The 72,089-nt window shown below is 46.6% G+C and overlaps 1 protein-coding gene across 1 annotated transcript; it reads left to right on the top strand.

Annotated features, from left to right (window-relative positions):
* Window positions 1-21,102: 21,102 nt before the first annotated feature.
* Window positions 21,103-55,856, top strand: rapgefl1 (Rap guanine nucleotide exchange factor (GEF)-like 1). Its single transcript, XM_039740848.1, has 15 exons — window positions 21,103-22,106; window positions 26,285-26,363; window positions 26,723-26,873; window positions 29,813-29,910; window positions 30,243-30,355; window positions 31,112-31,279; window positions 31,582-31,679; window positions 31,769-31,891; window positions 39,415-39,593; window positions 39,707-39,797; window positions 39,891-39,941; window positions 40,275-40,362; window positions 41,164-41,228; window positions 49,413-49,467; window positions 54,972-55,856. The coding sequence occupies exons 1-15, from the start codon at window positions 21,641-21,643 to the stop codon at window positions 55,094-55,096; spliced, it is 1,950 nt and encodes a 649-aa protein (XP_039596782.1). The 5' UTR covers window positions 21,103-21,640; the 3' UTR covers window positions 55,097-55,856.
* Window positions 55,857-72,089: the final 16,233 nt, after the last annotated feature.

Raw genomic sequence — 72,089 nt, 5'->3', positions numbered from 1 at the left:
CCATCCATTACGGCCTCCTGGCCAGGCTGGTAGTCATTTCGGATCTCAGTCAAGATGCCAGTGCATCTAATCTGCTCTCCAGAATAGTGATGTCCGTTCTTCATTGCACACAAGGATCCTGATGGGACCGTCCTTCTGGACTGCAATACCCGGGTAACCCTGCAGGTGTCCATACTGGTTTCCAGCCTGGGGAGCACTGCCACCTTTCATGGTGGGATGAGGTCAAAAGGTCCATTCATTGCTTGTCCATCCATTACTTGATTGTCCCAACTGAGATAGAAACTGAGGACCATCCCAGCTGGGTTGAGTCTCCAACCTTGGGCTCCATCCATTACGGCCTCCTGGCCAGGCTGGTAGTCATTTCGGATCTCAGTCAAGATGCCAGTCCATCTAATCTGGCACTTGTGCAGGTTCTAAAAGTCTGAGGGGTTATATCTGTTCGACAGAAATCCACCAGACATGGGCGTCTTGAAGCATTTCTTAAACACAATAAAGGAGAAAGAATTTCTAATGCAGGCGGGTGGCTCGTTCCACCAGCTAGGAGCGACACACAAGGTGAGGCTGCCCTGACTGAGGTGGCATCACCAGAGCTGAGTGGTCGAGAAGGAGCAGAGGACCTCACAAGTCAGGTGCCAACTTCATAAAGCAGAGGGCGGACATCTCAGAATGTCGAAAGGTGTAACGGCGTCTGAAATGATCCGACCTGATGCCTTGAAGCTGCTGGGGCCCCTGTGGGCCGAACTGGGGGTGTCATGTGACAGACACTGGCATAAAGTGGGAATTTGTAACTTCCCTATGCAGCAGGCTTTCTCCTACTTTCATTTTTCCCTGACTCAGTGGACTCGTTTTCTTTGTGACGCCCTTGCAGTTTCCCCTTTCAGTGCCACCGAGCTCTGCGCCACGTCCCTTATAATATAATTTCACGACCCGTGTATCTGACTGCGGCCGAGGACTCTCTGTATCTGTAGCTGTGGCATCGCGCTGTGACACTAACGCCGCCCACCAGGCCCCCCCCCAAACTCTGTCACTTGCACTTTATGTGTGAATTTTCATGCCTGTTCTCGACTTCTCCGCCAGGCCCGACATGAGTTAATGGAGTCTTTTTTTTTCACTTGTTTTCCTGCCACTCGTGCTCATCTCATGGCCATGCCAAGTGCCCGGAGCACAGGTGTGTCTGCCGAACGTCTCTGCTCATTTCACACCCTGCCTGCCTCTCTTCTCGTTTCGGGCGCCTTCGTTGCTGAGGTTCTCTGCTTTTCTCCTCTGGTATTTCCGCTGAATTGTCTGTTTCTGTGTGTGATGGCTGGGATGTGTAATCAGGTCTGGCAGTGCCAGGCTCTTGGGTTCATTTCTTATGCAGACTGTGCGTTATCGGGGCTGACGCTCACTCAGCCTCTCCTTCATTCTCTTGTTTTTTTCCAGCTGCACATCTGCAAAAATTAACAAACGCGATGTCTACTTCTTGGGTCCAAACTTCCATATCTGGACATCATCTGTGTGGAGTTTGCATGTTCTGCTCAAGTCTGCCAGTGTTTTATAAAGTCCTCAACGACCATATATGAATAAAAGCCTTTCTGTTATTTTCATTTTCCCACAAGCACACTACTCCAGTAGATGTTTCAAAGCAGTGGTTCTTAAACTTTCTCTTCTCGTGACCCAGTTTTGGAGCGGATCCAGCTACAGACTTCTGCCATTCAGTTGCTCCTCTGGACAGCCAATTAGACTGCAGGATTTTGTCAGCTGGTTTACTAAACTTGAGTCAGACACCTGCAACCCCCTAATCTTAACCATTGTGTAACCAGGTGACTTCACTGACATATCATATAAAGTGACTGCTTCCTCAATGGAGTGGAGTTCTGGGGGTCCGCAGCTAATGGAGTGGAGTTCTGGAGGTCTATTGGGCAATTTTGCCTTTTGTGTGTGTTCACTACCCGCAGTTGCCATGGAGCGTATAGGGGATCTATACCCACTTGCAGAAATATTGCCAAATATCCAGCGGGGAGGGTTGTATGAGGGTTGGATCTTGGAGAATCCACTCCGAATATCATCCAGGGTGATTGTTTTGCCCGTGCAACCAGCGAGCCCATCGCAACGCTTTAGGCAAACTGCCATTCACGACGCAACAAGACCAGCAGGCAGTGCCACGCATGCGCGAAAGAGGACCTCCTCACGCGCCCGTCGCAGACATTCTCTTCTGCTTCTCTCTCTCTCTCTCTCTCTCTGCAGCTCGGAAGTTATTTAGCCCCGCCCCTTTCGCTTTGTGCCACGTATAAGAAGCGGGGCTGCCGGAAAGGAGGCGACTTTTTGAAATCATAGTTACAAGTCAGATGGAACTCATTTAAATGGCTCTCAGTTCTTTCGCTAAGAGCCGAATGCTTTGTTTTTATTGGCCCAACTGGTTGCTTGTACAGACTTCAAGAGGCGCGTGTGTTTTTTTTGGGGTTTCATTCAATTAAACGGGACGACCCGGTTGGTGTCCCAACTTTCCTCGACATATCATTCCATCACCCGGCCACAACAGACGCGTACATAGATTAAGAAACACTGTTTTAAAGTACCTGATGTCATTGTAGTTAAATATATGTCAATGTATGGTCTCTCCTCAGCTTATACTCAACCATTTTGTGGAGCAGGGTCATAAAGAAACTGGAGTCTATCCCAGCAAGCACCAGGCAGAAACAATTGCCAGCCCACTGCATGGTGAACACACAGATCAGGGGCAAATCTGGCATCACCAATCCTATGGCGTTATTTCAGTGCCACTATTCTGAGCACACGTAAAAAAATATTGCAAGTGCAAGTGTTGCATTTTGAGGAGAAATTTATTTTGAGCGTACAAAAGCTGAATTTGAGTGAACAAAATTCATTGCTGCGTGCAAAAAATGTATTTCAGTGTTTGCACTTATCCATACACACACACACAATAGCACCCCCTCTCGCTCAGTTTTTTCATTTGCGCTTGCTCGCAATGTGTTGCTTGCGCTCACAACATTCTCTGCTGCAAGCGCTCAACTCTCTGTACACCGTTATAAGTGTGCCACAAAACCAACCAATCACAGACTTGGTTTCAAAAATTCTGATTGGCTCTTACGGTCTCCAATCAGCTCGCTAGCTGCTGCATTCATTGTGGCACATCTGCGAGATGCTTCTGGTGATTTTATACATTCTTGCCTATCAATTACCACTAATGTAAATCACAGTAAGAAGAACATGAAAACAAAGGCATTCTTTTAAATTGTTGTATTTATTGGAAAAAACGCTTACACAAAATAACATTACTCCCAAAAGTACCTATTCTGGAATAATGACTATTATATATGTTTGTGGATTTGAAGGAGCTTCAGGATCCAGGCATTGACTGGGAGAGTACTACACCAACGATAGTCTTAACAAATAATATATTTTAAAATAAAATAATTAAAGATATTATCCGCAAATTGGGGTTTAATTGAGTTTAGCTGGATTTAGCTACATTTCGGACTGTTTCCGGAATGCAGCAGCTAGCGAGCTGATTGGAGACAGTAAGAGCCAATCAGAATTTTTGAAACCAAGTCTGTGATTGGTTGGTTTTGTGGCACACTTATAACGGTGTACAGAGAGTTGAGCGCTTGCAGCAGAGAATGTTGTGAGCGCAAGCAACACATTGCGAGCAAGCGCAAATGAAAAAACTGAGCGAGAGGGGGTGCTATTGTGTGTGTGTGTATATGGATAAGTGCAAACACTGAAATACATTTTTTGCACGCAGCAATGAATTTTGTTCACTCAAATTCAGCTTTTGTACGCTCAAAATAAATTTCTCCTCAAAATGCAACACTTGCACTTGCAATATTTTTTTACGTGCGCTCAGAATAGTGGCACTGAAATAACGCCATACAATCCACCTAACCTGCCGGTATTTGGACTGCAGCAGGAAATCGAAGCACCCGGAGGAAGCCCACTAAGACAACATGCAAACTCCACACGAGGAGCACCTGGCAGTTGAAGGCAACATCGCTTCCACTGCGCCGCAAATGCCGCTGTTCTACCGAACCACGCAACCTACCGAAATGTGCGCCAAAGCTATTCTGCGCATGCGCAAGTGTACATTTATTCTAAAACAAGTCAATAAATACTTAAATAAATAAATTGTTTTAATTAAAGCAGACCCAACTAAACTTATTATTTGCTGCTTAAGCCATTGGAAGCAAACGTATCCAACGGCTCAATGCCTTTCCCATTTTAATATGTTTTGTTTGTGTCTAGTATTGTGATTGTAAGCCGAACACGAATGGTTTATGAAACCTTAGAAAAAACAAACGTTGGTTGATGGTGAGTAATGCATAAATATCTTATGTGCATTTTGACGTTTTGACTTTTAAACGTTTAAAGAATTTCATGTGTAGCATTTTTCAATCGTCAGAACGCCTCCCCAGGGTTTATATATCTTCTACAGTAGAACCCCGATTATCCGTGGCTTGATACGCTCCGCATTATCCAAGGCGAAAATCTTTTAAGTGCAATATACTGTACTGCTTTTCTTACGCAGTGATTCATACAAGTTTGCCGTGAATATTGCGCCGAGAGGATATCGCTTTGACATGATCGGGACTTCATTGAGGACAAATGGCACTGCCTCGACTTCAGCGGGGCTTCACGGCTATCAAGAAGGAAGAGGTGAGTGGCGCGGCTCACCACGGCGGCACAGCAGGGAGGCTGGAGTTAGACGGGGTGGGTTTCATTACATCAGTACTGAGGTCCAAAAGCTGGTGTTATCCGAGGTAGCATCGGTTTACATTATGTTTAATAATAAAGGATCGATAATATAGTAAAACACTAAGATCCGTGTGCGTGTCCCTCAGAGCAATCTGATTGGTCAGTTTGGCTTTGGTGAGGAGGAGTAAAGGCATAGGAGGTCCGCTGATAGTCGCCCTTCAAAGATGGGAAGTATCGAAGTTGGCAGGAGGCGAGCAAGGTGACATAATAATAATGACAGAGTCTGAAAAGCGGGTTTTACGAGAACTCGCACGACAGAAGGTGGGAAGGAAGGTTCAGACACGCAGATAGAGGAGGAAAGACACTGGATAAGAAGGGGTTCAGATAAACGGCAGTACAAAGGAATGGCACTGAAGGTATGCGCGGGGCAAGAGATGGCAAATATTTTTATGTATATTCTATTACTTTTCTTTGACAGGTCATGTGGCTAATGGTAAAAAAAAAAAAAAAAGCTGCTACATATTTAAAGTAATTCAAACTTAACCCTTTTTGAGTCACGGACCCCTTTAACAATCTGATGAAAGCTATGGACCTCCTTCCCCAGAAATATTCACAAAAACACAACCTTGCCTGCAATGAATATAATGAACTTTATTTATCGAGATTTGATTGTCGCATACTGCGGTGGGCTGGCACCATGCCCGGGATTTGTTTCCTGCCTTGCGCCCTGTGTTGGCTGGGGTTGGCTCCAGCAGACCCCCGTGACCCTGTAGTTAGGATATATGGATGGATGGATGGATTGTCACATACTTACAGTATATGACACATACAAAGTATTATTAAAAAATCTAAAAAAACACTTCTGTTTTATGCAAAAAGTAACGGCCACTCATTTTAATTATGAAATACAATTCTCTTTCGTGAATTAAAACAGATCGACTACTGCTACTGTTTTCTTCTACCATTACTACTACTACTGGTACCTCTACTCTAAATCAACAGTACCAGGCTGTATAATGAATATAACTGTTAATTTTAATCTGACCTTCACGGACCCCCTGAAACCCATCCATGGACCCCCTAGGCCCCCAGTTTAAGAACCCCTGCTTTAACTGATGTCTTTATCCAAGGCAGCTTATAACATCTGACACACAATCGGTTCTGTTTCTTTAGTTTTTCCAGCTGGCGCTCAGGCAGGTGAAGGGACTTGCTCAGGGTCACACAGCGTCACTAGTGGGGTCCGAGCTCACAACTCTGCCTGCGTATTAGTGCCGACTGGTGAAGTTCACTTAAGCCTTCTCCGCAGTGAATTAGCCAGATTTGCCAGTGACCTTGTTTGCCATTTTTTTTTTCCTCTGAGAAGTCGGATTTGTGCCTAGTCTGCCATTTTGCAGCTCCTGTAGCCCGCATGGCAGGATCAGGCCCATGGTTTCTGTTTTTTGTTTTTTATTTCAAGTCCCCCGCAGACCCTCGGTGTGGTCAGGTGTTCTAGTATTTGCCGTCCGCTAACGCAGCACAATCTGTGCCACCCATTCAGGCCGAATGCAGGATCAGTTTTGTAAAATCTTGAGACACGATGTCCACTTCCTAAGAAGGCCAACTGCAGGGTCAGGCTGGTGATCAATCTGTGTGTCTGGCAGGGTCTTCCGGCATTAATAAGCTCAATTTGTCTTCCATTGTGACCACTTACACAACGAGGCACTCCATTGTCAGGCGCTATATTAGACATATTTTGTTCATTCCTCCACTCTGATCTGCAAGTGATTCTGCCAACTGCAGGTTCAGCCGTGGCAATGCCAGTCACTGGGTTCATTTCTCTGGTGGGCTTAGTATTCATGAGCATGCAACTCTAATCTCTGCCTCTCATTCCATTTCTTCCATCCATAAAATGTTTGCCTGTTGTGCATCACAATTGCAGGATCGGGCAGCACCATGGCAGTCAGGCTGTAAGTCCTGAGACTCATTCTGATTATCTTGCAGGCCAACTGCAGGATCAGGCGCAGCCACGCAGACTTTATGTTTGGCCATTCCTTCCGTCTCTCGGCACATCCACACTAACCTGAGTTTCATTTTTCTCCTACAGGTTCACTGCGTTTCGCTTTTGCAGTCCGTCTACAGTACAACACAATCTGACTGCAGGGTCAGTTAATGTCGGGTTAGGGTCAGAAAACACAACCCCAGTCCTTCTGTCATCATGTCTCCCAAGCACCATCTGTCAACACGGCGTCTGCACTATGTTGGGTCTCTCATGCAGGCCACCCGCTGGCTCAGACTCCATTTGTTTTTCATTTCCTTAAATCTTGACAGCGAGATTAGTCGCAACATGATACGCCATCCCGTCAATCTGTCACCAAATGCCTGCAGACAGACGTGCTGCCACGTTGACTCCTTGCCATCCATCTCACAGGCCTCCTGCATGATCAGGCCCAGCAAGACCGACCTCTCATTTTGTGTCTGCCATTAGAAAGCCTTTACAGCCCCCCTCATTCTTACATTTAGGGGACATTCATTCCAGACTGACTATGAGATTGGAAAGTGCAGCATCCCACTGTCTCGCAGGCCACCCACACGATAAGGTGCCACCATGTCTGCTTTTTACTTAGTGTGTCATTACCACCTGAACTGCTCCAGTGTCGGGTTCTCATTTCACATCGTCTGTTGAGTCAGGAAACACAATCAGCGTCTCTCGTTCTCACAGCATAGCGGCCGCCAGGCAGTGCAGGATCGAAATGGGAATGGCAGGCCAGGTGAACGTGGGCTTCTGCAGTGGCTGCCCATCATTGTCAGGCTGTGGCAGACCACCAGCAGAATCAGGAGCTGCACCAATGCCACAGGATACTGGAAATCTGCGACTATAAACTTGGCAAAGTGTGAACGCGAGGGTGCTTGAAATCTGCGACTATAAACTTGGCAAAGTGTGAACGCGTAGGTGTGTGAGTGTGTGTGTGTGTGTGAGTGTGTGAGAGTGTGTGTGGTGTGTGTGTGAGTGTGTGTGTGAGTGTGTGAGAGTGTGTGAGTGTGTGTGAGTGTGTGTGTGTGTGTGTGTGTGTGTGAGTGTGTGGAGTGTGTGAGTGTGTGTGAGTGTGTGTGTGAGTGTGTGTGCACTCACACGGCTAGGCTGCCTCATCCCTCCTGTCCCCCTCCCCCCCGCTCCCCCCCTCTGTTTTTCTTACATTACTCCTTGCCTGAAAGCCCACCTCCACTCAACCTGTCAGCCGTCTCTTGCCCATTTACACAGCGGTGTGCACCGCTTTACACGGCTTTCAGGAGCTTTCTTTCAGTTCGCCACATCCCTTCATTCTAATTGCTTGGTTACCCCATTGAGTTTGCATTGCTAGAATAACAAGATTGTATCTGATATTTTCACACTTAGTGATTTGCATCCTCCGCACGAATGAGTCGCTTATAAGAAAAAATCACTGGTGATGCGAATGCCTGAGTGCTGAGGAAGACATTTAGAAAGAAGACAATCATCGTCAAAAAGAGCCTAGTACTGCAAGGAAATGTCAGAAAAGAAATGCGTATCTCTATCTATCTATCTATCTATCTATCTATCTACAGTGGTGTGAAAAACTATTTGCCCCCTTCCTGATTTCTTATTCTTTTGCATGTTTGTCACACAAAATGTTTCTGATCAAACACATTTAACCATTAGTCAAATATAACACAAGTAAACACAAAATGCAGTTTTTAAATGATGGTTTTATTATTTAGGGAGAAAAAAAATCCAAACCTACATGGCCCTGTGTGAAAAAGTAATTGCCCCTTGTTAAAAATCTAACTGTGGTGTATCACACCTGAGTTCAATTTCCGTAGCCACCACCAGGCCTGATTACTGCCACACCTGTTTCAATCAAGAAATCACTTAAATAGGAGCTGCCTGACACAGAGAAGTAGACCAAAAGCACCTCAAAAGCTAGACATCATGCCAAGATCCAAAGAAATTCAGGAACAAATGAGAACAGAAGTAATTGAGATCTATCAGTCTGGTAAAGGTTATAAAGCCATTTCTAAAGCTTTGGGACTCCAGCGAACCACAGTGAGAGCCATTATCCACAAATGGCAAAAACATGGAACAGTGGTGAACCTTCCCAGGAGTGGCCGGCCGACCAAAATTACCCCAAGAGTGCAGAGACGACTCATCCGAGAGGTCACAAAAGACCCCAGGACAACGTCTAAAGAACTGCAGGCCTCACTTGCCTCAATTAAGGTCTGTGTTCACGATTCCACCATAAGAAAGAGACTGGGCAAAACAGCCTGCATGGCAGATTTCCAAGACAAAACCACTGTTAAGCAAAAAGAACATTAGGGCTCGTCTCAATTTTGCTAAGAAACATCTCAATGATTGCCAAGACTTTTGGGAAAATACCTTGTGGACTGATGAGACAAAAGTTGAACTTTTGGAAGGCAAATGTCCCGTTACATCTGGCGTAAAAGGAACACAGCATTTCAGAAAAGAACATCATACCAACAGTAAAATATGGTGGTGGTAGTGTGATGGTCTGGGGTTGTTTTGCTGCTTCAGGACCTGGAAGGCTTGCTGTGATAGATGGAACCATGAATTCTACTGTCTACCAAAAATCCTGAAGGAGAATGTCCGGCCATCTGTTCGTCAACTCAAGCTGAAGCGATCTTGGGTGCTGCAACAGGACAATGACCCAAAACACACCAGCAAATCCACCTCTGAATGGCTGAAGAAAAACAAAATGAAGACTTTGGAGTGGCCTAGTCAAAGTCCTGACCTGAATCCAATTGAGATGCTATGGCATGACCTTAAAAAGGCGGTTCATGCTAGAAAACCCTCAAATAAAGCTGAATTACAACAATTCTGCAAAGATGAGTGGGCCAAAATTCCTCCAGAGCGCTGTAAAAGACTCATTGCAAGTTATCGCAAACGCTTGATTGAAGTTATTGCTGCTAAGGGTGGCCCAACCAGTTATTAGGTTCAGGGGGCAATTACTTTTTCACACAGGGCCATGTAGGTTTGGATTTTTTTCTCCTAAATAATAAAACCATCATTTAAAACTGCATTTTGTGTTTACTTGTGTTATATTTGACTAATGGTTAAATGTGTTTGATGATCAGAAACATTTTGTGTGACAAACATACAAAAGAATAAGAAATCAGGAAGGGGGCAAATAGTTTTTCACACCACTGTATCTATCTATCTATCTATCTATCTAGTATATAGTGCCTTTCATATCTATCTATCTATCTATCTATCTATCTATCTATCTATCTATCTATCTATCTATCTATCTAGTATATAGTGCCTTTCATATCTATCTATCGGGCGGCACGGTGGCGCAGTGGTAGTGCTGCTGCCTCGCAATTAGGAGACCTGGGTTTGCTTCCCGGGTCCTGCCCGTGTGGAGTTTGCATGTTCTCCCCGTGTCTGCGTGGGTTTCCACCCACAATCCAAAGACATGCAGGTTAGGTGGATTGGCAATTCTAAATTGGCCCTAGTGTGTGCTTGGTGTGTGTGTGTGTCCTGTGGAGGGTTGGCTCCCTGCCCAGGATTGGTTCCTGCCTTGTGCCCTGTGTTGGCTGGGATTGGCTCCAGCAGACCCCCGTGACCCTGTGTTTGGATTCAGCGGGTTGGAAAATGGATGGATGGATATCTATCTATCTATCTATCTATCTATCTATCTATCTATCTATCTATCTATTATATAGTGCCTTTCACATATCTATCTATCTATCTATCTATCTATCTATCTATCTATCTATCTATCTATCTATCTAGTATATAGTGCCTTTCACATCTATCTATCTTCTCCATCTCTCATATAATACGTTGCCTATGTTATTGGAAGCTTTTGTTCCCGCCTGACTGTTTAATTAGACAGTGGCCCTTGTCGATAACTCATGTAATGTTATGGCTTGTTCTGCCATGTCATCTCATTCATATATCATTGATTTTTTTATTCCAAAAATGCCATCCAAATGATTTATATCCAGAAGCTGATGAGTAATTCTCAGTCCTTCACTTTTTCTCTTCAGTGTCCTTCTGTTAATCCACACACACACATGATGAGCACACACAGACTGAAATGGAAATAAGTGAGCTTGGGAACGGCTGGCTCCTTTGTCATTTGCATCTCATTGCTAATAAGGAGCCATTAAAAACAGCAAATGCAGCAGTTTTAGACTAAAATAAGAAATCAAGGGTGGGGAATCTGAACAAGTGAGACGACAAAAATGGAGCAGAGAAATGTCACTTGAGCAATAAGAGCTGCAACAGCAAGAACTGACTTCTCATTAAGGAACTGGGGGCAAAAACATGCAGCCACTGCAGCCCACTAGGACTGGCTTTGCAGATCTCAGATAGATAGATAGATAGGAAAGGCACTATATATATTATATGATCTATCTATCTATCTATCTATCTATCTATCTATCTATCTATCTATCTATCTATCTATCTATCTATCTATTATATAGTGCCTTTCCTTTTTTTATCCTTTCATCTTTCATATAATAAATTTCCTGACAGATCTAGTGGTCTAACAGATCACTGCGTATTTAAGCCAGGTGTCTCCCCACTGACGCTGCTTTTCTCACCATCACATTGTCCCCATTGGGGTGGGCTGGATGGGCACCTAAGACACACTGTCTGTCCCCTTGGGCTGTCCCACCCCTCTAAGTAGTGTGTAAATTCTGCCATTTTTAGGGTGAAAAGAAATGGAATTCCTTGAACATTCCTGACTATCCAGTTTGAAACTGGTCAAAGTTCATCGGGGCCTGACTGAAGTCTGAGAGAGGAGATAAAGACAGGAGACGCACGTGTGGCTCGTGTGAAATGTGTGAGTCAGGAGTGTCTGAGCCTCCTGTGAGGGCAGCTAAGTAGTCGACGGTCCTGCAGAACACTAGTCATCTAAATGTGAAGGTGGTGGGGGAGGGTTGTAGGTCAAAGGTCAGACCCCTCCCCCAAGACCTCCATGTGACTACAGGTAAGACAAAGCGGCCATTCATCTGTCACTCCACCTGATGTTTGCCAACCCACCTAGGGTTCATTAGGGAGCGGCCATCTTGAAGCGTCCATCCCAACATCATTAAACGCGCTGCAGTTTGCCATGTGACAGTTCACACAGGAAGAAGGGGCTACATAAGGAGAGAAGCAGTTGGCCGCAGACTAACAAAACAGACTGCTTCTGACTGATTGGCTTTAAGTTTAGAACTGCTGGAAAATCTCACGGATTTCCTGTGTGATTTGCACTTAACGCAACAAATGATGCCAACGTTAAGAATTCCTGGTGTTTCTGTAGGTCGGCTGCCTTCTGCAAGAGTAAATAAATGGTGGAGATTGAGAATCAGGGAGAATCTGAGGCGCGTGGCAAAGTAACTAAGGCTTTGGACTTGAAGACCTGTGGGCTGAGCATTCAAATCCCACTTCTGACACCATTAGGTGACCCTGAGCTACCTGCGCTTCAATTGGAAAAACACAAGAAATGTCACCAATTGTAACTCAAATGTTAAGTCACCTTGGATGAAGGCGTCCACCTAATAATAATAATAATAATAATAATATGGGAAAAAAGCCACATTCAGATAATAAGAGCCACAGCACAGTGCCTTAGTCGTAACAGTGCAGGACTGCAAACTGCAAAAATACGAGTCTGAGCCTCCAACTCCATGACCTGAAACTGCACAAGAGCCGCACATCACATGTGAAAAACACTTCAGAGATGGTGGAGGAGGCGCCACATAAGAAAACGCAGACGTCCTGCAGCCTGCTGCTCAGCGAAACTCGGCCTCGATGACACCAAGCAGACACTTTCTCTCTCTCTCTCTATCTATATCTATAGGGTGGTCCAGATCTAAGTTTGCAATTTTCATTACTCTATAACTTATTAAGTTCATTACATAGAAAATCACCTGAAAAATCCCGGACTATCGAGAAATGTGCGAACTGACAACACGAACAATTGTCTCCGCATAAATCAAAGTCATCCAGACGATCTGAATTTGCATGATTAGATCTGGACCACCCTGTATAGTGCCTTTCACATCTATCTATCTATCTATCTATCTATCTATCTATCTATCTATCTATCTATCTATCTATCTATCTAGTGCCTATCCTATCTATCTATCTAGTGCCTATCTATCTATCTATCTAGTGCCTTTCCTATCTATCTATCTATCTATTTATTATATAGTGCCTTTCCTATCTATCTATCTATCTATCTATCTATCTTTCTATCTATCTATCTATCTATTTATCTATTATATAGTGCCTTTCCTATCTATCTATCTATCTATCTATCTATCTATCTATCTATCTATCTATCTATCTATCTATCATATAGTGCCTTTCATATCTATCTCTCTCTCTCTTTCTCTTTTTTCTCTCTTCTCCTGAAGTTAATATTCCAAGTCTGCACATTGTGAATAAATTGCAAGGTCACACACGTCATCTCTGCAGATGGCAAATCAAGCCGATGAGTAAAGAGACGACATGGAAGTCATGTCAGCCGTAAATGAATGAGTGGATTAATAGGCGACGGCCCGAGTGTGTGTGGTGTGTGAGGCTCAGGGCCATCTTAACTGCCGGCAAGCAACAATGACAATAATAATCAGAACAGACGGCCCAGCGGGTAGAGGGGTCTGCCCCAGTGACCAGGGGTTCAATGGCTGCCCTGTCTGGGGGCAGTTTGGACATGTGACAAGTGACAAAGCTCTCCTCTGTGCCATGGCAGGTGACATACAGGGGGCAGAGGTCTTTGGCATCAGCAGTGACAGACCCTGTGGTGCTGTAACGTCATGCTGTTTGATGGGTAAACCCACTTAGCCCACCGGTTCATCCAGCTTTGACTTTTCCTTTTTCCACATACCGTGGGTCCTCTCAGCATTAATTCTTCGTGACAAGTATGCATAAGTATTCACCCCCTTTATGCCAGTATTTAGTAGATGGCAGCCATGACTGCCTTCGGTCTCTGCTCACAGGTCTCTCTCTTTTCTCCTTTCTTCTTTGCCACACTGCTCAGTTCTGCCAGGTGTCATGACGGCTCGTGAGTGAACAACAGTAGCGTGTATTTCTGTCGCTCATTTTCATACACCAGTGGAGCTCGAAGTGTTTTACAAGATGACAAAGAGAAAGTAACAACAAAAGAGAAACAATTAGGGCTAGGTAATAATATTAAAGAGTAAGTAACATAAGTAAAAAATCTGCAGGGGTTCCGAGGCCCCAGGACCACCCAGCACCCAACATAAATGTTCCTCAGTTAAACCTCTTAGGGTGGACTCACACTGGCAATTTGTTTGTTCTGTGCCTGAGCAAGTAGCCCCCCAAGGTCTAGTCCGTTTGACTGGTGTGATTGCTCCATGCCCTTGCCCGCTTAGAGGAAGTGTGCCCAGGAACAGTGTGATCACTAAACGAGGAACACAGACATGACGCCAATGATGCGACAAGTCAGGTAGTGCAACTCCGGTTTCCTCCCACAGTCCAAAGACATACTGGTTAGGTGGATTGGCGATTCTAAATTGGTCCTAGTGTGTGCTTGGTGTGTTTGTGTGTGTCCTGCAGTGGGTTGGCACCCTGCCCAGGATTGGTTCCTGCCTTGTGCCCTGTGTTGGCTGGGATTGGCTCCAGCAGACCCCCGTGACCCTGTGTTTGGATTCAGCGGGTTGGAAAATGGATGGATGGATGGACGGGGTCAGGTTCAGGTTGGGGGACATGCACTGGTACAGAGCATTGTTGCACCCACCACATGACGAAACAGCTCGGGATTCTTGGTTGGCAACTCCCCCAGGCAGACACACAGTCCAGTCCCACCCCATCTATCTGCTGCAGCCAGGTGTTACATGGGCGTCCCCTTGGCCTGGTCCAGCCACTCGACTCCTCAACAATGAGTCATACCATCCTTGGGTAATCGCGTCACATGGCCGTAGTGCCGTAACTGACGCTCCCTCACAATGCAGGTCATGTGCCTCATGCAGGACTCCATGAGCAACTCAAAGTCAAACCAGCGGTCCCTGAAGATTCTCTAAAGAGACACACATGAAGGAGTCCAGTCTTCGTCTCAGGTCACTGGATAGCAGGAAGTACCAGGACTCTACACACTTGGACCTTTGTCCTTTTGAAGATATTGGGAGCGCCAAACCCCCCTTTCCAGTGACCTCATGACCCCCCCATGCATAGGAAGAGTCACCAGAGACATGAATGTCACTGCCGAGGTAAGTAAACCTCTCGATGAGGTGACACTCTCTCTGTAGACAGACACACTGCTGATGGCCGTGCCTAAAAGGTCATCAAAGGCCTTTTTAATTCAACGCCACTTGAGTTAACAACAGATTTGTATTCTCACCTCAAACAATCGCACTCGGTCGTGGACACATGGGCGAGTGGGTGAGTACAGCCTTAGTTTTCATGCTTCACATGATAGGATTTGATGAAGTGGACAGCTGAGACGCCCGCCTTCATTCCATCTTCTCAGGGGGCTCCATGGTGCCTCGATCAGCTAGTGATGGCACAGAATGCCACCATGGAGGAGAACCAGAAAAGACAGCAGAAAAGGGTGGGGTTTACTACAAATTGCAGATCCCTGATAATTCTGTGCCCATATAGTTCATCAGGAATCCAGCCGAAGTGTAGCTACGTAAAAGCAAAATTACAATAACAAGTTTTTAGCCGTTTTTTTTTTTTTAATGTCCCACAGTGTGAGCCTGCGGATTTCTATTGGTAAATTCGTATTCCAGATTTTAGGTGCATGACAGCTAAACGCCGCCTCACCACTTTTTAAGTTTACCTCTCAGAATTATAAGCAGTCGCTTCTCAGGTCCTCCCTGCGTGGAGTTTGAGTGTTCTCTCCGTGTCTGCGTGGGTTGATTTCTAGAGCATCTTTTCATACAAATTATATCACTCAAAGTGTTTTACACGATGAAGAAAGAAAAAAGGGGGAAAGAAAATAGGAAGATTAGGCCGTCTTGATTCTTTGACCTAAGGGATCGAGTTTATTTTTAATATCTGTGTTTGACAATCACTAAGATTTCTGTTTTCTCCTTACTCAGTTGAGAAAGTTTGAGACTGCTAAGGCTCTGGATCAGAGAGTCAAGAGCATCAAGGTCATCAGGCGCTTATCGATAAGGAAAGCCACATGTCATCTGCATGGTGGTGGCAGCCCACCTTGTGCTTTCTCACCAAATGGAGGCGGGGGATCAAAAGGAGCAGCGGACCCAGAATAGGACCGACCGTGTGGTACACCGAGAACTAGGGTGGCCCTGAAGTGCAATGTGCAAAAACAAGTTACATCATACAAAAACAAATGAGAAAACGCAAAAACAAATTGAAAACACGAAAACGAATTGAGTATGCAGAAACAGTTTTCTCATTTGTTATTGGGATTGCGTATTCAATTTGTTTTTGCATTTTCTCATTTTTTTTGCGTTCTCTCATTTTGTTTTTGCATTTTCTCATTTTTTCTCATTTGTTTCATTTTGTTTTTTGCGTTTCTCATTTGTTTTGCATTTTCTCATTTGTTTTGCGTTTTCTCATTTCTTATTTTGTATTCAATTTGTTTTGCGTTTTCTCATTTGCTGCGTTTTCTCATTTGTTTTTGCGTTTTCTCATTTGTTTTGCGTTTTCTCATTTGTTTTTGCGTTTTCTCATTTCTTATTTTGTATTCAATTTGTTTTGTGTTTTCTCATTTGTTTTGCATTTTCTCATTTTTTTTGCGTTTTCTCATTTCTTATTTTGTATTCAATTTGTTTTGCGTTTTCTCATTTGTTTTTCCACATTCATTTTTTTCTGAATATTGTGATTTGTTGTTGTGTACTTAATTTGTTTTTGCGTTTCCAATTTGTTTTTGTGTTCTCTTAATTTGTTTTTTGCACATTGCACTTGGCCGCAGACTAGCAAAACAGATTGTATTCTGACTGATTGACTTTAAGTTTAGAACAGCCATAAAATCTCACGAGGCCACCGTAGTATCCTGGGTCTCCAAAGTACAATCCCAGCAGCTAGCAAAGAGTTTTCTGCCTGTTCAGTAAGACTGAGACCAGCTAGTCAGGTCCAGCCACAAGTTCACAGTTGGACTGGGCTCTGGGTGCTGACTCTGCCACTCCCAGACATTCCCATTGTTGTTTTGCTGCCATTCCCTTCTCAACTTTGGCTTAATCCTTGAGCTTGTTGTCTTCTTTCGTGGTGCAGATTTCTTGCAAACTCCATCAGGTTTTCCTCGCATTCCCCACACAAGCCTTCGATAGCCTGCTGCAGAAAGACACCACCACAGCCTTTGCCCCCTCCCATAAACCTGCAGTGTTGGTCACTGTAGCTTGTCACTCCTTCCGAGTTCTGTAGCTTGTCACTCCTTCCGACTTCTCAGGGGTCTGACGGTGATAAAGCTCCAGTTTTTTGTGCCATCAGAGCACAGCACTTTCTTCCAGTGGCCTCAAGTCTCCAATGTCCCATATGCCCAGAAGTCCTGTAAGTTTCTTGTCTGCTCAGGAAGTCAAGGCAGGGTGGGGGCTTATCAAAAAGCCCACTAAGGTGTTTCCTGTGTGATGCTGGGCAGTACTAGAAAAAGAAATAATGTTGCCATTGTTGTCTTTGCCACTCTCCCCATAAAACAGCAACTGCTGAAGCACTCAGCCATGTTTTATTTGCCTGTGGTCTCTCCAGTGTGAGTCACTGTAGCTTGAGACTCCTTCACAAGGTCTCTTGGTGGTCTTCTTCACTTGTTGTCTTCTTCTAGTCAGATTTCTGGCCGTGCCACACTCTTCCCATTTCTTCGTGACTCATTGAACTGGATATTTGGTGACACAGGGGTCTTCTTGTCTCCATCCTGTGACTTGTGCTTTTTAATGGAGTTCCTTGGCTTGTTCTTGTGTCCCACCATACTGACTCCCTATAGGTTGTCCCTTCCAGGTTCAGGTGCCTTTAGACTGCAATCAAGTGAACCCCCAGTCAGGTGACCTCTGTTGAACTAATCATGTGACTTCATAAACCAATGGGCTGCGCCAGTGATGATTTATATTAAAGGGGCTGAATATTTATGAGGTCAGTTATTTCGTGTTTCATATTTGTCCTTCATTTAGACCACTTTGCAGAGATCCGGTCTCAATTTGACATTAAAATAATTTTTTCTGCTCTTTAGTGTCACAAAACGCCAAACGAATTCATCTGGGATTTAATGTTGTATAAGAAGAAAATGGGAAAACTACTGTGGGGGTGAATACTTTGTATAAAGACTGCGTACTTCGTTTCTTTAACTTTACTAATGTTTCCTAAATCCCACCTTTTGGGGGCAGTAAATGCTAACGATGGTGACTGAGGGGAGGTGTCTGTGATGCCTGTTTGGTGCCCATGCTTAAAAGGTTGGCTCTGGCTTAACAAGACCCTTTAATTGAGGATGTGCATTTAGAAAATAGTTGGACGATGATGAATATTATAATTAATAATACTATTAAAAAAGGAAGCAGTGAGGATACAACTCAAAGCTTCCTTGTTTTTATTCCATTCTTAATTGACTAGTAATTGTAATTTACCTGCAACATACAACTAGGAAACAAACCTAAGTGAGGTGCGCTCATTCGTGCTTGAGCAGGGACTGTGTGTCGTTTAACGAAGAGGAGCTGCGCTTGGGGAACCCATGAAAAGAGAACCAAACAATGGCGGAGTGCGGACACGTGCAGTGACGTCAAAGCCAATCAGAACAGCGCGGCCGTGAGAAACGCCCAGTGGTTAAGGCGGTGAACGGAACCCTTCAAGGCTGCCAGTTCAATCTCACAACCGACTAGAAGCGTGGAAAACGAGGGAACGTCTGTCAGTCAGATTGGAGAAATCTTACATTGAATTTACGAGAAGGAATTAAAACACACGCACACACCCGATCTGTCAGTGCTGGTGGCTTTGGGTTTGAACAGAATTATAGACAAGTCAGTGAAAGGAATAAAGCGCGTCCCTGTGCACCTGGGAATGAGCTGTGCATGAAAACGGAAGACATGTCAGCTTTAGGGGAGGAGGACAACTCACCGGCAAAGGCTAAGGAGCGCGAGTCGGCGCTGTGCTCAAGGACTTCACCTTCACGAAACAAATACAGTAAAAGATTGGGGCCGAATACTAAACTTCAAGGTCAGCAGCTCCGCTGAGAATGTAAAGAACTGGGAGGAAGACTTAAACTGATGGAGGCAGCGAATAACAAACCCGTGCGCTGCGCGTGCCTTTCTGAATAACTGAAAGTTTATAATGTGATGGTTCCTATCATCCACTTATTAATGGATATAATCTAAAATAATGAGCAATCTCAGTATGTTATATAGCGCCCTTCATATCCATATAATCTAAATTAATGAACAATCTCAGTATGTTATATAGCGCCCTTCATATCCATCCATTTTCCAACCTGCTGAATCTGAACACAAGGTGACGGGGGTCTGCTGGAGCCAATCCCAGCCAACATAGGGCAGGAACCAATCCCAGGCAGGGTGCCAACCCACCGCAGGACACACACAAACACACCAAGCATACACTAGGGCCAATTTAGAATCGCCAATCCACCTAGCCTGCATGTCTTTGGACTGTGGGAGGAAACCCACGCAGACACGGGGAGAACATCCAAACTCCACGCAGGAAAGACCCGGGAAGCGAACCTGGGTCTCCTAACTGTGAGGCAGCAGCGCTACCACTGCGCCACCCCCCTTCATATCCATATAATCTAAATTAATGAACAACCTCAGTATGTTATATAGCGCCCTTCATATCCATATAATCTAAATTAATGAACAACCTCAATATGTTATATAGCGCCTTTCAAATCCATATAATCTAAATTAATGAACAATCTCAGTATGTTATATAGCGCCCTTCATATCCATATAATCTAAATTAATGAACAACCTCAATATGTTATATAGCGCCTTTCATACTCATACTCTAAATTAATGAAAAGTCTCAGTATGTAATATAGCGCCTTTTAAATCTATTTGTAATGTACTGTCTTACATCTACTCATCTAAACAATTAGACAAAATAATAAACAGTCTCAGTATTTTATAGTGCCTTTCATATCCATTCATTTGTCGATAATGCAGTGCATTTCATCCACCTATTAATGTAAATAATTAAAAACCTCTTTATCTGTCTATATATACAGAATAATGCATTATTTTTATTTTAATATACTTTTCATATCTATGTATCTATCTATAATGCAGTGCGTTTCGTCCACTTATTAATATACTAAGGTATGCAAAATAATGAACAATGTCAATATTCTGCACAGTGCCTTTCATATCTTTTTATCCATACAATAAAGCATGCAAACTAATGAACAACTTCAATATTTTATATTGCCTTTCATATCTATCTATAATGTAGCACCTTTCATCTGCTTATTTATCTATAGAAAAGTATACAAATGATGAGCAATTTCAGTAGTTTATATAGTGCCTTTCATTTTTATCTATAAAGTGGTGACTTTCAATAACTTTTAATCTATACAATTAGATAGACCAAAAATGAGCAATCAATACTTTCTGTGCGCTTCTGTTTCTCTCTGTATAAGGCAGTGCCTTTCACCCACCTGTTAATGTATGTAATTTGGAACTTACAATAATAAACAATGTAGTTGTAGCGCCTTTCCTATCTATAATTTAGTGCCTTTCATCAGTGTAAACCCTACATTTTTGTATACTAACTCGTGCACAATCGCAGTTATTCATATAGTGCCTTTCTTATGTAACTATCAGTGTAAATGCGACTTTCCACCAAGTACGTCGCAGTTTTTTTAAAGAATGACACTTTATGTATCCCTTTCCGGACGCTAACACTCAAAAACACCCTCCTTAACAATCGCATGGAGTTTTCGTTCACAAGCTGCTGAACTCGGAATGAGATGGTGCTAACGCGAAGTGTCACTGAAGATGTCTTCTAATCTCCCCGCGTTGCGGTCCTTCTTTTCTATTTCGCCTTTGCCGCTTGTCCCTGTCGTGTCACTCGCATGACTCTCCATTCTAATTTGGCCCCAGTAGGAGTCAGTGGAGTATATCCCACCTTGCTATCGATGTCGTCGCGATTGACTCCGTCTCCCCCTTCACACTAAAGTCGGACTGGTGCACTGGTGGATGTTTCATTCTGTGCTAAGTCAGCGATGTCGCTAAGGTTGGCAGTGTGCGGAGTGCCCCCGTTCTGTGCTTCACATCTAACACGACCCAAGACTGCCGTCACGCGGATTCAGCGTTTTCAGTGATGCGCAGTGATCTGTGTTTTTAAATGAGAAATCAGGAGCAGTGCATCTGAAGCGGGCTTGCGGTGGCAGTTCATCGTCAGCGTCGACTTCTACGCAAGAGAGCCGCAGCGCCCCGTGTGGCAGCCCGTGGTATCGCACCTCGCGGGCGGTGTAGGGGGAGGCGCTACTATCGCTCCAGCACAGAAGGAGGAGGAGCTGAAGTTGCTGCTGCTGCTGCTGTCGTCTGATCACAACAGAGCAGTGCGGTCCGACTGACGAGCTGAGCGGAGCCGAGTCGTACGGAGCAGGAGGCACCTGCGGGAAGACGTTCTGACTGGACCCGCTTCCCTCTCCGCATCGCTCGTTTAGCCGTCGCTTACGTTCTTTTTTTATTTATTTTTAAAATCGCGCCTTCCTGGTGGCTCCGAGCAGGGAAGCAGTGAGACAATACGCTGTCTTTTTTCCCCATTTTTATTTGGAAGATGGTGACTCGGGTGGAGGAACCCACGCGTGGGGCCGCCGAGGAGGCTCAAGGTGCGGCGGTGCATCCCAGCGGCCGTCCCTTCGTCTGTTAGCTCTGTTTTTACCTCGCCAGCTTCTTCTTTTCCCATTTTTTATTTTATCGCTCGTCTCGTGTGTTTTTTTTTTTCCATTTCTGTCATTTGTGGATTGCAGTTTCCGATTATCTCGCCCTGCACCCATGGGAGCCGAGAAGACGCCGTCTCCCCTGTGAAGTGTCCGCAGCCTAGCCCGTCACCCTAAGCCCTGCACTTTGGACGATGCCGGCGGGCATGAAGCCGCTCGAGAAGTTCCTGAAGAAGCAGACGTCGGCGCTGAGCCGTGCTGGCGGCTTTGGGGAGAAGGGACCTGCGGGCTCCCGGCGACGATCCAGCGTGTCTCGCGTGCTGCCGTTTCTGCGGGACCTGTCCCCCGAGTCTGGCGCCCCCCGGGAAATCTTCAGCCCCGAAGCCGAGGAGCCCCCCTGCTGGCCCCCCGCCGCGGCGGATACCAGGAGCCCCTCGCTCTCCAGTGACGAACAGAGCTCGGAGGGCTGCGTGGAGCCCCCCTGGGCACCGCTGCCCCCCGACACCCCCGAGAACGTCATGCTGGCACTCCTGGACAGTGTAGCGGGCAGCCGGAGACAAGGAGGCGGCGGTGGCAGCGGCGGCAGCGGTGGAGTAGGCGGCGGTGGGAGCAGCGGAGGAGGAGGAGGAGGCGGCAGCAGCAGCGGCGTCAGCAGCGCAGGTAAGAAGGACTTGATCACCGTCACCCGGTCGGAATTCACCGCCGCGCTTGGTTCATTTACCACGACCACCGCGCCCACCCGGGATCACAAATCAAAAGGGGGCACCCATCGCGTCCACCCACTCGACGCGCTACCCACACAACGCTACCGTCGGGGTGCCCACAGTGGGCACATAGAGGGTCCTGCCTACCGCATTCAGTTACCAGTTTGGGCATCACACGTGCTCTTGCACCACCCGTCACAAGTGGCACTGCTGAGTTCATGTGACCCATTTAACCTTGTCAGCAGGGCACAGGCGAGGTCACCCTTCATTTGGACCACATTCAGTCTTGATGCCCATGAGTAGACCCCATTGTTCTTGTCACAAAGATCGCACCCACCGGTGCTGCCATGCTGCTGGCTGCTCCAGGGGTCACTCGGCAATCTGACTGCCACCTCCCTGTGACAATAACTAAGCGCGCCAGCGGATTCTGATTGGGTCTTGCCCAAGAAGCAGGGCATCCCGGGTGGGTGGGTGGAAATCCCCAAAACCCTTGTCACGGGGCACCTCCTCCATCCCTCAAAGCACAACGTTTGCTGTTCTTACAGTAACCCTTTGCATAGGCACCATCAGTTTCTTCCAGCCTGACCTTTTTTTTGGTCACCCTTGGCACCTCGGTGACAGTGGCACCTCTTTGCACAGTACCAATTACACCTCCTGACAGGTTACCCGCGTCACCAAGTATCCACAAAGGCTGTGTTCAGCATCAATGCGCCTGCAGGTTGGTCCATTCCCATTCACCACACAGCTGGCATGCATGGCATCATCTACCACTTTCACTTTGGCACATGGCAGTTCCTCCTCAGATTCATTGTGTTGCCAATGACAGAACAATGTTGTCCACTCGCTGGGTACCCATCACATTTATTCCTTTAAGGTAAGCGGTGCCACTTGGCCTCTGTCAAATTGGGTACCTGCGGGTTTGGAGTACAGTGCCCACTTTGGGCCTCTCATAACAGGATGGGAGATCGTCCTTCACATCCACCTACCACTTGTTGCCCCATCACAATTGGCATTGCTCTTCTTTCTATTGAGAGTGTCGGCTCACACAGAAACCTCACACTGCCCACCATCTTAAGATCGTCACATGTGCCCTCCCCACCAGGTTCCACCTCCCCTTATCAGCCTGGCATCTCAACATATTTCCTTCCTGCTGGTCAGCCACCTCTCTTGGCAGCTCTGTGCCCATTTCAAAGGCTCCACTGAAGCACCACGGCTGGGGGTGCCCACTGGCGAGGCCTGCCTGCTCAGTGGGGATCTCTTTTCAGATTCCTGTTGGCATGCAGCTTTGATTATCGTGCCCTACTTTTAAGCAGAAGGAGCGACATTGTGCACCATGCATCTTTCAGTTGGCACCGAGAGGGTTTTGCCTCCTGGCATTTGTGGGGTCGGATTTGCTGACTGGAAAGCAAAATGTGAGCATTTCATTGGTGGTTTGTTAACCAATCATATTGCGTCTTCCATAAAAAGAGTACTAGGCTTTGGCAGGTGGCATGTTTGCGAGTGACCTCTTTGACCTCTGATTTCTCCAAATCCCCCCCCCCCTGCCACTAAGCCCACACCCCCACCCCCTCCCCAAGTTTCTCTCCCTGGCATATTTTGTATGGGTGAAGCCAGAAGGGAGAGGAGTACAGGGACATTTGCACCATACTGTGAGCGTCACTTGTGCTTTGCTGAGAGGTTGGCAGTATTTCTTTTTTTTTTTTTTTTTTTTAAATTGATCTTCAAAGGGCATCCCAGTTTGTGTCTTCGTGCACAATGTTGACAGGAATCATACCCGCTGCTGCCATTGGGGTGGGGTTCGTGTTCAGTTCCGAACGTCTGACAGGCTTGACTTTGTATAGCGCCTTTCTAGCCCCTGCTCGTCTAATTGCACTTTCATTTGTTTACTTTTTAACTTGAAGTTCCAGACAAGCCTGGTGCATTGTGGTAGTGCCAATTGGGGGTTGGGGGGGGGTGCACACTGCCTGAACTGTCGCCCAAGGGCACTGACGTGTCAATGCTGTGATCACTGGCTTGCGCTGAGTTGTGGAGTCCATCCGACCAGTCTTTTTCGTTTTGTAGAAAGGCACTGTGGCAAATGTGTGTGGCAAATGTGGGCACGAGACGCCCACGCTGCAGGCTGGCTGCTGATTGCATAATGCTCTGGCGCTGCTGATGTGTTTTGCATTTGGGGAAAAAAAGGAATGTCATTTTACAAATTCACAGGTTGTGTTATGTGCCAACCTGTGCCATGTGGGCACTTTTAACAGACTGGCACCCATGGCCAAGTGCCCAATGTGTTTCTCAGAGGGGTTCAGCTTGGAAGACCCAGATGTGTGTACAAAAGTTTGGAACCTAGGCAGGTCCAGGTAGGCACTGACAGCTGGGCAACCACATAGTAACCCCCCACCCCCATTTAATGGGCATTCCATAACCAAGCTTGTGCCCCTGAGCATCTGCAAGTATAGCGGTGAATAAAAGCGGGAAGCCTGGCATACGGGCGCAAACAGAAAGCAAAACACTCGGAGACGGGTACTCGCTGACAGGCAGGGTCTGACACAATGGATTGTGTCCATGCTTGTCCAGCTGGAATATACAGCTCAGTACCCCTGACTGGCATGGTAAAGGCGCTATATAAATACAATGTATTATTATTATTACCCTCTCAAGAAACTAGGGCATCCAGATGAGCTTCCCAGACTCCACAGGTGGCCCACTGATTGATTTGGGTGTTTTTTGCCAACTTGACTAAGGTGAGGAGGGATGAGCCTTCCAGGTGAGTGCCACGGTGGCAGCAGAGGCTGGCATGTATTTATATTTTATGTTTTTCTTCAGCTTTTAGAGTTTTTTTGTAGCAGTGAAGGCCTCTTAGCTCTGCCAAAGTGCTTTATGTAACCAAGTGCCTGGACCCCCACTTGCCATGTGCCCACGCTGCCCACGCACACTGGGGATGACGTGAGGATCGGTGATGACAGTCCTTTCAGGTTCGCTTAGCAACGGTCCTGAGAGCAAAGACAAAAGAGAACGGCGGTAGAGTTGGCGGTACCAGGAATGGGCACAGGGTGCCCGGCTGCTCCTGCCCAGTGGCCTTCAGGCTTGGCCTGTGAGTTGAAAGAGTCGTCTTCAGTCCCACACTGGTAGATCTGTGCAGATAGGGGGCGCTGTGTGACCCAAGGACTTTCAAGTGTCAGGCTAGTGGCTTCTCTCTCTCTCCCACACTGCACTGTATGACCTCATGCCAGTAGCAGGGCGGGGGGCTGCAGTGGTCTCCAGCGTTCTGCTCCAGATGGCACCTGGTAGTGAGTCCCCTCTTGCTGGTGTCATGAGATTCCTCTGCCAGTCCCACCCTCAGCTCACCTACAGCAGACGATGTTGAGACGATAAGAGCGGCGCGGTAACCTGAAAAGCAGGCTTGATGGCGGGAAGCAGAGGGTGAGGTGAGGAAGTGACGGCGTCTGAAGGATTGCCAAAGAAACGGCTCCTAGTTTAGGGGGGCAGCGCCATGCTGACTCAGTGTGCCAGAATTGTCTGTGTGGGGAAGGAGGGCTGGATGATGACGAACACAACTCGGTGCCCCTCCCCACCAACATTATGAAGATAACTGTGGGTTGGGCTCAATCAGGGTGGGCACTAAGTGCCATGGGAAACAAGTTGCCACGTGTGCCCTTATTTCTAGAGAGACGCAGACAGGCTACACAGACACCTTGTGCTTCTAGTGGTTGGCACAATCCACTGACTTAAAATAGGTTGGGGTGCCCACCTTATGTCTTCCAGAGACGGTCACAAATCATAGTGCCACTTGGTGGCTGGGTGATTAGCCCCTTATTACAGCCCTTTTTATGAGCCCACCTGCCCAGTTCTAGCCTCGGGGAACATGGCCGCTGACAGTTTTAGCCTTTGTGTTGTTGGCCGTGCCATCCACGCTTCTCATGGGCCCACAATGTCCACTCTTGGTCGTGGCGCTGGCTTTTCTTGAAAGACACCTGAGAGAGAGTGCAGATCATCAGTTAATTTATTTATTTTTTTTTGGAAATGATTCCCCTTTTCCTTTGAGTGGCGCCCTGTGGTGAGAGCAGCGCCGTCAAGAGCTCGGCTTCACCCGCACGGTGCCCACCTGTCCTTGACTAGTGTTATGTTTGTTTTCTTATCTTGCAGAAATCCTCCTGGATGACGTGATGCTCACTCACCCCATCTTCCTTCCCGCCGACAAGTTCCAGCAAGTCCTCCTCCAACAATATCCTTCCCAGAATGTGAGTGCCAACATCACAGTAGAGCGGGTGAGAGCGGGCTCAGTGTGGGCGGTGGGTGACACCTTCAGTTACAGTAAAGCGCACCCCCTTTTCACAAACTCCCACCCCAAATCAGGTGAGACTTTACTGTAGCTGTGAAATCTCCCTCTGCATGCCAGCTGGAATCCCCCAGTTGTACCCCACAGTCTTCCATTTAAGGCCTTTGGTAGCAGGTGGTGTGAGTGAGCCAATAACACAGTGAAAGGCACTATATAGAATTGAACGTGACAGTGTGAATAGAAGTGACCCCATGTTGTTGTTGCCAGTCATTTTAAATTTTTTCCTTGACAACCGACTTCTCCACATTCCACGTGGACAAAAAGGAAGCCAACGGCTGGGGCGCATGGGACAGCAGCGACAGAAAGAGGGCAGTGCTGAGCGTCACCTTCCGCTATCTGGACATGTACCGCGAGCTGCTGCAGGAGGAGGGCGAGCGTTCCCGGGCATTTCCCAAGGTAAGTGGGCACAGATTACCCAAATACTTCATTTCTAGTAAGTTGCAGTAAAAGGGGGGCAGGTCAGCCTTAAAAATGGCGTCGGTCCCGAGCGGACCCCCACAAGACCTATAAAGTACAGCTGTGTTTTTATACAATATGGATTTGTGTGAGTGTATGCCACTCTGAAAGTAAGAGACACTGGCTTGTGTGTGCTGGCGTACTTGGTTTTGGGCAGATGGGGGGGTCGGAGGTCACATTTATTCATATGCTTGTTCTCATTTTATGCAAACTTATCGTACTTACTGGAAAAGGCAGAAAAGGCGGATGGATTTGCATGTGCATGTACAGTATGTTTGTAAATGTTTATGTACTGCACTGTGGAACCAAATACGAGACCCTCGCTCTGTGAAGACCCTCTCATAGTCGCAGTGGAGCTGCAAGTCTCTCTTAATCTTGCCGTCCATGTGAGACCCCCCGCCACTGGCCCAGGTGGATCAAATGCCTGTTGCACTACAATGGTCACTACGGTATAAGCTCCTCCCCGTTCTTATACAAGTCCCTCCCACTACAGCAGGCACAGTAATAGAAGCCAATCCTGCCATCCTGTGTGACTCAGAAGCCCCTGTTATTGCTGTAGGAAATAGGGGTCCAGCTGCAGACTTCCTCAGCTTCAGTAGCTCCACTGGACAGCCAGTTGGATTGCAGGTTTTTGTCATGTGGTTTACTTGATTTGAGTCCGATAACTCCCCCCCAACCCTAATCTTAACCGTAGTGTAACCTGTTGTTATCACTGATGTATAATATTGGTAGTCCACAGCTGCAGTCTATTGCAGCAGGCATAATAGTGCAAGCTCTTCCCATTGCACTAATTTAATACACAGCCCATACTTACAATCTAGAGCAATGAAAAGGCCCTCCCTTTGCAGAAGGCATATTAATGAAAGCCCCTCCCACAGTCACAATCTCCCATTGTGGCAGACTCCTTAATAAAGTTCCTTCCACTTCCCTAATTTACTACAAAGACTTCACACTGTACTTACTTAGAGCAATGAAAGGCCCCTCCTATTTGCTGCAAGCATGCAAATTCAAGCTCCTCCCACTGTCTTAATTTAATACAAAGCCCCTCATGTACTGTTTTGGGCCCCTAAACACAGCTCAGAGCAATGAAAAGCCCCTCCCACTGCAGCAGGCAGGCTCACTAATACAAGCCCCTCCCACTGTATTAATCTGATTGAAAGTTTCACCCTTTACAGCAAGCTTAAAAATAGAAGCTCCTCCCTCTGACCTACTTTAATACAAAGCTGCTCACACTGTATTTTTAATTGTGATAGACTTTATTGTCTTTTCACATTAACCTTTTGGGGTTGGAGCATATTGGAACCCTAAAAATACCTGAGAACAATGAAAAGCCCCTCCCACTTTAGCAGGCAAGCTCACCAATACAGGTCCCTCCCACTTTCCTAATCTAATTAAAAGCCCCACCCATTGCAGCACGCATGCAGATACAAGCTCCTCCCTCTGCCCTAATTTAATACAAAGCTGCTCACTCTGTATTGGATCCGTAAAATAATCTAGAGCAATGGAAGGCCCCTCCTACTGCAGTAGGAAGGTTCACTAATACAAGCCCCTCCCACTGTCTTAATGTATTCCAAAACTCCTCTCATTGCTGCAGACATACTAATCCAAGACCCTCCCTCTGTCTAAATCTAATGCAAAGCACTTCCCACTGCAGAAGGCTCACTGACACAAGCTTTTCTCACAGTCTTAATACAATCATAAGGCCCTTCTATTGCAGCAAGCACACTAATACAAGACCCTCCCACTTTCACAGACACACTCAAGCGTCTGCCATTGTAGCAAGCACTCAAATAGACCGTGCCATTACTTGTAGTTTAATCAAAGACGTTAGCAGGCACTCTTACACAAGCTCCTCCCAGCAGACGCTCAGATATAACAGAATCCCTACAGAATGCATTCTAATGCAAGCTTGTCCCATTATAGAAGGCAGTCTAACAAAAGCCCCTCCCATTTTAAAAGGTACTCTAATCTAAGCCCAAACCCAGCTACTAACACAGGCCCCTCCCACTTTTACCTTTAGGTACTGTATTGCAGACTCCACTCACTTTAGCAGACTCAAGTACTATAAGCCTCTCCAACTGTCCAGGCACAATCAAAAGCCCATCCCACTGAAGCAGGAAGTCTTAATACAAGCCCTTCTCATTGTCCCATGCAAATCAAATGCCAGTCCCACCACAGGGGAGCCAGCCAATGGGCAGTGGTCAACCCCACCTCTTCCTTCTGAGGATCTTAGCTTTATAAATTGAACCACTTTTCTTCTCCCGCGTCCCCCATACCCACTTGTCCAGTTCAGGGTATCATTGAAATGCCAACCAAAGTGTGCATCACCTTTCAGTCACACCCCTGCTTGTAGAGAACTTCCCATCCAGACATCCATCCATTCTGCAAAGCCGCTTATCTACTGCAGCATCTCCAGCGCAAGATCTCACTTAGGCACTCGCTCCACCCCCACTCCATCATAAGGGGTCAGTGTATGGACCCCAGCTGGACAAGTGCCCACATCTTTAGAACGGATAACCAGAGTACCTGGAGAACATGGCCAACTCCACACAAGTACCCTTCAGAAGTGGCACTATTAATAATGTGCATTTTTAAAAAAATGTGGATGTGGCACAAGAAAAATTCATTTTAAGAATCCCAAGACTATGAGGAGTAGACTACAGGAATGAAGACGGACCAGTATTTCCTTTCAGTGTCACAGGTTTTAATTTATGTGACATCTCAGTGACATGTGCTACAAGGCAGAGAGTCAGACTCCGCCTCCTCGCTCTCCCATGTGATTATCACCACCTAACATCTGCCAGCTTGGCTTGTATTAGGGTGAGATTTACCACAAAAGGTGTCCTATGAAGGCTTCTTTGCTTTGCTTTGCTTTCTAGGAACTGTATGTGCTGGCAGCACAGGAACTGAGCCGCTACCCTGAGCTGGTGGAGGAGGTCCTGAAGCTGCAGCGGTGGTCCGAGATCATGGAGGAACAGTGAGTATTTGGGTAGAGGAATGGGGTGTTCTGGGATAGCGCTGTGGGTGGCTAAGGAACACTATGCTCTTATTCGTGAAACACACTAAGTGTCTGCCACGTCCACTCCTGTGTTATAATTGAATTACCATGCTTAGGGGGCAAGGGAGCCAGCCAGTGGGCAGTGATCAACCTCTACTCATTCTTCTGTGGATATTGGCTTTATAAATTGAGTGGCTTTTCTATTCACCCACCTTTTCCATACCCACTTACCCAGTTCAGGGTGTCATTCAAGTGCCAACCAAAATGTGCTTCACCTTTCGGTCTCACCCCTGCCATTGCACTTTTCACAGGGTGGTGGAGGACAGTGACAGCAAGAAGAGGCAGGTGCGTCCACTGTTCCGGCACTTTCGCCGCATCGATGCCTGCCTACAGCCCCGCGAGGCCTTCCGAGGATCCGACGAGAGTGAGTAACTCCTGGAAACGTAGTTAGCCGTCGTTAGGATGTCCTGTCCCAGTTGGTGTTAAAAGATCTAGCCTGCTTTAGGATGGCTTTGATGACCTGGGGGAGATCTGGTCTTCTAGGAGGCCTCTACCTCCACATTTGGAGGACCTAGGTGATCCTTTCCAAAAGTTAATGCCTTGTAGGATGACCTACTGTGTTTGTTCCATTTTAGGAACACCTGGCCCATATGCGTAAGGAATACTAAGCTCGGGAAGACCTGTGTTTGGTGTGTTTGGTCACTTCAGGGTGAGCTTGCTTAAGGGGGATGTCAGCATTGATTAGGAAGACACAGTCCCACTTTTAATGAGAGCTGGTGCTTCATCTTCTTCTAGAAGACCTAATGTTCCACTGGTCAGAAAGACCCTACCTTTCATTATAAGAATGGTCAAGCTCTCCTCTTCAGGCAGGAATTGCCATTTTTTTTTGGGTGGATTCAACTCAACCCCTTCAGGTTACTCCCCACCTTGATCGGAATATCTTCATCGAGCAGAACCGAGCTTGTTCTCTGAGTGAAGGAAGTCCAAACCCCATGAGGAGGAAGGTGTAGCCCCCACTGTATAGGTGTGCCAGCTTTAGTCATTAACGCCTACCCGTCTTCATTACAAGGGCTGCGAAGGAAGGTGTCCTCCTCCACAAATCAGCCCCCTGTTGTCTTTGTATTCATTTTCTGACACACGGTGGCGCTGCTCTGACAGCTCCCCCTTGTGTTCCCTGCAGTCTTTTGCCGTGTTTATACTCCGGACCACTCCTACGTGACCATCCGCAGCCGACTGTCCTCCACCGTCGAGGAGATCCTGGCCCAGGTGGCGGAGAAGCTGCAGTTTTCGGAGGAGCAGGACAGCCAGCACGGCGCTCTGGTGCTGGTCGCAGTCACGTCATCCGGAGGTAAGGGGGGGTCCTCCTTTGTGATGGGTTGAGCACTTCTGGGAGCATCTGGGCTGCAGTCTCCTGCCTGCTCCATGCCTCCTCGTCTCCTTGTTTGTGCCATGTTGGTTTGCGTGGGTGGAAAAATGTTTTCTCCAAAACGCTGTCGAAGAGCCCGTTGCCATGGTGAAACGCTGCACTTCTGTCAGCCTGGATGGCGACGCACGCTGCTGATTGCTTTCACGAGGCTCTCTTAGATTTGCTGGCCTTTGTGGCATGAGAGACGCGCATTTCAGCTCTGAATTGATTTCTTTGCTTTCCAGAGAAAATCATGTTCCGGCCGAGCGACGACTCGGTGTTCACCACCCTGGGAGTCAACACCCACCTGTTTGCCTGCGAGCCTGCTGAACTGGACACACTGGTGAGTTACTGGGAACTGTCCCTCTGAACTGGAGTTGCCAATTTGCTGGTGGAACTGGGCTTTCTTACATTTGTTATTTTATTCCAAAGCTCCCCCTGCCAGAAGAAGGGTACTGGACTCCGGGGGACAGTAAGTTGCACGACATGAGTGCCGAGGAGGTGGCCGTTCAGCTGGTGGCATTTGACTGGGAGCTCTTCAGCTGTGTACATGAGGTCAGTGGTGACTGCTCTGAAAGGCGGGGCACTAAGGCGGGCTTGTAGATGCCCATGTGCTGCAGTGGGAGGGGCTTAAATTAGGTTGCCTCTGGGTATAGCAGTATGTCTGCTGTTTGCATCTGGTGCACTAGTGCGGGGTAACTTGTAGTCATGTGACTGGGACAGTGGGCGGGGCTCATTAACTACCTAGTATAGAGGAAGGGGTGTCTTATGTGTTGGGAGGGGCTCTGCTAGATGAGCTAGGAGGTGCTTGTCAAAGAGTCTCTGGTCTTGTGGGAGGAGCTTAAAGTAGTTTTGCGGTGGGAGGGTTTGGTATAGTAGGAGGAGCTTGTGTTAATTAGTCTGGAATAGTGGATAGCTGATGTAATGGGAGGGGTTTAAAGAGGTTTGGCGTGTGTGTATTGGGAGGCTCTGTGGGATTCACTAGAAATCACATGGTAAAGAATGCCTGATATTGTGGGAGGGGCTTGTCAAAGTGTGCCGTGTGTACTTGGAGGGCCTTGTAGTCTTGTTTAGGTTTTAGGGTTTAAAGTAGTGTGTATTGTGTGTTTGGAGGAACTCTAATGGAAGCAGTAACAGGTGCTTGTAAAAGATTGTCTGCTTTTGTGGGAGAAGCTTAAAGTTGTGTGTGTTGTGGCCCAGGGTACAAGGGGGCTTGTCAGAAAGTGTCTTGTGCAGTCAGAGGGGCTTGTAGGCATGTGTGTGGGGCAGGAGGACCAGATGTTGTAGGAGGGTTTTAAAGAGGCGTATCGAGAGATGCACTGGAATGTGCTTATAAAAGAATTCCTGATATTTTCTCACTGAGGTTTTAAAGAGGTTTCTCTTGTGTGTTTTGAGGGGCTCTGCTGGATGCACTAGGACACGGGTGTCGAACTTCGGTCCTGGAGGGCCGCAGTGGCTGCAGGTTTTCATTCTAACCATCTTCTTAATTTGTGACCGGTTTTTGCTGCTAATTACCTTCTTTTGCCTTAATTTTAATTACCTTGACTCAGGCCCCTTAGTTGTTTCTTTTTCTTTAATTAGCAGCCAAACAATAACGAGACACAAAACAAGAATCCATATGACCAGCTCACCTGTGCCCATCAGAAAATATGTGAAAATAAAGAAAAGTGGAGGTCTCAGTAAGGCTGATCTCTCAGCTCACCAAAACATTGTGAGGGTGGTCTTAGAAAACACAGAAACATCAACAGTTCTGGAACTGTCTGCTGTGGCAGAATGAGAGCAGCAACAAGCCATGGCATTAAACCATGAGTTTAATTAACAGCAAGAATCTAGATAGATAGATAGATAGATAGGTAGATAGATACTTTATTAATCCCAAGGGGAAATTCCCATACTCCAGCAGCAGCATACTGATAAAAAAACAATATTAAATTAAAGAGTGATAACAATGAAGGTATAACAGACAATAACTTTGTATAATGTTAACGTTTACCCCCCCGGGTGGAATTGAAGAGTCGCATAGCATGGGGTCTCCTCAGTCTGTCAGTGGAGCAGGACGGTGACAGCAGTCTGTGGCTGAAGCTGCTCCTCTGTCTGTCGCTGAAGCTGCCCCTCTGCCTTGAGATGATCCTGTTTAGTGGATGCAGTGGATTCTCCATGATTGACAGGAGTCTGCTCAGCGCCCGTCACTCTGCCACAGATGTCAAACTGTCCAGCTCCGTGCCCACAATAGAGCCTGCCTTCCTCACCAGTTTGTCCAGGTGTGAGGCATCCCTCTTCTTTATGCTGCCTCCCCAGCACACCACTGCATAGAAGAGGGCGCTCGCCACAACCGTCTGATAGAACATCTGCAGCATCTTATTGCAAATGTTGAAAGACGCCAGCCTTCTAAGGAAGTATAGTCGGCTCTGCTTCTCATTGTGAAACTGGTTGAAGTCTGAAGCCCCAATTTAGCTGGTCATCTGTTGGCTCGTTTCATGCCTTATTTCTGTTTGGCGACTATTTAATGAAGAAAGGAATCAATTCAGATGAATGAATCCTTAAGAACAGGGCTATTAAAATGAAGGGAACAGGAGTTAATTAGCAGTGACAATTGGTCACTGATTAGGAAAAGGGTTAGAATGAAAACCTGCAGCCACTGTGGCCATCCAGGCCCGGAGTTTGACACCCCTGCACTAGGCGATGCTTATAAATGAATTCTGGTCTTGATGAAGGGGCCTGGAGCAGTAGGAGGTGCATATGAAGTGGGAGTGGTTTAAAGGGGTGTTTCTTTGGAAGGCTGGATCCTCTGGGAGGTGCTTGTAATGTCTGATATTGTGGGAGGAGCCTAAAGTAGAGTGTGTTGTGGTGGTGAGAGAGCTTGTCAGTGTGTTTGGTGCAGTAGGTGGGGCTTGTTGCCATGAGCCTGGGACAGTGGGAGGGACTCCCTGAATACCTGACCTAATGGGTGGATTGTTTGAAAAGGTGTGCTGGATTCAAATGAAGATGCATGTGAAAGAATGCTTGATATTGTGGGAGGGGCTTGTCAAAATGTTCCTGGTGCAGTTGGAGGGGGTTGTGGTCATGCATATGGAGCTGTGGGAGGGGCTTGTATTCATGTGTCTGGGGTAGTGGGAGGGACTTGTAGTCATGTGTTTGGGATGGTGGGAGGGGCTTTTATTTTGACTGGAATAGTAGGATTGAGCATCAGGATTTTTTTTTTTTTTTAACACTACTAGGACTTGTCAACTGCTAGGTGCACATGGGAGGGGCCTGACTAAAAGCAGATAGAGTGGGAGGAGTTTATAAAAATGTGCCTGCTTCTTTGGGAGGTCTTGTAAGAGTATGTGCGGTAAAATGAATGTGCCCTGTAGTGGCAAGACGCTGCTCCTACTAGTGTGTATATCTGATACGGCGAGAACTCATTTGTCTAGCTCATTCGGAGGGCCTTTTATTTAAGCCGGGGACACATTATGTGACTTTTAGTCAGGACTTTGTCTGCAGTGGCTAATTTCATCACCTTAGGATGTCAAATTACATGAGTAGAAATCATGACTTTCCAGCACCATTTCAAGTTTCCAAAATGTTGCAAGCTTGCCGCATTCTGACAGTCAGTATCGTGCTGCCTGATAGAGTGGGTGTCCATGACAAGGCTTTCCAGGTACAGTATGACAAGTTCAGCCACAATCTCAGCTGACAAACACTGGACATTAGACAGACAATCCCCGTCTTGTGTCTGACTGATCCAAACCCCCCTTGTTGCTTATCTTCATGCCTGTGTTGTTCTGCGGTGTAATTTCACCTGAGCGCTCGTGGGTTGTTGGGTGTCATGCAGTCTCAGCCCACCCCTGTGACTTAAGACCGAATCAAGCCATTTCGGAAAGTGTCGCAGACCAGTTGGACTGAGTCGGTAGGAATGTCCAACTACATGACTGGGGGGGGGCACAGGAGTGTCTCAGACTTGCTAAGGTTATATAAAAGAAGTCTGCAACTGAAAACTACTGGAAAAATTGTGTAGTGTGACATGACAGGGTCTTTAGCCTGGGACCGCCTGATCAACTTATTATTATAAAATAAATGGTACAGTGGGAGGGACTTAAATAGGAATGGCATGTGGAGGGAGGAGCTTTTGATATTGCACCCTCCAATGCTGGTTTTGTAATTATATGTATGATTCCTTTTGAGCGGGTTATGATAATCATGTTTTGTGCTATGAGGGGCTTACAGAAAGTTGTTTGGCTTATAATGTTGTGCCTAGTACAGTAGTAGGGGTTTGTGATATTTGTGGTATAATGAGAGTTAATCTGCCCTGCAGTGGAGGGAGGGGCCTATAATAAATACATCTACGAGTCATAGTCACATGTCTGGGACAGTGGGAGGGGCATTTAATTAGGCTGGGACAGCAACATGGGGGGTGGGTGGGGGATTTGAATTCATCTGTGAAATGGAAAGAGGTTTGGTGAAAGAACAATGGCTTCTTGTATGGTAAGAGGGGTGCCTAGCATGGCGGAAGGGTCTTGTAATTTTGTCCCTGGTGTAGTATAAATAGCGGAGGGTCTTATGGAACTCCTGCTTTGTGATTGGAGGGGCTAATAATGTGGCTGATTATACTAGAAGGGATTTTTTAATGACATATGGGACAGTAAAGTGACCTTGCAGAAGACATGAAGCACTGGAAGAGACGTGAAACCCATGTAGTGGGAGGGGCTTGAGCAATACTTGGTGCAGTGGGAGGGGCCTGCGTGAGTAGCACAGTGAAACGTGAGTGAAATGTCTACGAGTGGCAACAGGAGAGAGAGCTTTATTTGTGCTAAAGGGGAAATTTGGCTTCAAGCAGAAGCTCAATAAATATAACAACAAAGAGTAACTGCCCTCAAATACACACCAGAGTTACTTAAAAGAAAGAAAGCGTCTGTCCCGGTTAAAGATTAAAAGAGCTGTCCCGGTCCCAGTGAGGCACCATCCTGGTGAACTGCCATTGGTATGAAGGAGCCCCAGTAGCGTTCCTTGACGCACTCCTGCTGGGTAATTCATTGGCTGTGGAAGGCATGCGCAGCGTTGTTTAAAATGGCTGCCAGTTTTGCCTTCATTCCTTCCTCCACTACTACCTTCAGCAGGTCCAGAGGACATCCCATAACTGGGCTCGCCTTCTTATTCAGCTTACTGATTTGGTGGACTTCTCTTAAAGTGATGTTACTGACCCAACACACCACAGCACAGATAATCGCACCGGCCATTGCAGAGTTTTAGAACATATGAAGTTTGTGACTACCCACGTTGGTATCCATCGACTCACGTCCTAGTGAGTAATGTCAGATCATATTTATATCTGAGGTCCGTAGTGGGATCACTGTCATATCTGCCTAAACGTGTGACTGAATGTACATCTGACGGCCATAGCGAGTGTATTCATCCCCCCGCACCACGTGCCTTCAAAACAAACCAATTGTGCTTCCAGTCATGTAAAGGAACAGAGCATATCCAGCTTCTGATACAATAAAAGAACATAGTTAACAGATATGAGGAAACGACATGTTACAGATATACAGTATGTATGGACCAGTCTCATAATGTAGGAGGCACCAGGTCATTGTGTCTAATCTTCTTCCTGTGTGTGTTTCGTATTTCGTAGTTTCTATATTCTTGTGAAATCAAGTCCATCATGGCCTTAAATCACCACCAAGATAACTCTGCAGGAGAATCCATAAATACGTCCATACTGACCTGCGTGCACAGTGCCAGAACAAAATCCAGATGCAAGCTGATGGATACCTGTATATATTATGGCCATTAGAGGTCATCTGGAGACCCCAAACCCTTGACACTACTGCTCAATTACCTTTTATTTTGAAAACCATTCCTTCAGTGTGCACGGACATATCGCAATGCACCACCCCTTCCTTCCTTCCTTTTCCATTTTCCCCAATCCCTAGTCCTTTGAGCTGGACGAGGAGGCCCCTTTTATGTCCCGACACTGCATGAAATGAGCACTTCTGGGTCAGGGAGAAGCCCCTAAAAGTAGCAACTGCCATTCTCTGCAGCTTCTCCTGACCGCAACCATAAGACCCAGCAGGGGCTACACAACAGGACTACAGTTCCCAGTATCCATTGTATAGTCTCATCAGGGAAAAGGAATGCCATCCATTCCAGGTGGGACATCAATCCAGTGTTGCCTCTCATTACTAGATAAATATATATATATATATATATAGATATATATCCTTCTATTTAAAAGCAGTCGGGATTGTCCTTCCGTCCCGTGAGTGCTACGCAGGCACGGAGTTTCACACACGCCCCGTCCATTTTGCAATGCACCATGGGATTTGTAGTTTCGTTTTTCCAGGTAAAAGATGATTTTCTACTCCAGACGGTGTGATATCTTCTTCTTCTTTCTTACTATATAAAAGCGGTCGGGATTGTCCTTCCGTCCCGTGAGTGGAAAGCGTAGCGGTATTCTGCTTATCACAGACTTACTACTTGCAGCTTGCGGTACGAAGTGACATGATGTGAGCAGAGTTCTGCTGCTCCCATCGTTCCCTTGCTTTTGTGCGTGATGCGCTGGAAAAATAGACAAAATTATGTCTCAGGAAATAATTAATTTACAAATACAGTACAAATACCTCACCGCGTAGTAAGGGGGGTTCAAAAGGGCGACCGCAATATAGAAAAAAAGTTTAAATTTCCTCACAAAAATAACAGAAACTATGACTATTAAAGTAATACCGCTCAAATGCAATATAACCAAATGAATGAGTTTGTATTAAAATATCAAATTGATCTACATATTGAATTGCCTTATATATAGGTATAGATTTGCTTGTCTGGTGTCCCATCCCGGGACTTCAGTGTGCCCTTTGTTGTTGGACAGTTCACCACAGCAAATCCTCAAACTGAGACCGTCGGTGACGAGGGAGGGATTTGCACTGTGAACTGAGGAGTGGAGTGTAGTGGTGACACTGCGCAGTGAAGATGGGGGGGTGTCACACACAGAGAGATGAGCTCATGTCACCAGGAGGTGCTCCACTCCCTGTGTTCAGAGAGAGGATCTGCGCGACTGATTACAGGAGCTCTCCATTTAGCTCATGCTGCAAGTGTGCTCGACTCTGAGCTGGAGATTGCAGCCGCACGACTGGCCACCGACAGTTCACCATAGAGCAAATCCTCACACTGAGACAATTGGCGACAAGGGTGGGATTTGCACTGTGGACGGGTGGAGTATAGTGGCGACACCGCACAGTGAAGGTGGGGGCCGACGCACAGAGAGAAATCCGCTGACTGGCCACCAACAGTTCACCACAGAGCAAATATCTGAACTCTGACAACTGTGTAATTTCAGTTACGCCCACGTCACATTATGTTTCTTCTAGTCATTGGGGTCCGTGAGATTTGCTGTCTGCAGTCACTGATCTCGTCACCGAACCATTTGAGTTTAAGTGCTGACCTTCTAGCCCAGCAATGCTCACCTGTTTTTTGTGACAGCCAATAGCGGAGCCAGCACCACACGAAGGGTTAACCATTACGGTTGGTTCAGCTACAGTTGCTGCCCCCCCTTCCATTCTGTCATGGGCCATTAAACACGACACATCAGAAGATGAGCTGCTTCTCTTGTTTGTGAGGTCCACAACTCTTCTTTATTCCGCATCGCTGCATTATGTGCTTTGTGGTTTGGGATGAGCATTCATTGGTCGCTTGCTCTCACACACACCAAGCTCAAACCTATGACTAAAGACAAGATCAAACCGGTTTGAGCCGCACACTAGTTGGTCAGTCACATTAGGCAACTGGTATCACAGGGGGTCACCACTCAAAATCAAACTCAGTTGGTTTTAAAAGCCTGGAGATGTCAGACTGCACGACTTGGGGGTCTTATTCAAGGGGGTGTGCCAGGACTGCCCCCAAACCCACCAAGTGCAAGTTTTCCAGCAATTTTCAGACGTGGCCTTTGATGGATGGATGGATGGATGGAGGTGGGTTGATTACTGAGTGAACCGAACAATAAGAGGGTCTCGTGGAGTGGATATAAGAGCTTTGGGTGCCTGGTGGCACACCAGTATATCTGACTGACCACTGACTCAATCCCCTCCCGCTCTCATTTGCAGGTGGAGTTCATCCGCTACGTTTTCCGAGGTGAGGAAGCCCGCTGGCGGCCTCTCAACCTGGAGCTGGTGTTGCAGCGCTGCAGCGAGGTACAGCACTGGGTCTGCACCGAGATCCTTCAGTGCCAGTCACTGCCCAAAAGAATTCAGCTGCTCAGGAAGTTCGTCAAGATCGCTGCCCTGTGAGTTGACAGGGCGGATTTGTCAAGTCGTTTTTTTTGGGAGGGGGGCTGAGGGTCTGATCATCAAAACTCACATGTTGCTGCACGTGTGTGTGTGTGTTTCTCTCTGGCAGGTGTAAACAGCACCAGGATTTGCTGACGTTCTTCTCCGTGGTGCTCGGACTGGGCAACCCGGCCATCAGTCGCTTGAGGCTGACCTGGGAGGTAAGGGGGCTTAGGGTTTGGTGGGGGCAGGGTGTGGTGGGCACTGCCATGCCTGCTACTCTGTAGACTCACCTGTGCCTTGATATCCTCCAGGGGCTGCCCGGGAAGTTCAAGAAGCAATTCCAGCAGTTTGAGAGCATTGTGGTAAGTAAGCCTGTGTGGGGGGCAAAGTAAGAGGTGATGCAATGCATTCTGGGAGGTCTCCACGGCAGGAGGAGGGCGTTGGACTGGGCAAACACACACAGCACCGCCAGGCATGCTTGCTGAACGGCGCGGCCCCCTCCGGCCGACTCGGGCCGTGTGTTATTTGCTTTTCTTTGTGCCGTGCCGCCAGGGCGTTCACCTCTCTGACACATTTGCTGGCTGGCAGTGTATCTATTTATTTATTTTTTGTTCTTTTGTATTTACTTTTGACTTTTTTTTTTTTTGGAATGTTGCCTCCTCCTCCTCTTCCACCATCTTTACGGTGACTGACAGGACCCCTCTCGGAACCACAAGGCCTACCGGGATTTGCTATCCAGCCTGCGACCCCCTGCCATTCCCTTCACCCCTCTGCTGCTCAAAGGTAAGGTCTTCTCCAGTTCCTGGATGGCAGGAAGGGGCCATTGGGTTTCAGAGGGCTTAGGTTGTCCTTTGTTTTCTGTACTAGAAGTGGAGGCCAGTGTCATGGCCAAAGCCCCTCTATTGTTTTGGATTTCACTTCCAGCCAGCCCACCCCATGGCATGGCTGACCATCAGTCATCTCAGCACAATGAACCTTAATGAAAGACTGAAGCACACCCATCGAATTGCCAACCCCCCCCCCATCCACCCCTGCCAGACCCCATTAGTCAGCTCAACACTTAAAGAAAGCAACCTTAATTAGAGCTGACTGGCGAGGCATCCAAACGCCCAACCATCACAGCGAATGCTAATCTGGGGGAGCCTGGCTTTGTTTTCTGTACCTGAACACGAGGGCTGTGGCGTGACCAGCCATGTTAGGACCCCACCCCATGTCAGCCCCTCCCCACCCCACCCCCAGGCATGCGTGACTCAAAGCCCCTCTGCTTAGCACAGCCAAACCCTAACTAGTAACGCCAATACGGGTGGATTTTTGGCTTGCAGGCGCCACTGACCAACCCCCCAAACGAGCCCATTGTAGGAGAATTAGTAGGAATTACGTGCAGCCGTGCAGGTGAGTCGTAACCCTGCCGATTTGAAGATTAGGCGCCTTTCCAGCGGCAGTGACGTCTCACGCCCTCCTCATCTCACACCTTCAGAGCCGGCCTTCTTCAGGCCACGCATTCTCTGCATTCCTGAAACGTCCGGAGGCGCCTTCCGCGCTTACCACTCATTCCTCACATTGTGTGTTCTCTTCTGCCGACAGACCTGACGTTCCTGCATGAAAGCAGCAAGACCTTCCATGATGGCTTGGTCAACTTTGAGAAAATGGTGAGTTGATCTTGAGAGTTTTGAGTGAGAGAGCTTATCAAAGAGGATGGACAGGAATGGCAGGACCATGAGAGACACCCTCTCCCCTGCTTTAACCCCACCCTAACCATCAGACAGAGAGCAAGATGAACAAACCCCCTGTGGAACTGTCCCAATAACCCAAAACATATGAGTGATGGTTCTCATAGGTCTTGGGGTGGGATGTGTTTAGGGGTACCATGCTAGCGTATGGGATGTCTTGGAACTCATAGGTCGGGGTGGGACGTTTTTAGGGTCTTGGGGTGTGATGTGTTCTGGAGTACCATGCTGGCATATGGGGTGTCTTGGATCTCATAGTTCTTGTGGTGGGATGTGTTTAGGGGTGCCTTGCTGGCATATGGGATGTCATTGAACTCATAGGTCTTGGAGTGGGATGTGTTTAGGGGTACCTTGCTGGCATATGGGATATCATTGAACTCATAGGTCTTGGGGTGGGATGTGTTTAGGGGTACCATGCTGGCATATGGGATGTCTTGGAACTCATAGGTCTTGGGGTGGGATGTGTTTAGGGGTACCAAGCTGGCATATGGGATGTCTTGGAACTCATAGGTCTTGGGGTGGGATGTGTTTAGGAGGTACCATGCTGCCGTATTGGCTGTCTGCCTTAAGCAGATTTTGAGCCATAGAGGACGTTGGTGGCAGCTTCATCCAATCAAAATCCCCACAGCAATGCAAATCAATGGCTGAAATCGGAGCATGACCCTAATGAAACGCACTGCACTTTGGTCTCCCTCCACCAGGTGTCCTCGTATCTACCCTGCAGCACTAGAGAGGCTCGTGTAAGCAAAGTCGGGGTAGTAGATGTAAAGCATGGGGGCTTTAAACCCTTTGAAGTGCATTCAGCTAATATTCGGACCCCTTTACTCTTTCACTTTTTGTTATGTTTCAAGCTTGTGATAAAATCATTTCAATTCCTTTTTTCTGCATCAAGCCGCACTCAACACCCCACAATGGCAGAATGAAAACAAGATTTTAGACTAAAAATCAAATCATGAAATCTCCAATTGATACAAAGTATTCAGACCCTTTACTGTACTCAGGACTTTGTTGATTCCATCTTGGGTTGTCTTCTCGGCTTTGACACCACAAGCTTTGCATGTCTGGACCTGTAGATTTTCTGCTGTTCTTCTCTGCCGAGCCTCCCAAGCTCCGTCAGGTTAGTTGGTGACCATTGGTGGACCTCAGTTTTCCAGGTCTCTCCAGAGCTGTCCAGTTGGGCTCAAGTCTAGTCTCTGACTGGGCCACTCATGGACATTCCCAGAGGTGTCCCTAAGCCCACTCCAGTGTTGTCTTTGCTTTGTGACCCATTGTTTCATTCTGAGGTCCTGGAGCACTATGAGCAGGTCTTCATTAAGGACATCTCTGAACTTTGCTCCAGTCATCTGTCCCTCGAGTCTGAAGCTGCCACCTCCACACTTCACCGTTGAAATGGCATTGCACAGCTGATGAGCGGACATGATGCTTAGAACTGGGGCCACGCAGTTCAGTCTCGGTTGCACTAGTCCTGAGAATCTTGTTTCTCACAGTGTTGAGAGTCCAAGCAGAACTCCCAGGTGTCCTTTTACTGAGGAGAGGCCCCCATCAGGCCACTCAGATTGGTTAGAGTGTTGAAATGATGGTTGACCTTCTGAAAGTTTCTCCCAACTCCACACAGGATCTCTGAACTGCCGCCAGAGTGGCCATCGGCTTCTTGGGTCCACCTATAATTACCCAAGGAGGTCCTTCTCTCCCGACTGCTTGGTTCAGCTGGGTGGCCAACTTAAGGAAGAGTCGAGAGTTGTGGTTGATCCAAACTTGGGCTCTTGGGAACCTTCTGTGTTGCAGCTTTTCCTAGATGTGCACCTTGACCCCAATCCTGTAGGCAGTTCTTTCAACCTTGTGACTTGATCATTGTCACCTGTGGGAACTTCTCTAAACAGCTGTGTACTGTCAACAAATAATTGGACCAAGAAGCCAAAGAAAGGTTTGGGGCAGCCCACCTGTACATTCTCCCTGGCTGCAAAATGGGTTATAATAAAACTGCTCAAAAAATGAAAGGACCACTTTTTAATCCGAGTATAGCGCTAAGTCCATGAAACTTATGGGCTATTGATCTGGTCAGTTGAGTAGCAGAGGGGCTTGTTAATCAGTTTCAGCTGCTTTGGTGCACTAGAGGGGCAACAATGAGATAACTCCCAAAACAGGAGTGAGTGGTTTAACAGGTGGAGGCCATTGACATTTTTCCTTCCTCATCTGTTTTGTCCCACATTTGACATTTGGCTATGGTCAGCATCACTACTGGTAGTATGAGGTGATACCTGGACCCTACAGAGGTGGCACAGGTAGTCCAGGATGGCACATCAATACATGGCATTGCCAGAAGGCTTGCTGTGTCTCCCAGCACAGTCTCAAGGGCATGGAGGAGATTCTAGGAGAGCTGGACAGGGCTCCTCATGGAAGGTCCTTAACCCATCAGCAGGACTAACCAGTATCTGCTCCTTTGGGCGAGGAGGAACAGGATGAGCACTGGCAGAACCTACAAAATGACCTCCAGCAGGCTGGCCACTGGTGTGAATATCTCCTACCAAACAATCGGAAACAGACTTCATGAGGGTGGCCTTGTGGCCTGACGACCTCTAGTGGGCACTGTGGAGCTCGATTGGCTTTTGCCATAGAATACCAGAATTGGCAGGTCCACCACTGGCACCCTGTGCTTCTCACAGATGAGAGCAGGTTTACCCTGAGCACATGTGACAGACGTGAAATGGTCTAGAGAAGCCGTGGAGAACGTTATGCTGCCTGTAACATCATTCGGCATGACCAGTTTGGTGGTGGGTCAGTGACGGTCTGGAGAGGCGTATTCATGGAGGGACGCACAGACATCTACAGGCTAGACAACAGCACCTTGAGTGCCATTAGATATCGGGATGAAATCCTTGGACCCATTGGCAGATCCTATGCTGGTGCAGTGGCTCCTGGGTTCCTCCTGGTGCTTGACAATGCCCGGCCTTATGTGACGAGAGTATGCAGGTAATTCCTGGAGGATGAAGGAATTGATACCATTGACTGCCCCCCACGCTCACTTGCCTGACCTCAATCCAGTAGAACACCTCTGGGTGGGACATTATGTTTCAGTCCATCCGACACCTCAGACTGTCCATGAGCTCAGTGATGCCCTGGTCCGGATCTGGGTGGAGATCCCCCAGAACATTCATTAGGATGTTGTCAGGCATGTAAGACAAGCATGTGTGCGTGGGGACCATACAAACTACTGAGTATGATTTGGAGTTGCTGCAATGAAGTTTTGGCAAAATGGACTCTCCTCATCATTTTTTCACTTTGATTTTCAGGGTGGTTTTGAATTCATCCCTCTGTTAGTTGATTGTTTTTATTTCCATCCTTTCGTTCCTAACACATCTCCATATTAGTAGAGATAGCCAGCAGGAGTTTTTGTTTTCCCCCCATTGAGATCTGATGCGTTTTCAAAGTGTTCCTTTAATATTTTTTGAGCAGTTTATATAGCACTGATGTGCACAAGTCAGAGTCCAGCACAGAACTGATCAGCTGGTTGTAAAATGGCAGCTTTAAAGGCCAAAACAGGATATGATTTCAAAGGGGCCGGATCCAGAAGGATCTTCATCCTTAGGCTTAGACCTGGATGTGACGTCATCAGAAGGACCAGGCGGAATTTCCCGGGAACGGTCTGCATTACCGGGAGATAATGAGTCCGCACACACTGCCACCCCCTGGTCTGGCGTGGGATTGCTCTATTTCAGGCCCTTTAGCTGCCTCCCATGTGCACGTGTGTGACAGTACCTAGTCAGGCCAGTCATCAGTCCAGACCTCTCAACATTGGGATGTTCAAAGCAAAGGGTCTCTGGAAACTTCGTGACAATGCGATGTTTCCATGTATTATTATTATTTTTTTTTTTAAATTTGCAAAAATTCCTACAATCCCGTTTCATTGTCATTCTGGGGTATTGAATGTTGCCTGATGAGGGGAAACAAATGAAATTTAAACGATTTTAGCACAACAAATGTGACAAAAATGAAGGGTCTGAAGACTTTCTGAAGGCCCCACATATAGGGGAGTCATGTGGCACATACCACTATGCCCACAGGCGGGCATTTTTTGGAAGTGAGGGTAGTGGCAAGGTGATCCATGTTTATTGTGACTGGCCAGGTTTGAAATGGAAGTTGTTTTAAAAGGGGATGCCGGAGTTAGTGGGGTGTTGTTGTCACTCCTCTGTGACATTTTTTTTTTAATAGCTGTCCTAATTCTGCCTCATGCTAATACTTTTTTTGTAAGATATGTGATATGTAGCTCAGCACCCGAGGGAGGTTTCCTCCTCTGGAAGTTGAGATGCAGGTCATCATAGCCTAGTAGAACACGTCTTTAACATCCCCGAGGCACTCCTCACTCGTGGTGCCATTCAGCCCCGGGTGGCTTAATGTGGGTGACACCCGCTGGTCCTGCCACCCCACCCAAAACACCTTATTGAAGCCAGACAGACAGACAGGGTGTCCTAGTTTACAGTTGGCACAATTCATCGTTTCTTATTCCAGTAATCTTTAGAGATGTGATTTCTATCTTTTCCAGGTGTTTATTATTTTTTTTTAATCCCATAATGGTATTTCTGATGTATTTTTTTTATTTCCAAATTTCGGGACGTCATTTTGTTTTTTGCATGGCTGTCACCATATTCTGTAAGTGGGTGACTTGCATTACAGAAGTGGTGCGGTGTTAGGCAGGGGGGTAGAAACCATGCTGGCGGTGCCCAGCAGGTTGAAAGAGACGGTTGGCTGAATTGCATCTTGGGAAATGAAGTTAAAATGTCACATGATGTCATGCCTTGAATTTCCATGAGAGGCCCACTAATAGCATGGACCTGGATGGAATTAAAGGCTGTACTCACAGTAGGCCCGTGTGTTCCATACCACGCCCAAGTTCAACCCCAACCTCACCTCCCTACTCACTGGCACTGCGCTTAACGTTCCATGCCCGGACCCAATTTCCCACAACGCGGAGTGACAGCATTCTTCTCAAAAGAAAGTTTCCTTATGTTGTGGTTGATTTGGATTTGTGTAGAGTGGGATCACGCCGTGCCCTCTTACAGAAGAGTTACTGAGTGTGCAGTGCAGCATAAGCAGGCTGAATGTCCGAGAAGATTTTTTTTATGGCAACAAATGATGTTGAGGGAGGAATTTGCAGCTTTGTGATTGAGGTGTGAATGCAAACCCAATCCCTAACTCAAATGGGCAGGAGGAGGAGTACAGGAAGCTAATCAAGGACTTTGTTAAATGGTGCGACTCAAACCACCTACAACTGAACACCAGCAAGACCAAGGAGCTGGTTGTGGATTTTAGGAGGACCAGGCCCCTCATGGACGCCATGATCATCAGAGGTGACTAACTGTGTGCAGAGGGTGCAGACCTGGGAGTGCTGCTGGATGATAAGTTGGACTGGACTGCCAACACTGATGCTCTGTGCAAGAGAGGACAGAGCCGACTATACTTCCTTAGAAGACTGGCGTCCTTCAACATCTGCAATAAGATGCTGCAGATGTTCTATCAGACGTGTGTGGCGAGTGCCCTCTTCTACACTGTGGTGTGCTGGGGAGGCAGTATAAAGAAGAAGGACACCTCACGCCTGGACAAACTGGTGAGGAAGGCGGCTCTATTGTAGGCACGGAGCTGGACAGTTTGACATCCGTGGCAGAGCAACGGCCGCTGAGCAGACTCCTGTCAATCATGGAGAATCCACTGCATCCACTGAACAGGATCATCTCCAGACAGAGGAGCAGCTTCAGCGACAGACTGCTGTCACCGTCCTGCTCCACTGACAGACTGAGGAGACCCCACACTATGCGACTCTTCAATTCCACCCGGGGGAGAAAACGTTAACATTATACAAAGTTATTGTCTGTTATACCTTCATTGTTATCACTCTTTAATTTAATATTGTTCTTTATCAGTATGCTGCTGCTGGATTATGTGAATTTCCCCTTGGGATTAATAAATTATCTATCTATTTATCAAGGCCTTCAACTCTTTTGAGGTGGGTGTCGACTTTATACCAACATATCGTAGTGTCTGAACGCGTTCAGCACTACGATCAGCTGGGGACCAATCGGCTGATGCTGGTCCATCACTTTGGTTTTTCAATCTCCAGATCACTTGTTTCAAAATCAGAGTGTGATAGCAGGGCCGTCTTAACAGCATTATAGGCCCCCCGGGGCAAAGCAAGTGCACTGGGACCCCTACCTACACGACCACTCACGGGAATACAAATGTACAGTAAATGGTTGATAACATGAAACATGTATGTATTGTATTGGTACTTCCAACAAAATCCGTGTTTAAACATTTTAAAAAAACATGCTGTACAGCAAAGATTTACCGTATATACTCACGTACAAGTCAAAAAATCGATCATAAAATCAGACCCTGACTTATACCCCCATTTAAAAATATAATTACTTTTTTTTTTTTTTTTTACATTTCTTTGCTTCCTCCAATCTCGCACCAGTTTCTCAGACACATTGAATTTTTTGCAGCATCGCAGTTCGCAATTTCTTTCGCCACTTCAACGACTTTTAATTTCAAACCAGCTTCATATTTTCTTCTGATCGAACGCTCCATCGTAGATAAGGGATGTTCTTACGGTAAAGGTGTATGAAACACAAAACGGTGCAAACGTCGCTTCGGAATAGTTTGGGTATTACTGTGTGGTCACGTAGGCACAACACACAGAAAATAAAGGCTGTGTGCTCCCCCTCTCTCAGGTGGGCATCAGCATATCATAATCTCTTGCACCAATAGCGTGAGCTTTCCACATTCGACTTGCATGACCAACATTGTAAAATACAGGAAAGTATACGATTAAAATCAAGTTCTGACTTAAGCGCAGGAGAACTTCTTCGCGAGTATATACGGTAATCAACATGTCACAACATACATAGATTAGTGTGGAGCCCATGGTCAACTGCCCAGTGTGCCCTTCCATTAAGACGGCCCTGTGTGATAAGTCAGGGTCCGATTCAGCAATAATACGCCCAATGTTGTCTACGGAGCATTTTGTTTTGTGCATTCGCTTCACTCTCTCGCCAGATCTGCCTTTAGCTCTGGTGGCTGGCAGCTGCTCTGCTGCACATTTCTGCCAACCACTGAAAAAATATTCTGCCCTAAAAGAGTTAATGAGCTCTTGGGCACAGCCATCAGCAGTGTGTCTGTCTACAGAGAGAGTGGCACCTCCTCGAGAGGTTTACTTACCTCGGCAGTGACGTTCATGTCTCTGGTGACTCTTCCTGTGAAGTCAGTAGACGGACTGGGAGAGCATGGAGGGTCATGAGGTCGCTGGAAGGGGGTGTGTGGCACTCCCAGTATCAATGAAAAAGGATGAAGGTCCAAGTCTTTAGAGTCCTGGTGCTTCCTGTCTTGCTATATGGTTGTGAGACATGGACGCTATCCAGTGACCTGACATGAAGACTGGTCTCCTTTGGTGTCTCTTCGGCACCGCTGGTTTGATTTTGTGTTGCTCACAGAGTCCTGAATAAGTCGCATGACCCGCATTGTGAGGGGGCGTCAGTTACGGCACTACGGTCATGTGGCATGATTACCCGAGTGTCATTGTTGGGGACCCAAGTAGCTGGACCAGGCTAAGGGGACGCCCGTGTAATACCTGGCTGCAGCAGATAGATGGGGTGGGACTAGACCGCGAGTTGGCCTGTGGGTTGCCAACCAAGAATCCCGAGCTGTTTCGTCATGTGGTGGGTGCGACAACACACTGTACCAGTGCATGCCCCCCAACCTGAACCTTACCCTGTATATCGAATGAAATGAGAATTGCACTAACTGACTTGTCACATCATTAACGTCATGTCTGTGTTCCACGTTTAGAGATCACACTGTCCCCAAATGCTACTGAACCGTGCTCGGGCCCACCACTTCCAAGAGGGCCAGGGCACAGTACGGAGCGATCATACTCGTCAAACAAGCTAGACTTTGGGAGGGGGGTTACTTGCGGACAAAAGTGCTTGGGCAGGGAACAAATTGCCAGCATGAGTACCCCTTAAAACGTGCCAATGATGTTACTGGAAAGAGAAATCTGGGCTGATGTTTACCCCCTTCTCTCTCTTCTTGTCTCCCTTACCACCCCACCTCTAGCACAAAGTGGCAGAAATGGTGCGAACGATCCGAAGATACAGGAGCGTCCAGCCAAGTGAGTACCAATTACCAGTGATGTGTAGCCAGCTGCCACCACCACCACCACTGCCACCTCCTCCTGGTGGCTGGTGGTGGCAGCTGCCTTAATCGGCAACAGGCATTTGATGAAAGAAAAGAGCTGGCAACATGGCCGTCCATCCGCCCACACAACTTGCTCTGTATGCTCTAGATTTTGTGCGCATTGTTTGAGATCTTTATTTATTTATCAGTGACTCGTGCAAAACAAGAAAATCGCAGCTGGCAGGTGGGGCGAGGAGTTTGGCTCGGCTTCACACGCCATGATGTTCCATCTGCAGAACAATAAGAGCTTTCGCTCCCCCAACAGTAGTGTGCTTATGTGCTGCAGTCGTGCGCTTGGATTACAAGGCAGTTGAATATGGGAGGTGCATGTGGGCAGCGTTGGCGGGGGATCTTCATGCCAGGGCTCGCACTTTTATATGAAATGGGCACAAGAGACATGGCAGTTAGGTATCGGGAAGGGGCTGAGCAGGGGGACACAGAAAGGTAGACGTTGAAGACCATTGAGGAAGGCAGGGAAGTGGCATTAATTACTGGGTGGGCACTTCTTATCAGGCTTAGAGGGGGCTGGTTTTGGTTATTCATGGAGCAGTGGCAAGTTCACCAGCTGAGACCTGCAGAACAAAGTCATAGTTAGAAGAGAGTGGTGAGTGGCCACTGATGGAGCATAATCTGGGTTAGGGGGCCAAGTGAGGCCATCATTGGTGAGGAGGGCAGAACAGAATTGGCATGAGACAGAGTGGCAAAGATTCTGGAAGTGGTTATCCAAAGGGGCCGGTCAGGTTGAGGGATGAGTTGCTGCTTCAGAGGGCTTGGTGTCTTTTGAGATGTGGTAAAGATGCTGGTGTGGTGGGTTTGTGGGTTGGTTTGTTGGTCCACTTTGTAAAGGGTGGAAAGTTCTGGCACATGTTTGTTTCTTTTTCATTAGTTCTTCCTTTTCAAATAGTTTCAGTGGTGTGAGCTGCTGTCTGAGGGAACCATCACATTCGGTAGACACAAGATGATGATAATATTTTACATTTATATAGCACTTTACTTAGTGAGCGTGGAGCCACTTCAACCACCACCAATATGCAGCACCCACCAGGATGATGTGACGGCAGCCATTTTGGCGCCAGTGCACTCACCACACATTAGCCGTTAGGTGGTGAAGTGGTAAGAGAGATAGGGAATGATTAGGAGGCCAGAATAACTAGGCCGTTTAACTGGGCAGTTTAGCTAGGACATCGGGATACCCTCCTACTCTTTACAAAGGACGTCCAGGGATCGTTTATGACCACAGAGGGTCAGGACCTCGGGTTTATGTCTCATCCGAAGGACGGCTACATTTTTACACCACATTGTCCCCGTCCCTTCACTGAGGCATTGAGATACTCTGAACCCCGCATCGCACACTCACAACCTCCAAACTGACCAATCACAATAAAGCCAAAGTGACCAATCGGATTGATCAGAGGTACTGGACACCAGAGCATAGCGTTTTATTCATGTATAATATATATATATATTTGTGTATATACACAACAACATTTATTTCTATAGCACATTTTCATACAAACAATGTAGCTCAAATTGCTTTACATGATAAAGAAAGAAAAAAGACAAAATAAATAATTAAAATTAGGGAACACTAATTAACATAGAGTAAAAGTAAGGTCCGATGGCCAGGGAGGACAGAAAAAACTCCAGACAGCTGGAGAAAAAAAAAAAAAATCTGCAGGGGTTCCGAACCCACAAGACCACCCAGCCCCCTCTACGCATTCTACCGAACATCAATGACCTCAGTCAGTCCTCATTGTATTCAGGGTTCTCATGGAAGAATTTGATGATGATGGTCATGTGGATTTTATTCCATCAATGTAAAGACATCACATATATTATGTATGTATATATATATATATATATACTCAGAAAAAAAAGAAACGTCCTCTGACTTTCAACTGTTTTTACTTTCAGTAAACTTAATGTGTAAATATTTGTATGAACACTAAAAGAGTCAACACCATAAGACATAAACTAAAAATGTTTCACAATGTGTCCCTGAATGAAGGGAGGCTCAAAATCAAAAGTACCAGTCAGTATGTGGTGTGGCCACCAGCTGCTTGAAGTACTGCAGTGCATCTCCTCCTCATGGACTGGACCAGATTTGTCAGTTCTTGCTGTGAGATGTTACCCCACTCTTCCATCAAGGCACCTGCAAGTTCCTGGACATTTCTGGGGGGAATAGCCCTAGCCCTCACCCTGCTATCCAACAGGTCCCAGACGTGCTCAATTCCTTCGACGATAAACACGAATCCGTCCATCACCCCTGGTGAGACAAAACCGTGACTCATCAGTGAAGAGCACTTTTGCCACTCCTGTCTGGTCCAGCGAAGGTGGGTTTGTGCCCATAGGCGGCGTTGTTGCTGGTGATGTCTGGTAAGGACCTGCCTTACAACAGGCCTACAAGCCCTCAGTCCAGCCTCTCTCAGCCTATTGCGGACAGTCTGAGCACTGATGGAGGGATTGTGTGTTCCTGGTGTGACTCGGGCAGTTGTTGTGGCCATCCTGTACCTGTCACGCAGGTGTGATCTTCGGATGTACCGATCCTGTGCAGGTGTTGTTACACGTGGTCTTCCACTGCGAGGATGATCAGCTGTCCTTCCTGTCTCCCTGTAGCGCTGTCTTAGGCCTCTCACAGTGCGGACATGGCAATTTATTGCAGCAGTCCTCATGCCTCCCTGCAGCATGCCTAATGCACGTTCACGCAGATGAGCAGGGACCCTGGGCATCTTTCACAGTCGGTAGACAAGTCTCTTTAGTGTCCTGCGTTTTTACAACTGTGACCTTAAATGCCTACTTTCTGTAAGCTGTTAAGGTCTTAACGACCATTCCACAGGTGCATGTTAATTAATTGATTATGGTTAATTGAACATGCATGGAAAACATTGTTTAAACCCTTTACAATGAAGATCTGGAAAGTTATTTGGATTTTTAAAACATTATTGTTGAAATACACAGTCCTGGAAAAGGGACGTTTCTTTTTTTGCTGAGTATATATATATATAAACTGCTCAAAAAAATTAAAGGAACACTTTGAAAACACATCAGATCTCAATGGGAAAAAGAAATCCTCCTGGATATCTATACTGATATAGACTGGGTAATGTGTTAGGAACGAAAGGATGCCACATCGTTTGATGGAAATGAAAATGATCAACCTACAGAGCCCTGAATTCAAAGACGCCCCAAAAATCAGAGTGAAAAATGATGTGGCAGGCTAGTCCATTTTGCCAAAATTTAATTGCAGCAACTCCAAATTGTACGCAGCACTTTGTATGGCCCCTGTGTTCTTGTATACATGCCTGACAACATCGGTGCATGCTTCTAATGAGATGACAGATGGTGTTGTGGGGATCTCCTCCCAGATCTGGACCAGGGCATCACTGAGCTCCTGGACAGTCTGAGGTGCAACCTGGTGGCATTGGATGGACCAAAACATAATGTCCCAGAGGTGTTCTATTGGATTTAGGTCAGGAAAGTGTGGTGGCCAGTCAATGGTATCAATTCCTTCATCCTCCAGGAACTGCCTGCATACTCTCACCACATGAGGCCAGGAATTGTCGTGCACCAGGAGCCACTGTACCAGCATAGGGTCTGACAATGGGTCCAAGGATTTCATCCTGATACCTAATGGCAGCCAAGGTGCCTTTGTCAAGCCTGTAGCGGTCTGTGTGACCCTCCATGGATATGCCTCCCCAGACAATCATTAACCCACCACCAAACTGCTCATGCTGAATGATGTTACAGGCAGCATAATGTTCTCCATGGCTTCTCCAGACCCTTTCACTTCTGTCACGTGCTCAGGGTGAACCTGCTCTCATCTGTAAAAGCACAGGGCACCAGTGGTGCATCTGCCAATTCTGGTATTCTATGGCAAATGCCAATCGAGCTGCATGCTGCTGGGCAGTGAGCTCAGGGCCCATTAGAGGACATGGGGCCCTTGGGTCACCCTCATGAAGTCTTTCTGGTTGTTTGGTCAGAGACATTCACACCAGTGGCCTGCTGGAGGTCATTTTGTAGGGCTCTGGCAGTGCTCATCCTGTTCCTCCTGCCCAAAGGAGCAGATACTGGTCCTGCTGATGGGTTATGGACCTTCTATGGCCCTCTCCAGCTCTCCTAGAGTAACTGCTTGTCTCCTAGAATCTCCTCCATGCCCTTGAGACTGTGCAGGGAGACACAGCAAACCTTCTGGCAATGACACGTATTGATGTGCCATCCTGGAGAAGTTGGACTACCTGTGCAACCTCTGTAGGGTCCAGGTATCGCCTCATGCTACCAGTAGTGACACTGACTGTAGCCAAATGCAAAACTAGTGAAGAAACAGTCAGAAAAGATGAGGAGGGAAAAATGTCAGTGGCCTCCACCTGTTAAACCATTCCTGTTTTGGGGTCATCTCATTGTTGCCCCTCTAGTGCATCTGTTGTTAATTTCATTAACACCACAGCAGCTGAAACTGATTAACAACCCTCTGCTACTTAACTGACCAGATTAATATCCCATAAGTTTCATTGACTTGATGCTATACTCTCATTAAAAAGTGTTCCTTTAATTCTTTTGAGCAGTGTATATATATATATGTGTATATATATGTATATGTATATATATGTATATGTATATATATGTATATATATATATGTATATATATGTGTATATATATGTATATATATGTATATGTATATATATATATATGTATATATATATATGTATATATATATATGTATATGTATATATGTATATATATGTATATATGTATGTATATATATGTATGTATATATATATGTATATATATATGTATGTATATATATATATGTATATGTATGTATATATGTATATATGTATATGTATATATATTATACACACACACTTACACATATATATTTGTTGTGGACTGTCAGGACCCTTGCCCGGCCAGGACACTATTACTGTGGAAGGAACAGATGAGAGAAAGTGGACTCAGGGCATTACCTCCCCCAGGTCACTAGGTGGCAGCCCCCCTGGGTTGCCGTGGTGCCACAGATTCCCGCAGGGCTTCATGGGAGTTGGAGTTCGGAACAGCCCTGTTGGGATCCACATTCAGACCATAGGGTAAGCGCCCCCTGCTGGCCTCATCAACACCTTTTACAGCAGCACCTCCCTGTTTTTCCTAACTGATCTCCCTCCCAAGTACTGGCTGGGCCTGACCATACTTGGCTGCAGGTAGATGACCCTGTCTGACGTGCAGGCAGTATGGCTGCTGGAGTCCTTGTAGAGCTGGATCATTGTAGCGCTTGGGAGCGGAGATGCTGCAGTGATGCCATAGGAGGACTTGCTCCTCCATCGGTCTTCAATCCTTGCTGCTGCAGTGTTTTATCATTGGGGGTTTACAAGTTCACTTTGTGTTTGGTCATCATTTTCATCCAGTTTTTCTGACCCTCATTTCCCTTCCTTTTCCTTCCCAAGATCTGGACTCGGAGTCGTCGCCGTCTCATTTGCAGACGAAGGCCTATGTGCGACAGCTGCAGGTCATTGATAACCAGAATTTGCTGTTCACCATGTCGTGCAAACTGGAGCCCAAAGACGCTTGAATCACATCAGGGTTCTCACTGGAGTATTTATTACGGTTATTTCGGTTTGAGTTTATTTGATTTTGCTCTTTGCCTGTCTGTGAATTGAAAACTAGACAGCTTTGTTTCCACAGGGTGGAATTCCCCCACAGAGTGGATCTCTCCCCCCAAGCCCTAAACTGTGGTGGTCCCACATGTATAAGGAGACCCCCCAGAAGGCCCCCTTGTACATTCGCCCGCACTTAGCAACCGCCATAGTGACCCAGCAGCTGGTGGGGTTGTGTGGGGGTGATTGGTGGTTGGGGGTCCTTTAGGCCTTGTGGGGCAGTCTATGTTAATGCCAGTGTGCTTTTTGCTCTCTTCATTGTTAGCCCCACCCCCTGTATTATAGTCATGTAAATATGTAAATAAAATCAAAGATGGAGTCTTTATTTTATGTATGAAAAGATGGTATATAAAGTGATTTTTGTAAAATTACGTTTTGATAACAAGTGGCTAAAAATATTGAAGATGTAAATATTAATGCTGTAATATGCTTGAAGTGGATGCCTTTAAATATTCAACTGTTATTGTTTTTGGTTCGTTTTTTTTTTTTTTTATTTTGTTTACTGGTCATTTTAGACATTGAAGTGGGACAATCAGTCGGACGTGAGGGCGGAGGAGGGCAGGCCATGGGCTCACGGAGTTGGCACCTCTTTACCTTTCATTCAGATCTCGTCCTCCTCCTCCTCCTCCGCTCCTTCCACACGGGTTTTAATAAAGACAAAATGTCGAGTCCAAACCTGCCGGCCTTCTGTGTCCTTTCTTGCTTTCGACATTTCTGTAACGCTAAGAGCCATCGTCTGTCACAAGTCGGAAAGTTGTCGGTTAGGGTTGGCATGGCCAGAGGCTGTGGGTGGGGGTCGTCTGTGCAATGTTTGAGCCCAGCAGCTCCAGATGTGTGGCACTTGAGTATAATGGGTGGGATTACTGACAAGGCATGCAAAACTAGTCGGGGATAGGGGAAGTGGGCATCTCAGCCAGTGGCACCCACCCCTTTTAATCTCACGCCAGGGGGTTCCACAAGTAGTGTGACTGAGCACAAAAGTTGGAGGCCAGGCACCACTGAGGCGAGTAGTCATGCCAGTGGTTCACAGGTCGAAGTCGGTGCCCTTGCAATGCAGATCTGTTCCTAAATCACATGTGGCATAAGAAAGAGGACACCTTTGCAGTGCCCGCCTGATGTTGATTTTGTGCCCACACTGGAAAGCGGCAGGGCCTTTTTTTTTTTTCTGGAGGACTCGCTGTTTTGGAGATGTACTGGAGGCACAAAACAAGCCACCTGAAAATAAAGAAAGGTGAAGGTCTCAGTCATGTTGGTCTGCTCAGGTCACCTAAACGCCTTGACGGTGGTCTTAGAATAAACAGAAAACCAACAGCCAGCTGAGAGTAGCAACAAGTCTTGACATTGAATAATTAACAGCAAGAATTGGCTTCTCATTAAGAAACTTGCTGGAGTTTGACGTTCCAGTTTATCTGCTCATCTGTCGGCTCGTTACACATCTCATTTCTGTTTGGCTGCCATTTAATGAAGAAATGAATCAAATCAGAGGAGTGAATCTTTTAAAACAGGGCTATGAAGATGAAGGGTAAAAGAGTTAATTAGCAGCAAAAACTAATCACTGATTAGGAAAAGGGGTTAGAATGAAAACCTGCAGCCACTGCGACCCACCAGGACTGGAGTTGGAGTCTACAAGCAGTTCCTTGGTCTTCATGGCTTGGTTTCCTGTCATGCTGTATGACTTGTGAGACCTTCTACGAGTGGTGGTCAATAATTTATCTACCAGAGTATGAAAGAAAGTAGCAAGCATGTTGTGATAAGTCTGGGCCTGTTGTGACATGTCTCAAGGCTACTCATGCACAGTGCGAGTCTAACATTACAAGACTCAGGAGAGTCCTTGTGCAAACCAAGTACGTTACTTCATGACAATGCACCGCTTCACGTTTCACATCAATCCCAGGCTGCCAGCTGAGAATGTGAGTCCCAGCAGCTGAAACATCCACCCTACAGTCCTGACCTGTTCCAGGTTTTGAAGAAATCTCTCCATGGACAGCGGTTGTCAAGTGATGAAGACGTCAATACAGAAAAACCCAAACTTCTTGAGGCCACTGGGAAGACTCAAAGCTTTACAGATGGCTTGATGTCCTTGTGCTGATCTCTGCCTTGTCACAGTCTGATCATGGAGGTTGCCAAGCAGTTCCTTGGTCCTTCAGAGGACTTCTGAAGCACCCATAGTGTAACCATAGGGGTCTGGTTCACCTCCCTGACCAAGGTTCTTCTTGCCTGGCTACTCAGTTGTAGCCAAATGGTCAACTCCGCAAAGAGTCCCGGTGGTCCCAAATGTCTTTTGAGGCCACTGGGAAAACTCAAAGCTTTACAGATGGTTTGATGCCCTCATGCTGATCTCAGCTGATCATGGAGGTTGCCAAGCAGTTCCTTGGCTTTCATGGCTTTGTTTCTGTCCTGTCAAGCAGTGTGAATCGTGGGGCCTTCTATATGCACTGCTACATGCGTGCCTTTCTAAATGACGTCTGCTGAATGACTTCCGGCCTGTTCCTCTGACGTCACATGTGTTGAAGACCATGGAGCGGCTGCTGCTTCACCACCTGAGACCACAGGTCCGCCACGCCCTCGACCCTCTGCAGTTCGCATACCAGGAGAAGGTGGGAGCAGAGGATGCCATCATCTATATGCTACACCGATCCCTCTTCCACCTGGACAGATTCAGTGGTGCTGTAAGAATTATGTTTCTGGACTTCTCTAGTGCCTTCAACACCATCCAACCTCTGCTCCTTAGGGACAAGCTGACTGAGACGGGAGTAGATTCATACCTAGTGGAATGGATCATGGATTATCTTACAGACAGACCTCAGTATGTGCGTCTCGGGAACTGCAGGTCTGACATTGTGGTCAGCAGCACAGGAGCGCCGCAGGGGACTGTGCTTTCTCTGGTCCTCTTCAGCCAACGTACAGGACCAACATACAACTTGGACCTGCCGTGCAACAGTTTACTGAAGACACTGCTATCATGGACTGCATCAGGAGTGGGCAACAGTTACAGGAACCTAATCAAGGACTTTGTTAAATGGTGCAACTCAAACCACTTACACCTGAACACCAGCAAAACCAAGGAGCTGATGGTGGAGTTTAGGAGGCCCAGGCCCCTCATGGACCCTGTGATCATCAGAGGTGACTGACTGTGTGCAGAGGGTGCAGACCTGGGAGTGCAGCTGGATGATAAACTGGACTGGACTGCCAATACTGATGCTCTGTGCAAGAGAGGACAGAGCCGACTATACTTCATTAGAAGACTGGCGTCCTTCAACATCTGCAATAAGAAGCTGCAGATGTTCTATCAGACGATTGTGGCGGCGCCCTCTTCTCGCGGTGGTGTGCTGGGAGGCAGCATAAAGAAGAAGGACGCCTCACGCCTGGACAAACTGGTGAGGAAGGCAGGCTCTATTGTAGGCACGGAGCTGGACAGTTTGACATCTGTGGCAGAGCGACGGGCGCTGAGCAGACTTCTGTCAATCATGGAGAATCTACTGCATCCACTGAACAGGATCATCTCCAGACAGAGGAGCAGCTTCAGTGACAGACAGACTGCTGTCACCATCCTGCTCCACTGACAGACTGAGGAGACCCCACACTATGAGACTCTTCAGTTCCACCCGGCGGGGTAAACGTTAACATTATTTAAAGTTATTGTCTATTATACCTGCATTGTTATCACTCTTTAATTTAATATTGTTCTTTATCAGTATGCTGCTGCTGGAGTATGTGAATTTCCCCTTGGGATTAATAAAGTATCTATCTATCTATCTATCTATCTATCTATCTATCTATCTATCTATCTATCTGTCTATTATATAGTGCCTTTCATATCTATCTATCTATCTATCTATATATCTATTATATAGTGCCTTTCATATCTATTTTTCTATCTATCTATTATATAGTGCCTTTCATATTTCTCTATCTATCTATCTATCAAGTGGACTCCAGTCAAGTTCTAGAAACATCTCAAGGAGAATTAGAGTGCCACAGTGAAGGGTCAGAATATGAGATTTCAGTTTTGGATTTTTTAATGAATAGGCAAACCTTTCTGATGGCCGTCAATTCTTTTGTATTTTAGATTTGTAGTTCGTGTAGACCACCATGCAGAGATTGGCCTTCGCCTTGTCATTAAAGGGTCTTATTCAGGTGATTGAGGCCACTCTGATACAGTGTTGTGTCACAAGAAGTTGTGAAAGCTTCTGAGGTGCTTAACGCTTCCATAGGTGCCATACGAGAAGAGTCCACCAAGAGACGGTGCACAGCATTACAGAACACAAGGACGGTGTGAACACGGGTTCAAAAGCAGGCCTTGCTTATGTTGTTTTGCCATCTAAGCGGAAAGAGACAAAGTGAGAGAGAAGGCAGACCCCTCAGACCGCTGCAGCCTAAATGCAGAGAGCCAGCTCCACACTCTTGTATTTCTAGTGCAACCTTTATATCTTCACTCAAGCGCGGCTCCCCCTAACTGTCTGTGGCCCACCTTCCCTGCCCCTCCTCAGTTTCCTCCTCTCATGCCTTCATGGTCTGTCATGACGCGGTATCAAACACTGGTCCCCCCTCATCCACACTCCTGTGAGGTCTCCTGTGCTGTGGATTTCCCTGATTGAAACATAAAAGGGAGTGAAAGCCATTGGGATTGGAGTGGGGATTGGTGCAACTTGGAAGATCGGAATTATCAGTGGGACTGACAGGAGGTGGGAGGCGTCCTTAAACCTTCTCCAAGGGGTCATTAGCCTGCAGGGCTCCTCCACAAAGAAAACAAACGGCGGAGAGCACCGTCAACCAGGAAACGAGCCAGCGACGTGTGGCTACAGGCCGTCTACAGCAGAGAGGAACGCCCCTCGCTGCCCAGGAATGTTCTGTCTCATTGACGGGTGTCAACAACTGACATGCAACGACGGTTACAGGGGTGTGCGTGTGCGTGTGCGTGTGTGTGTGTGTGTGTGTGTGTGCTGTCTGTCAGTCTAACTGGGTAGGGCTCTGTGTGTGCAGCTCTCTCCATAGATGAGCAGGTCGGCGTCTGTCTGTCTGTCCATCTGTGTGTGTGTGTGTGTGTTTACCCATCAGTCTGTTCTTGCATACTTCAGTATGTATGTTGGTCTCTTGATATGTTTGTGTGTCTGTCTGTCTTTCCATGCATGATACTGTGTGTGTTTAGCGCTGTATATGTCTGTCTGTCCAGGTATGAAATGTTTGTCTCTCTGTCCTTCTGTCTGTCCAGGTAGAATTTTGTGTGTCTTTGTCTCTGTAGCTGTCCGTGACTGGTTGCATTTGTCTGTCTGTCCATGTATAGCTGTGTGGATGTTTGCTCCTGTATCTGTCTGTCCAGATATGACTGTTTGTTTCTTTGTCTGTCTGTGTGTGACTATTTGTATTTGTCTGTCCGTCTGTCCATGTATGATTCTGCCTTTGTCTGTTGGCCCATGTATGACTGTTTGTTTTCCTGTCTGTCTGTCTGTCCATGTATGACTTTATGTATGTTTGTCTGTCTGTGTACGTATGAGCCTGTGTGTGTGTCTGTCTGTCTTTCCATGCATGATGCTCTCTGTGACTGCCAGTCCATGTATGATGCTGTGTGTGTTTAGCACTGTATACGTCTGTCTGTCCATTTGTGACTCTGTGTGTTTGTCTGCCTGTCCAGGTAGGATTCTGTGTGTCTTTGTCTGTCCATATATGGCTGATTGCATTTGTCTGTCTGTCAGTCTGTCCATGTATAGCTGTGTGGATGTTTGTTCCTCTATCTGCCTGTCCAGATATGACTGTTTGTTTCTCTGTATGTCCGTTTGTGACTATTTGTGTTTGTCTGTGTGTCTGTCTGCATATGACTCTGTGTGTGTTTACATTTGTCTGTCTGTCTGTCCATCCATCCATGTATGACTCTGTGTGTTTGTCTGTTTGCCCATGTATCTGTTGGTCCATGTATGACTGTTTGTTTCTCTCTCTGTCTGTCTGTCTGTCCATGTATGACTGTTTGTGTGTGTCTGTCTGCATATGACTCTGTGTGTGTTTTTGTCTGTCTGTCTGTCCATGTTGTTGTCTGCCCATGTATGACTATATACAGTATGTCTGAGAGTGTGTTTGTGTCTGTCTGTTCATGATGTACAACAGTTTGAATTTGTTTCTCTGACTGTCTGTCTGTCTGTCTGGCCACATATGACCCTGTGTGTCTTGGTCTCTGTATCTGTCTGTCTGTCAGTCCACCCGTCCCTGTGTGTTGGTGATATAATGAAGGAAGAAAATGCGATACCCAGTATTGTACTGACATTTCAACCTCCATCATTGAAATCACAAGAAACCAATGAGAAGGCCAGAGAAAGAGAACAGCAACACAGCAACAAAACAACAGCGAAACAAGTCGTCCACTGCCGTCCTCCAGTGTCTTGTAAAGCAGGGGTCCCCAACTCCAGTCTAGGAGGGCCGCAGTGGCTGCAGGTTTTCATTCTAACCCTTTTCTTAATTAGTGACCTGTTTTTGTTGCTAATTAACTTCTTTTGAATTCATTTTCATTGACTTGTTCTTGAAGACTCAGACCCCTTAATTGTTTCTCTTTCCTTAATTAGCAGCCAAACAATAATGAGATACAAAATGAGCCAAAATGTGACCAGCAAAGTGAGACCATCATAAAATATCTGAAAAGAAAGAAAGATGACGGTCTCAGGAATGTCGATCTGCTCAGATCACCAAACATTTTATCAGAGCTCTTAGAAAAGAGAAAATCAGCAATTTCAGGAATGTCTGCTATTGCACAATGAGAGCAGCAACAAGCCATGGAGTTAAAGAACGGGTTTGATTAACAAGAAGACTTGGCGCCTCATTGAGCAACTGGTTGGAGTGAAATTGGTTGGAGTTTGAGGCCCTGACTTAGTTGGTCTTCTGTTGGCTCCCTCACTTCACATTTCATTTCTGTTTGGGTGCCATTTAAGGAAGGACATGAAGCAAATCAGAGGAACAAATCTTAAACAAGTCAATTAAAATGAAAGGAAAAGGAGTTAATTAGCAGCAAAAATTGGTCACCAATTAAGAAATGGGTTAGAATGAAAACCTGCAGCCACTGCGGCCCTCCAGGACCAGAGTTGCAAACCCCTGGTCTTGTGTGACCACCCCCAGCAGCCACCATTATTTGGCACACCAAGCCTCTCGATCTCCCATTTGTCTAATGTTATGCCTGAGCAGTGTGACCAAGTTAGCTGGCAGGTGGTCTGCCATGTCCTGCTTTAAATGGCGCACTACACCAGCTGGACTCCTGCTCAGAGGGTCTGACACAAATGGACGCCTTTATGTGTGAGGACAGACCCTCGACAGGATGGGTTTCTGTGTGTTCGTGTGTGTGACTCTGTGTATCTGTCAGAGTGTTTATGTGTCCATCGGCCTGCATGTCTCTACAGTTCGGTCCATAAATATTTGGACAGACAACTTTTTTCTCATTTTGGTTCTGTACATCACCACAATGAATTTTAAATTAAACAACTCAGATGCAGTTGAAGTGCAGACTTTCAGCTTTAATTCAGTGGGTTGAACAAAACGATTGCATAAAAATGTGAGGCAACTAAAGCATTTTTTAACACAATCCCTTCATTTCAGGGGCTCAAAAGTAATTGGACAAATTAAATAACTGGAAATAAAATGTTCATTTCTAATACTTGGTTGAAAACCCTTTGCTGGCAATGCCAGCCTGAAGTCTTGAACTCATGGACATCACCAGATGCTGGGTTTCCTCCTTTTTAATGCTCTGCCAGGCCTTTACTTTCAGTTGCTGTTTGTTTGTGGGCCTTTCTGTCTGAAGTTTAGTCTTCAACAAGTGAAATGGCTGCTCAGTTGGGTTAAGATCAGGTGACTGACTTGGCCATTCAAGAATTTTCCACTTCTTTGCTTTAATAAACTCCTGGGTTGCTTTGGCTGTATGTTTTGGGTCATTGTCCATCTGTATCATGAAACGCCACCCAATCAATTTGACGTCATTTAGATGGATTTTAGCAGATGTCTCTGAACACCTCAGAATTCATTCGGCTGCTTCTGTCCTGTGTCACATCATCAATAAACACTAGTGTCCCAGTGCCACTGGCAGCCATCACACTGCCTGACTCCACCGTGTTTTACAGATGATGTGCTATGCTTTGGATAATGAGCTGTTCCACGCCTTCTCCATACTTTTTTCTTGCCATCATTCTGGTAGAGGTTGATCTTGGTTTCATCTGTCCAAAGAATGTTTTTCCAGAACTGTGCTGGCTTTTTTAGATGTTCTTTAGCAAAGTCCGATCTAGCCTTTCTATTCTTGGGGCTTATGAGTGGCTGGCACCTCGCAGGGCACCCTCTGTATTTACTTTCATGCAGTCTTCTCTTTATGGTAGACTTGGATATCATCGATACACCGACCAAGCCCTGGAGAGTGTTGTTCACCTGGCTGGCTGTCGTGAAGGGGTTTCTCTTCACCATGGAAATGATTCTGCGATCATCCACCACTGTTGTCTTCCGTGGATGTCCAGGTCTTTCTGCGTTGCTGAGTTCACCAGTGCTTGATCTCAGGATGTACCAAACTGGAGATTTTGCCACTCATAATATTGTAGCAATTTCTCGGATGGGTTTTTCTGTTTTCTCAGCTAAAGGATGGCTTCTGTCACCTGCATTGAGAGCTCCTTTGACCGCATGTTGTCTGTTCACAGCAAAATCTTCCACATGCAAGCACCACACCTCAGATCAACTCCAGGCCTTTTATCTGCTTAATTGATAAGACATAACGACGGACTTGAACACACCTGCCCATGAAATAGCCTTTGAGTCGATTGTCAAATTACTTTTGAGCCCCTGAAATGAAGAGATTGTGTTAAAAATGCTTTAGTTGCCTCACATTTTTATGCAATCATTTTGTTCAACCCACTGAATTAAAGCTGAAAGTCTGCACTTCAACTGCATCTGAGTTGTTTCATTTAAAATTCATTGTGGTCATGTACAGAAGCAAAATGAGAAAAAAGTTGTCTCTGTCCAAATATTTATGGACCTAACTGTATTTTAGTTTACGTGTCCACGCCTGTGCATTAAAGATGAAACCCTAAGGAAGAAAAACTGAAATCACTTTGAGATCAGCATGGCCGGCACTGCCGTGTGTTTGACTTTGCTGCCCCACACAGGCCGCTTGCTGAATGAATTCTGAAACAGAGCTTGGGAAATAAAAATAAAGAGAGTCAGCAAGAGGGGACGTGGGAAACAGTCAGGTTAACCCTTTGCTCGTTCCCACGTATCTCAGGTGGTGGTCCTAAAATCCCTGGAGTCGCGAGTCCGCTTTGGCTTAAAATAAAAGGAACTGGGGAGCAGCAATGGTGGAGTGCTGCATCCGTTCTGTCACTTTAGTTCTGCACAATGTCCTTGAATCACAGAGACGGGACATAAACCGAGCTGCAGTAGGGGTGGGAGGCAGAAAAATAAAAACAGTGGAGGCCCGCGGCGGCAAATCCCAATGTTGAGTAACTAGGGGCCTCGTTTGTAAAGCTCGCATACACAGAAAAGGAGACTTGAAATGTGCGTAAGGAACGTCAGGATTTATAAAAGAAAACTTGGCTGGGGGGGTGGGCGTATATTTCTGGCGACTTTGACCCCCCGGTATTTTGGAGAAACTGGGAAATTGCGACACCCTTTGATCAACTAGGAAATTGCAGCCAAATCTGCTAAATGACAACTGGACTGTGTATAATAATTCATGTCACCGAGCTGTTATTGTAATGTGTATTGATGTGACAAACATCTCTCTATTATAAAAAAAAATCTTAGGTGGGAGACAAGACGTGATCTTCTCGGAAGACACTTTGACGTCACGCGGGACAAGGCAGCGAGACAAAAGGACAGCTGCTGGACAGGCTTTTAAATGATCGACGTGCACCGTGACAAGCAGAACACGCAGCTCGGCAGCAGCAGCTGATCAGACCGCATCTCCTTAGCATGTGTTCAGATCCCCCCTTCACAACGCGAGCGGCGTTATACGTCAGGCAAGAACGAGATTTAACCACGCCAGGGGCCGGAAATAAAGGACAAAGAGTGGATGACAAAGTACAACGTCGTAAAGAACTCAAAAATGTTCAAAAAAAGGATAGGAAAGATTGCATTAGAGTAACCAAGCGGAAATTATTACTTGGTGAAATAACGGAACATCGAAAAGAGATCGAATATATTGTTCAGATTTAAACTTTAAGTCAGAGACTTGTAGATTGTCTAATTCATGTTGCCAGCGAGAATTAAAAGACTCCAAAAACGTTGTTGTGGCATGAAGTCCCGTGAGACGAAGACTTGTAACGTGAGATTCTTTCACGTCACGCCCTACTTACAACTATTTTCAGACAAGACCACCGTCATCTAACCTCTCAATTGTGTGAATGCTTTTGGCAGACACACTTCCTGCGCTCTCAGCTCTTATAAATTTGACAGTATCGGGACAATAATTTTATACGTTCTAGACGACAAAGCGAAGAGCATGGACAAACAATCGAGAAAGTCATTTTATTTATCAGAGAGAAAGAAACGATATTCACCTGATACGTTGTGCTGTCACGATGAAAGTCCAAACGCGGAATCAAAATTCGATGCGATCTTGAAGAAAAGTTAATTCCAAATATTGTTTTTACAAAAGTTGTAAAGTAAAAGTGAAAATAATGCATATGTAACAATTCCCATGAAAATAACAATCTCTTTAAATTGTGTATCCTGTAAACCAAACCTGGGGGTGGACAAGCGAACCGAGCAGGGCTGCAAAGCCCCCTAATATTAAATAATAATAATAATAATAAAAAAATGATACATGGGCAGCATGGTAGTGCAGTGGGTAGCACTACTGCCTCGCAGTTAGAAGACCCGGGTTCACTTCCCGGGTCCTCCCTACGTGTAGTTTGCATGTTCTCTCCGTGTCTGCGTGGGTTTCCTCCCACAGTCCAAAGACATGCAGGTTAGGTGGATTGGCGATCCATACTAAATCCTGGTGCGTGTGTGTGGGCTGGCACCCTGCCCAGGGTTTGTTTCCTGCCTTGTGCCCTGTGTTGGCTGGGATTGGCTCCAGAAGACCCCCGTGACCCTGTAGTTAGGATATAGCGGGTTGGATAATGGATGGAAGATGATACATTTTATTTATTTTGCAGCTTACCATACATTTACATGCAACTCAAGGTGCTTTTGACAGATTAATCAACAAGCACAATAAAGTTATGCCATAATCACTTGGATATTATCATTAATTAATATTACAGTACTCATATATAGTATATATAGTGGTAGCGCTGCTGCCTCGCAGTTAGGAGACCCGGGTTCGCTTCCCGGATCCTCCCTGCGTGGAGTTTGCATGTTCTCCCCGTGTCTGTGTGGGTTTCCTCCGGGCGCTCCGGTTTCCTCCCACAATCCAAAGACATGCAGGTTAGGTGGATTGGCGATTCTACATTGGCCCTAGCGCGGGCTTGGTGTGTTTGTGTGTGTCCTGCAGTGGGTTGGCACCCTGCCCAGGATTGGTTCCTGCCTTGTGCCCTGTGTTGGCTGGGATTGGCTCCAGCAGACCCCCGTGACCCTGTATTTGGATTCAGCGGGTTAGAAAATGGATGGATGGCATTTATTTATATAGCACATTTTCATACAAAAAGTAGCTCAAAGTGCTTTACATACTGAAGAAAAGAAAAATAAAAGACAAAATAAGAAATTAACATAAGACAACATTAGTTAACATAGAAGAGGAGTAAGGTCCGATGGCCAGGGTGGACAGAAAAAACAGAAAAAAAAAACAGACGGCTGGAGAAAAAAAATAAAATCTTATCATCCGGTTGACGCTCGGAACGTTTACTGAAGCGCCATCTGGTGGCTGATTAGGAAGTTGACATGTAGCTATCTATACACAGTATATAAGCCAAATACCACTGACTCACTCATCACGAAATCTCCCGAACCACGAGGACATGGGACTTGAAATTTGGAATGTAGGTTGCCCTTGGCCCATAGGTGCTCGCTAAGAAACGGATTTAAAAATGTCGTGGTCCAAGAGCGTTCTGTCTGTCTGACGGAGAGAATTACGGTTGTTTTCTATAATTGGCTTGAACTTTCCGGTTGATTTTGTGACTTCTCTCATCGCGCTAAGTACCATAGTTCGCTTGCGGTACCGATGTATTTATGCAAATCCAAGAGAGTGGTTGTGGGCCGAGAGCAGGGGGCGGGGCCTTCCTCATTCTCTCGCCAGCCTCTGTTCGAGTTGGTCTGCGTCTCGCCACTTGTTGGAGCGCACCTCGCCTCCGCTTAGCTAGCGATACCAGTTTAATTTCTTCAACAGACATTATCATCTACGGATTGTTACTAACGTTTGACGTTTTTGAGAGAGACATCAGAGCTCCGTGTGTTTTAGAGGGTAGCTGCTGATTGCCAGAGATATCAGGGCCATGTGCTTTTGTCCCCACGCGGGGAACGCTCTCCCGTCAGAGCTGAACACGATCAGATACAGTGCCAACGTCTATTGATTTTTAAAGTTTGTACTGTTTCATTAATATGTGGGCAAAGCCACGGGGTCCAGCTAGTCTATATATATAAAATCCAACATCTGTCTGCACCATGTATCGTAGTTCGCTTGCGGCACCGATTTATTTGCGCGCATCCGAGAGGGACGCAGCGGACCGAGGGGGGTGGAGTCCTGTTCACTCACACGCTGTCCTCGGGGTGTGTACCTTACCTCCGCTTAGCTGGCAAACAAGAGAACTACCTGACGGATTTAGATGGTATTTTTTCTATAATTTGCTTTACTATTCCGGTTCATTTTGCAACTTCTCTCATTGCACTATGTATCATAGTTCGCTTGCGGTATTTATTTCTGCGAACCCGAGGACATCTCACTCACATTAGTCGCTGTTCAGCAGACATGATCATTTAGAGATTGTTAAGGAGTAACGTTTGACGTTTTTGAGAGAGAGAGCAGAGCTATGTGTGCTTTAGAAAGTACCTGCTGACAAGACCGTTCTTAGGCATAGGCAAACTAGGCGACCGCGCCGCCAGGCGCTTTTTTTAACCAAACTTACAGGTCCATATATTTCAGAAGTGCACATTTTCTCTGGTGGCGGAATTATCAATACTAGCCGAAGCCCACCATAGCATACGGCGGTGTAAGAATAGGAACGGAAAACGGTGAGAAAGGAATTCAGTATAACAAAGGCTTAGGAAACCACCGTCGCATTATAACGAAAATAGCAAAGAGTGAAACCAATGCCAATGGTCGAGAGAGTACCTTCCTGTAGCAGGCTACGGAAAACATAGACATATATAGATAGACGCACCGTGTTGCCCAGTCGACACCATAAGTCAGCGCTTCTGCCCTATTGCAAGTTGTAAAAGTGCCATTTAAACTAATACAGGTAGACATGGAAACCGGGTTTTCTGATGAAAAAACAATAACGTTTTAAACAGTATCCTTTACATACAACAGATTTTGGCGAATCGTTTACATGCAATTATTTATATCCATTTATAGACTAAATGTGTGCATATCCCATGGTCTTAGAGTTGGTGGGAGGGGCTCTGTGAGTTGGTGGGCGTGGCTCTCTGTCTTGCTTGTCCTTAGAGTTGGTGGGTGGGGCTCTGTGAGTTGGTGGGCGCGGCTCTCGGTCTTGCTTGCAGTGAAAAGTCAACGTGGCTCAGAGGTGCATGTGGACTTTTGCACAGACAAAAGCGACTGAGGCTGTGTTTGGTGAATTGTTGCGTGCCTCGAGAGCGATGCTGGACTCGGGAGGACGGTTACAGTTGGCATGCGTGGCTCTGTCGTGCGTATCCCATGGCGCGGTAGGAGGGTTAGAGTTGGCGGGCGGGGCTCTGTCGAGCGTATCCCATGGTCTTAGAGATGGTGGGCGGGGCTCTGTCTTGCTTGCGCTCACTGTCTTGCATGCCCTTAGTGAATTATATATATACTAGCCAACCCGCGGCCATAATCATAATTTTTTAATGATTTTTAAGCACAGGGACAAAACTAACATTTGAAAAATCGGTAATGTAATAAATCAGCAAGAAAAGCAACATTGTAACAATGCACGGAACGAACCAACACACGTGACTGAAAACTGGCGGACCGGCATCGCTCATGTGCCCACCTCCAACTCGTCACTTGAGTCGTTGTCGTCTTTGCACAGTCCAGATGCACCTGTGACTCACGTAGACTTTCTGTGTTCCTGCAGGAGCATCTAAGAAGACGCACGTTTGTCGCGGATGCAAATTGCTGTATGTAGCGTGTAAAACAGTTTGCTATGGTGCACGCGGTCGTGCGTCGTAACCGAAAACTTGGTTTTTAAAGACTGCTTACTTCATTGTGTTTTAACCTTAGTTGTAAAGGATTGTTTTAAGGATCCCATGGGATACCCCTCGCAAACCGTTTTACACGCTGCATATGGCGATTCACCTCCGCGAGAAACATGCATCTATGAACAGTCAACGTGGCTCGAAGGTGCATGTGGTCTCTACGACAGACGAATATAATTGACGCCATTTTTTCTGTGTCGTCACGTCTGAGTTGGTGGGAGTGGCCCTGCGAGTTGTCGTCGTATCCAATGGTCTTGGAGTTGGTGGCCGTGGCTTCTTCCTGCGTGCGCCATAGGTGTCTTACTTGTCGGCGGCTTAGTGAATCCACGCCCCTTTCCATGGGTGTCTTGCCTTTGTGAATTATATATATATAGATATAGATGGTTACGCGCGAGCAAAGAGGAAATCAAGGTGACAGAGTTGTGGGTGGGGCCCGGTGGTGGGTGGGCACTGATCATCCACCTCGCCTGCCTCCAAGCGTCTGCACAATAAATCGATCACGCTATAAATAGCGGAAGCTGGGAAAATAAAATCCATTCCACAATGTGACTCGACCGTAGATGTTTTGCTCTGTCCCTCCGTCTGCTCAGCTACAATTATACACGTAGGCTATCTTTTCCGTTGAAAAAGGAAAAGAGGTAGTGGGACATAAATCTCTCGTCTGAGGTCCATTTTGCAACTTTACAATTCAGTTTTATCCTCAGCTCAGCTTAGACCTCCCTTCCAGGGCCCCCAAAAACCTAAGAACAGCACTGCTGTTGATTGCCAGAGATGTCACGGCTGCATGTTTCTCTCCCCACGACACGGGGGACGCTCTCCCGTCAGAGCTGAACACGATCAGATACAGTGGCAACGTTTGACATTAGCGCGTTCCTACCTTCTGCTTGGCCAGAGATACCTTGCCAACTTTTTACATTTTTGGCAAAGAGATCGCAGCTACTTTCTTGCCCCTGATAGCAAAACCAAAAATATTGTATATCGACAGGTCCTCTGATATGAGAGCTATCAATATAAATTATTCTCAATGCAAATTATTACATTTCTTAAAATTTTTGTATTGATTTTTAAAGTTTGCCCTGCTTCACTACTACATGGGCAGAGCCGTGGGGGACAGCTAGTATTAAACAATAATAATAATAATAACTTTTATTTATTTAGCACCTTAGAATATATTTACATGCAACTCAAGGTGCTTTCCGCAGATTAATCAGCAAACACAATAAAGTAATGCCATCCATTATCTAACCCGCTACATCCTAACTACAGGGTCATGGGGTCTGCTGGAGCCAATCCCAGCCAACACAGGGCACAAGGCAGGAAATAAACCCCGGGCAGGATGCCAGCCCACCACAGGGTGTGCACACACACACACACCAAGCACACATTAGGGACAATTTAGAATAATCAGTGCCACCTAACCTGCATGTCTTTGGACTGTGGGAGGAAACCCACATGGGGAGAACATGCAAACTCCACGCAGGGAGGACCCAGGAAACAAACCCAGGTCTCCTTACAGCGGGGCAGCAGCGCTACCCACTGCGTGACCGTGCCACCCTAAAGTCATGCCATAGTCAGATTTTATCATTAATCAATATGACAATAATTTTTAATAAGTCTAAGAATACTAAAAAGAAAATGAACCTGGGCATTGCTAAACCAAATGTGATCACTGGAGGGCCAAAAAATGCTTAAGGCTCAAACGTGACGTCTCCCTGTTAAGAGGGCCAATGCGGCGTATTTATTTGCGTTGAAGAACTTGTTTTGGTCTTTCTTCAGTTTATGTCTGCAGCAGGGCCATTTTAACAGCATTAGAGGCCCCCCTGGGCAAAGCAATGCACTGGGGTCCCTACCTACACAACCATTAAGCAAGTCACAACATACATAGATTAGCATGGGGCGCCCCCGGGCAACTGCCCAGCGTGCCCATGTGTTTAAGACAGCCACGTGTCAGCTCCATGTTGTCATCTCTCAGAGGACTGGCCAAGCTTCACTCTGTCATGCCCATTGTGATGGAAGCCACTAATGGACTGGCGAGGCACTTATGCTGTGTGCGCACATAACAGGTTTTCGCCAACATAAAAAAGTCCATTTGTAGTAGAGAGCATTTGTCCTGATATAATGAGGACACTTCACTGCTCTCATATTATGATAAGGGCACCTGGTGAGAATGAAGCAGCTCTGGTGGGCAGTGACACTCCATTAATGCACAAGTCATCTGTGATGCCCAGATGTGACTGACAACTGTCATGCCTTGATGATTCATTTATTTTGAGACAAAGTAGCTTTGATCAGACGAGACGATGCTACATGTGGTGGCTGGCTTGTTGCTAAAGTAACTGGCTGAACCCTCCATTTTTATAAGGCTGAACTATTCATTCTGACAGAAATCCCTTCATTAGGTGTGCCAGACAGTAGTGACTACTCGCTTAGATGCTGGCACCTTATGCTTTTCCCTGACCACCAGAGCGCAAAGGAAAGGCGCTATAATGCCACGCATGATCTTGCACCCTCAGTTGTGGCACACGGCCAGATGCTTTTGAATACAAGGGGCGGGGTCTCGATGCATCAGGTGGGAGTGTCTGTTCTACCAGCCAATGAAGTTCTGCAGCATTGTGATTGCATACGTAT

The sequence above is a fragment of the Polypterus senegalus genome, chromosome 17 (genome assembly GCF_016835505.1).
Source record: "Polypterus senegalus isolate Bchr_013 chromosome 17, ASM1683550v1, whole genome shotgun sequence".
NCBI lineage: Eukaryota > Metazoa > Chordata > Cladistia > Polypteriformes > Polypteridae > Polypterus > Polypterus senegalus.
The sequence above is the reverse complement of the archived record's forward strand: the minus strand, read 5'-3'. Positions and strand labels throughout refer to the sequence as shown.

Excerpts from the sequence above, each read along its gene's own strand:
- rapgefl1 (XM_039740848.1), top strand. The coding sequence starts at position 21,641 with ATGCCGGCGGGCATGAAGCCGCTCGAGAAGTTCCTGAAGAAGCAGACG. Across the intron at positions 26,874-29,812 it reads GTTCCCGGGCATTTCCCAAG|GAACTGTATGTGCTGGCAGC; the intron begins GTAAGTGGGCAC and ends TTTGCTTTCTAG. Across the intron at positions 41,229-49,412 it reads TGGTCAACTTTGAGAAAATG|CACAAAGTGGCAGAAATGGT; the intron begins GTGAGTTGATCT and ends CCCCACCTCTAG.